This window comes from Bufo bufo, chromosome 4, assembly GCF_905171765.1.
Source record: "Bufo bufo chromosome 4, aBufBuf1.1, whole genome shotgun sequence".
Taxonomy (NCBI): domain Eukaryota; kingdom Metazoa; phylum Chordata; class Amphibia; order Anura; family Bufonidae; genus Bufo; species Bufo bufo.
Genome location: NC_053392.1, coordinates 35,440,949 through 35,513,037, shown reverse-complemented (window position 1 = coordinate 35,513,037; position 72,089 = coordinate 35,440,949).

Here is a 72,089-nt window from a genome sequence, read left to right as displayed (position 1 = left end):
TATTGGTTCTCCTGGTGTAGCACCGACATTGAGGATTTCGCTGCCCTCCTCCATATAAGGCGCCAAAGTGTGTCCAGTAAGGTCTTCCCCAAGTATTCCTCCCACCGTACCATGTAGGAGTGTCTCTGGACCTGCTCAGGAAAGGCGGTCAGCAATATGGAGTAGATCTCAGAAATTAGACCCTTCGCATGTACCCCTTCCCTACAAAGGCGTTCAAACGCAGTCGGGAGGGAGACTGTAACCCCCCAAAAAAATGGACTGGGCAAAGTGATTAATTTGGATATAAAAGTAATTGGAGGAGGAGGGGAGATTATATTTGGTCTGGAGGGTTGTAAATTGAAAAAGGTCCCTAGTGAAGGGGTCCACAATGTCTGCAAACCTGAACACCCCTCGCTGAAACCATGGTCTCGTCGTGGACGTGGTAAGACTAGTGGGGAGCTTAGGGTGATACAGAAAGGAGGTCATGACGGAGTGGGTAGAAACCAGAGGGAACCGACCGCTACATAACTACCATATGGATCTAGTGCAGGCCATAGGCCCTAAAAGATCCCTAACTGGCAGGGCGCCATGGGATCCTGACCATAGCATAGAGTTGGGATGTATCGGAGCCAGCCAGAGTCTTTCTATCTGCATCCCGACAAAGTACGGATGCAGAGAAGCCCAGGCCGTGACGTAGCGTAGTTGGGCTGCCCAATAATATTTGGACCGGTCCGGTACTCCTAGCCCACCTTGCTGCTTACTCGATAGGAGGACTGACCTTGGGATTCTATGACGTCTCCCCGATCATATGAATCTAAGGAGCTGGGATTGGGTGGATCTCAGATCCTTGAGGGGAACTGCAATTGGAAGAGTCTCAAAGAGGTACAGAAGTTTGGGAAAGATCGTCATTTTAGTCGCGGCAATGCGTCCCAGGAGACACAGCGGGAGAGCGTGCCACTTATCCAGAAGACCCGTGATTAACGTATATATGCGTGGAAAGTTGGCTTTATAGAGGTCCCCATATCGGGGCGTAAGATCAACACCCAAGTATCTCAAGGAATCCCTCTTCCATTGGAAAGGGAAGTTCATCTTAAGAGAGCTCAGGGCCGCCTGAGGAACATTAAGAGGGAGGGCCTCAGTTTTATGGGTGTTGACCCTATACCCCGAGAGCCGACCAAAGTCCTGTAGAATGGAGTGGAGGTTGGGTAGGGAAACATGAAGTTTGGTAAGGGTAAGAAGGATGTCGTCCGCATATAGAGATAGCTTGAACTCCTTGTCCCTAACTTGAACACCTCTGATGTCCGGGCAGGCTCTGATTTTGGCCGCCAGGGGTTCGATACACATAGCAAATAATAGAGGAGACAAGGGGCACCCTTGTCTCGTCCCGTTGGCAATGCGTATGGGTCGAGACTGGGCATTGGAGAGTTTGATTGTCGCTGTGGGGGAGGAGTATAGGCTACGTATGGCGTGAACGAAGGGGCCAGAAAGATCGTATGCTTGCAGAGTAGCAAAGAGGAATGGCCAGCTTAAACGGTCAAACGCCTTTTCGGCGTCTAAACTAAGAAGAAGCACCTCCTCCCCCGAGCGAGACACAACATCTATCAAGTCAATGCTTCTACGTGTGTTATCAGCTCCCTGGTGGCCTAGCACTGGTCTTTATCCTACCTGGTCTATATGGATCAAGGAGGGGAGAAAAACGTTTAGTCGGGAGGCCAGTACCTTGGTATAGATCTTAAGGTCTGAGTTAAGCAGGGCAATGGGCCTGTAATTTTGGCAGTCGTGGGGATCTTTCCCGGGTTTCGGGATCATTGTGAGGTAAGAGTGAGACATCGGCGCAGGTACTGCGTTGCCAACTAGGAAATGATTAAAAAGGGTCACTAAGTGAGGGGTTAGTTTAGTCTTGAAAGTCTTATAATATTTATACGAAAAGCTGTCAGGTCCTGGTGATTTACCTTCAGGCAGGCGGTCAACCACTTCCCCTATCTCTTCAGGAGTAACCGGACTATTAAGGGTGGAGAGATCGGAGGCTGGCAGGGTAGGAAGGTGACAGGAGGTTAAGTAAGACTGGAGTGCAGTGGAGGGTAGGTTGTATAGGGCAGTGTAGTAGGCTGAGAACCTCTCTGCTATCACTCTGGGGTCATAGTGAATCATTCCATCCGCCCCCTTAATAGCACTCGGACCCGCTTGGGGAGTGTGGTTCCTAAGTTGTGTGGCCAGTAAAGTGTGTGGTTTGTTCCCCTAGGCATAGTAACGCTGTCGTGTGTAAAGCAGTAGCTTGTTGACACGACCTAAAGCTAGACTCTTCAGTTGGGCTCTAGTGTCGACGATTCGTCTCAGTGTGCAGCGTGAGGGATAAGCAGCCATCTTGTCCTCTAGGGTTCGCAAACGGGAGGTAAGGGTCCTGACCAGAGCAACCGAGTCCTTCTTTAGTTTAGAGCTTATTGCAATACAATGCCCCCTCATGACCGCCTTATGGGCCTCCCACAGGGGACAGACATCCCCTAGTGACCCCTCATTCAGATCGAAGTAGGACTTCAGATGTTCGCGAAGTTCCTTCTTTAGTGATGGGCTGCTTCAGAAGGGAGTCATTAAGTCTCCAGTGGCATTGGCGAACATGACCCGACCCACTACTAAGGTCGACCAGCACTGGGGCATGATCAGACCAGGTGATTTGGCCCATGTCTGCCTCCTCCAGTAACCTGAGGGTCGAGATTGTACCAAAGAAATAATTGATACGGGTGTGGGAGCTGTGTGGGGCAGAGTAAAAGGAAAAGGACCTGTCAGTGGGGTAGGGGAGACGCCAAAGGTCATACAGAAGGGAGTCATTAAGTCTCCAGTGGCATTGGCGAACATGACCCGACCCACTACTAAGGTCGACCAGCACTGGGGCATGATCAGACCAGGTGATTTGGCCCATGTCTGCCTCCTCCAGTAACCTGAGGGTCGAGATTGTACCAAAGAAATAATCGATACGGGTGTGGGAGCTGTGTGGGGCAGAGTAAAAGGAGGGGTAGGTGAGACGCCAAAGATCATACAGGGAATATTTCCGCACCAATTTACAAAAGTCCCTAGCTAAGCGCTGCTGTGTCGCGTGCAACGGTCTGCCCGGTAAAGCTAAGCGATCCATGGATTCAGAAAAAACGGCATTAAAGTCCCCGCCCAGACGCACCAAAGGTTCCGGAGAGTCCGCTCCCTGAACAAAAACCTTGCAGAAGATTCCGCCGAGAAAGCGGATCTGCGAAGTATTTGGGGCATAAATGATACATAAAGTAATGGGTTTATCTGCCAAGTGACCACGGAGAACAATATAACGCCCCTGGGGGTCCAGAATTGAGGATTCGATTCTGAGGGGACACTTCGCAGATATCAAGATGGCGACCCCCGCCCTCCGACGGCAATGAGTAGCCGAGTAAGCAATAGGGTACAAGTGAGAGGCAAAACGGAAGGAGGAGTCGCCATCAAAGTGTGTTTCCTGTAGGAACACAACGTCCGCTTTAAGGGATTTCAGTTCCAGGAGCAAGAGTTTTCTCTTGGCATTGGAGTTGAGCCCCTTGACATTGAAAGTTACGCACCGCACCATGAGGGTATGTGATGGTATATATTATATGCAAGATACAGCTCACCAAGGGACTCCGTTTGCGTCAGTGGTATCACACTAATGGAGCTACGGACCACAGGCAAGACTGAGGTATACGATCCCCACAGACGAGGAGGTTCAGGCACCTACAATAGGAGAAAACACAAGAAGGAGGGGGAATGAGACAGGACGAGACAACACAAAGTCAGACAAATAAGTAACAGTAAATAACTATTCCCAGGGATGAAATCCCTGCCAGGGGAGAACAAAAATCCCCTCAAGGGGTAAGAGTGTCGGAGACCAGCGAGTCGAGGCCGGCCAAAGAGCAATTTGCAGAAAACTTATAAAATAAACGAGCAACTATAAGGGCCCTACGGAGAGCCCACACCGTAAGGGAGCAAAAAAGTAGTCAGCAACTGGCTAAGCAATACTAATAGACGACCCATATGATGGTCCATCAGAGTCCAACGTCCCTGTGAACCTGAAGGGGTTAAGAACAAGGCTCAGGACGGCCAATTCCTCCAGGCCAGGAGCAGTCAGGCAGGCGGACGTTGCCCCGGTGACAGAGGAGACCACGGAGAAGAGGATGCACTTGAGCCGGGCCTTCTTTTCCTGGTTACAGATGACCAAGTGCATGGTGGCGGGGGACTCAAATTCCCAATCAGGGATGTCAGGTACAGGAATTCCCAGCGATTTGCAAAAAGGGTGGAGATCCGTGAAAGAACGGAGAGTCTCTGTTCTTCCCTGATAACGGGCTACCAGGGCAAATGGGAATCCCCAGCGATAGGCAATCTGGCGGTTCCTAAGTGACGCAAGAAGAGGTTGAAGTTGTCTTCTTTTCTGGAGCGTAAACCAGGATAGGTCAGGAATCAACTGTACAGGAGCGCTGTTAAAATCAAAGTTGCGCAGGGATCGCGCTTTAGCCATGATGGTTTATTTAAGGCTGATTTAATGGACACAACAGATTACGTCCCTGGGATGAGCCGCAGAGCCCTTGGGCTTGAGTGCCCTGTGTGCCCTGTCCAGCTTGATCTTATGCGAGGGTGGGTGCCACAAGATCATATTAAATATGGCTTCCAGTGTGGCAAAGAGGTCTTCTTCTCCAGATGCTTCTGGAAGGCCGCGTACCCGGATATTATTTCGACGACCCCGGTTATCCAAGATCTCCAGATGCCGTCCCATGCCCCTAAGCACAGCTGTTTGGGCAGTGATGGATTCGTGAAGAGCAGAAACTGCCTGGTGTCATCATGGGCATTTTCTAGAGAGTCCATCCTGTCCACCACGTGTTTGATATCAGTGCGAACCGCTGCAATCTCAGCTCTGCAGGCTTCTGTAACTTCAGAGATAAGAGCCCGAAAGTCCTCCTTTGTATGCAAACGGCTAAAGTAACTCAGGTAAGTAAGCCCAAGGTTGTGGGGGTTCAGATGGGGCTGGTGGGCCCATAACAGTGAGTGGCGGAGGGCTTGGTGACCTGGCCCATATGTCAGAGGGCAGAGGAGAGCTGCTATCCCCCTGATCCAGTACAGGGGGGGATGGAGGAGACTTGCCAGGCCAGGGTTCTTTCAGAGGGGCCCCAGTAAGGCTAGGTGTGGGGGCCACAGGGGTAGTATCCCGAACCCTAATAGGAGTCCCGGTACCTGTGTGCACTGCCTCTCCACGAGGGATGAATCCATGAGCCGCCATGACAGGGTCCATGCTTTTAGCAGCGGCTGGCAAATACTCCAAGGCAGCAGGGGAAAGCTCCAGAGCCGATACTCCACACGGAGGAGCCACAGGTGAGGCTCCGATCCCCTGGGGAGAGCCAGGAGATGTTCTCTGCGCCGATCTGCACTCACTGTCCGTGTTTAAGATTCGTTTTACTAAGATAATTATATTCTGTCTCAATAAAGTGTAGCCCTCCAACAGCTGACAGTGGTCTACCATCCCAAATGTGTGTTTCAAGAAGATAAGGATAAAGGATTGTCTACATATTTGTCCTATCAGAGCTCCAGGTTTCCTTTACTCATAGAAAGAAGCAGAAGAACATTTTTATAATCTTAGGGTTCTACGCTTTACACATCAACCAATCACCCCAAGAATGAGTCTTGGACAAAATTTGGGGTAATGTTTAAATGGCTCTCCATTTTGTCTTATCTTACTTTCTTCAAATACCTTGAAATGTTGTGTCTCATTTGACCTATTATCATTTTTGTACCAAAAAAGGATGGTGACACCTGAGCACCTGGCTGATGCACCTGGCTGAAAACAATGGTCGGTACCCCCCCCCCCCTGGAATTCCTCTCTGAGCTATGGCAGAATTATTAAAAAACTAAAATATGGGCAACTCTTGGCCAAGACTCTTTTATTAACAGTGACCAGTCTTCGAGAACTATAAGTGTGGTGTCTATTTTTTTGTAGCATTTTTTTGCAAGATTAAAGGGGTGTCCCACGAAAAGTATATCACATTTTTTTAAACCAGCACCCGGATCTGAATACTGTAATTCCATGTAATAAAAAATTTTGTATAGCCACTGAGTTATTCACTAAAATCTATCTGTATAGCTCCACCTGCTGTTTGCTCTTTTTCTAATTTTTCTGCCCTGTTCACTGAGATGGAAGCACGTGCTCAGGTCCATCCTTCAAGTGCACGTCCTCTTACCTGCCAGCTTTAAATAAATTTGGCCACAACCCGGCACAGCGGTTTTTGTCCGGCCGAGAATCAACATATTTGCCAGTTTGCAGCTGGATCTCCACTGGTCCCCACTATAGTATAATGGGGCCGGACCGGAACGTTGTGGCTTTGGGCAATGTCAGATCCAGAGAGACCCGGCAGATCTCACAACGCTAGTGTGAAACTAGCCTTACTCTTACTGACCTGTCTGAGTAAAAAAAGTTAAGTCGTATACAATAAAAAAATAAGCTAGATAGTGATCTGACTTCTGAATACTTCCAGCCAAAAAGGCAGTCATATAGATTAGAGAAAGGTTAGGCATACTAGCTGAATTCATCATGACTGGTCCACCATCTAATGTGCATTAGCTGTTCAGTGGACACTTGTTCATTCCTGTCCTTTCTTCTCATGAGATATATGCCCACCACCAGAAGTGTCTGGCAGTAGCTTAGTCTCCTCTCCCTATTGAGAACACATGCATGCTGAGCAAAACCAAGCATCATTGTGCATCAGTGGAGGGTGTGGTGGTAAGTGGGTCAGCTGTCAAATGGGTATTTGGCCAACAGCAACTGAAACATTTAGTTTGGTTTAGTAGGTCCAGGTAGTAAAGGCACAATACGGACTCTAAATTATATCTGCCTCCCTGTAATCTTCAAAAGACCTAAAAATAGTTTGAAACAAATTGCTATATCTTCATCCAGAAAATATTATATTATCATTTTAGCTGAACTTTACAACAGAATGAAGTCCAAGAACCAAACCTTCATCACAGAATTTATATTACTTGGATTTACCATGAACATGAAGATAAATATTGGGCTTTTTGTCTTATTTTTAGTCATCTACATAGTGACCACTGTCGGAAACAGCTTTATAATCCTTATGGTCATCATCAACCCCAAGTTGCCCAAACCCATGTACTTTTTCCTTTGCATGCTATCCATTCTTGACTTGTGTTATTCTTCCACTGTTTTGCCCAAATTGTTAACAGATCTCTTCTCCAATGAAAGGACAATTTTAATAATTGCTTGTGTCATTCAAATGTACCTCATACTCCTTGTAGAAGGGTCTGAGTGTCAGCTCCTTGCAGTGATGGCTTATGACCGGTACATTGCCATATGCCGACCTCTCCACTACTCTGTTATCATGCGATGGAGTGTTTGTTATAAAATGGTCTCACTTGTATTCTTATCAAGCTTTATGCTTTGCATTTTTCCATCACTTTTTTCTCAAATTCCGATATGCTACAACCAGATCAACCATTTCATGTGTGAGATGCTGGCTATCATGAAACTATCATGTGAGAGCATCCATGAAAATCTAGTATTTTCCATCAGTTTTATCACTCTCCTCATTCCTCTTGTGCTTATCTTACTATCTTATGGCTTTATCATCTCCGCTGTACTAACGATTCGCTCTGCAGGAAGGTCTAAAGCTTTTTCCACCCGCTACGTCCCATCTAGCGGTGGTGGCTTTGTACTTTGGGACGGTTATGCTGATGTATTTTAGTCCTTCATCTATGTACTCCACAAATCAGGAGAAATATAGCTCCATATTTTATGTCATTGTGTCCCCGATGTTGAACCCTCTAATCTACAGTCTCAATAACAGAGAGGTTAAAGAATCTTTCAAAAAGTTCCTGACAGACTTGAAAAAAGGTGCTTAACCTTGGATTAAGACCTTATGAAAAATCTAGGAAAATGGGGGGAAACCTAGCCTCTGGATCACATAGAAAAGTTGAGGTCCTGCCTGTCTTATACCCCCACTAAACTACTGTTTTTTCAATTCAATGTAATAAAATTGTGGAACAAAAAACCCATGGAGCACCCAAAACTGAAGAAATGACAGTGATCAATTAAAGCCTACAACAGAATTTCCCATAGCAGTCTAGCTGCTCGTTGGCTATTTAGATAAAGATATCATGTGCATTTGCAGAAGGAGGAGGGAAGAGACCTTGGGTCTTGTGCGACTGTGACCTCTTTACCCCAATAGCTGCACCCTTGCTACATATATCACATAAAGCAAAGCAGAAATCATAAAAAAAATAGAGAATTGCAAACTGCACTCCTAAATTTTTGGGAATTTGCCTAGATGACATATATTCTACAGATATAATTTTACAGATTGGGGAATACCTGAAATACCTGCAGTACTTGCATAGAACTTTGTGCCCAAAACCCATGAAAGACAACTTTAGGAAATTATATTTGGCCAACTGAATTCTTCAGTGGAATACATTACTACTGATCAGTTGACTGCATATATGATGGGAGGCGGTGAACCCTATATTCTACCTTTGTAGCACCCGGACTGTAGATGTATCCTTTACTATCAGTAACTAGAGATGAGCGAATTTTTCAAAAATTCCATTCGGCCGGTTCGCTGCCTATTCCAAAACGATTTGATCCAAATTTATTTGCGGCGAATCACGTTAAAAAACAGCTATTTCCTGGCTGCAGAGAGTCTGTGCCTTGCAGTAACATGCATAGGGAGTCTGCTGTGGTAGTGAAACAATACTGTGAGTCAGTTTGACACGCACATGACAGGCGACGCTCTTAGAATCACTGCACACTTCACTTATTTGGGCAGTTAAGGGGCCAAAACTGACCAAATAACTTAAAGGGGTTCTGCACTTTCATTTAACTGATGATCTATCCTCTGGATAGATCATCAGCTTCTGATCGGCGGGGGTCCGACACCCGGGACCCCCGTCGATCAGCTGTTTGAGAAGGCAGCGGCGCTCCAGTAGCGCCACGGCCTTCTCACTGTTTACCGCCGGGCCGCCGGCCCACTGACGTCACGACTAGTATCAACTAGCGTGGGCAGGGCTAAGCTCCATTTAAGTGAACAGAGCTTAGCCCTGCCCACGCTAGTTGATACTAGTCGTGACGTCAGTGGGCCGGTGGCTCGGCGGTAAACAGTGAGAAAGCCGCGGCGCTACTGGAGCGCCGCTGCCTTCTCAAACAGCTGATCGGCGGGGGTCCCGGGTGTCGGACCACCGCCGATCAGAAGCTGATGATCTATCCAGAGGATAGAACATCAGTTAAATGAAAGTGCAAAACCCCTTTAAGTATGAACTCAGCCTTACAGGTCGATGTTAGTGTCAAGCATGATGAGGCGGGTGAAGAAAGCTGCTCATCAGCAACTCTAGACTCAGGCTGCAGCAGCCGTGGCAGTGGAACAGGAGCGCAGTGGGCCCCCCCGGTCAGACCTGTGAGAGGATGGATGATGGCGCAGATAGGCAGCGGCCAACTGACTACATAGGATGTCTCTATAGTTGTTCAGTTTGTCCTCCTTCTCAGAGGGTGTAAAAAAGGCCCTCATTTTGAACCGGTAGCGAGGGTCTAACATGGTGGAGAGCCAGAAGTCATCCTTCTGGCGACTGGTGACAATTCGGCTGTCACTACGCAAGCAAGTAAGCATGCATCGAGCCATTTGCGCAAGTGACTCGGAGGGACTCCCTGCCTCCATCTCCACTGCATACTGCCACAGTGTGCCTGGGTCATCTGCCTCATCTCTTGCTTGCTCCTCCGGCTTCTCCTGCTCCTCTTCTCCTGTCACCTGTGTAGAAAAACCACCCATTTCACTACACATTGCTTGTGCTCCAATGTCCTCCTCCTCCTTCAGCCCCCACAGGGCTCATGTGGCCGTGAGATGTAGGCACCACGTCTCCAGTCCCCTGACCAGACAGATTTTCCAGCATCTTTTCCAGGATATGAATCAGTGGAATGACTTTGTTCATTCCGTAGTCCTGGTGACTGAAAAATAAAGTGGCCTCCTCAAAGGGCACGAGCAAATGGCAGGTGTCACGCATGAGCTGCCACTGGCTAACATCGAAGTTACGCAGGGGAGTGCTCCTGTCTGCTTGGATCATCAAGAAATCATTTATGGCCTTTCTCTGTTCTTATAGTCGGTCCAACATATGGAGGGTGGAATTCCAACGGGTGGAAACGTCGCATATCAGCCTATGTTGGGGGACACCGTTCTGCCGCTGCAGCTCAAGGAGAGGGTGTGCTTGGTGGTGTACGAGTCGCTGAAGTACATGCAAAGTCTCCTGACCATTTTAAGGATGTCTTGTAGATGGACTTTAGGAACCGCTTTACAACCAGATTGAACACGTGCGCCATGCAGGGCACATGGCTCAGCCCTCCTTGATGCAGCGCCGACACCATGTTCTTCCCGTTGTCGGTCACCATGGTTCTGATTTTGAGTTGTCACGGAGAAATCCAGGATTAGATTTTTTGATGGAGTACACGGAGCAGTTTCTCCCCTGTGTGACTCCGTTCGCCCAGGCAAACGATGTGTAGATGTCACGGCTGAGGATGGGGAAACCCTCAGCCGTGCGATGCCAGAAGATGTTTGGAAGCTACTCGGCCAGGACAACAGAATAAGGGAGCAGGTCACCTCCTAACGCATTCCTAATCTGACCCTGACTCCTAGCTGCATGAGCCGACCTTGAAGGTAGGAGGGCTCATGCTCAGGAACCTCGGATCCCTACTCACCCTCCGCCGATCCCTGAACTAGGAGCTGGGTAGACCACCTGTTCCTCCTGGATGCGGAGAAACAGGAGTCTAAACTGGCCGAGCTGCAAGGGGATATAAACATAAACAGACTATGGATATGGCAGGAGAGTGAAAGACTTCCACCCCTACCTGCCACAGACACACTGACTGGATCCCTGGACACAAGTGCTGAAGTCCACACACAGACATAAAAGGACACAGCACACATAAACACACAGGAAGCCAGAACCATAGCTGCACTAATAACAGACACCACATAAACATAAACTTAACATCACATAACAACATTTATGACCACAAGGGTGGCCCTCACTGGCAGATGGTATAAGGGACCAGGAGGGTGCCTCCAGCTTACAAACAAGGCTGAAGTAACCCTCAGACATCAGGTCTCAACTGAGGCTATATAGCCCAAAGTGGCCACAGCCACACAGACACACCCAGTGTTCACACACACAGAAGGGAATTAACCCTTCTCACACCAGGGAAGGGAGAACAGCCACATACAGGGGAAAGTGCACACATAACTACAACCCTGTGCACACCAGACATACAAAAGACACACCTAACAAAGATAGGTTGCCAGGTGCAACCGCATGCACATTGCAGCAAGCTGCCCAGCACCAGCTCAGGCTGCTAAACTGCGAATTAACTACTTGTTGGCAGCGGCAACCACAAGTGAGGCAACATACTAGCGGCCCTCACCTGTGGTTGAACAACCAAACCAGACCACAGGCAACAGCATGCGGATACAGGAGTCACGACCATGACCATGGTCATGACACTCCCACCCCTCAAAGCCCCCCGACCAAAAAAAATGGAAAACCAGAGAGGGACCCATACAAGGGGATAGGAGAAGGGGAATCAGTGTCATAATATGCGCGTCTCCCCAGGACTGCTGCCGGCCCCTGGAGCAACACACAGGAGCCAGGAGCCGACTGCCAGGCTCCAGAGCAACACACAGGAACCGGAGACCAGCAAAGAAACAGCCCGGGGAGAGCGCACTAACACTGCGTCCACTCTCCACTCACGTCCCCACTCCAGTCGCTGCCAGCAGACACTCCCAACCAGCACGCAGCCGGAACACAAACGGAATGCTGCCAGCAGACGACCATAGATAGGAACATAGATAGGAGAGGGACGAGGGATCACCAACACAGACACGGAAGGTAAGGTGGCGGGGAATAAGCCACCAACCGCACCGTTAACGGTGATCCCCAAAACGCTCTTCCTCCGGAGAACGCGCATGCACCGCCAAAGAAGATGGCGATGCATGCTGCACCCTCTTTCGAAGGTGTGCAACCACACACCAAACAAACAACAGTGCAGTAAAAAAAAAGGTAAGGGGACGCCAAGACGGTGAAGGAATGAAGGAATAGCGGTGAAGGAATAGCGGGGAAAAGCCACTCACCGCGCTGTCAACGGCGAAACCCCCAAAACGCTCTCCTTCCGGAGAACGCGCATGCACCTCACAAACGTATGGCGAAGCATGCTGCACCCTCTTCCGAAGGTGGTACCAGGTGAGGAGCCTTTGTGGTCATACTGTCACGGCTGAGGATGGGGAAAACCCTCAGCCGTGCGCTGCCACGAGATGTTAGTCGCTGCTCGGCCAGGACAACAGAATAAGGGAGCAGGTCACCTCCTAATGCATCCCTAATCTGACCCTGGTTCCTGAGCATGAGCCCTCCTACCTTCAAGGTCGGCTCATGCAGCTAGGAGTCAGGGTCAGATTAGGGATGCATTAGGAGGTGACCTGCTCCCTTATTCTGTTGTCCTGGCCGAGCAGCGACTAACATCTCGTGGCATCGCACGGCTGAGGGTTTTCCCCATCCTCAGCCGTGTCAGTAGAACAGCGTGACACCGCCGTGCCCTGCACATGTGGTATGCTGGAGAAGCACTGTGAATTGTCCCTGCAGTGGAGGCTGAGGACACGGTGGAGGATGAGGAGGCAGAGGCGGACATTGTCGCAGGACCAACGGCGTAAGAACGTGGAGGCAGAAGCAGCGTCACCTGGCCAAGTTGCTGATGTGGCTGGGCATGAACCACATTTACCCAGTGGGCCGTAAAGGACATTATTTGTCCTTGACCGTAGTTACAGCTACCGACCAATTTTGCCAAAAAAGGCTGTATCACAAACAAATTTCACCACCGAATGGATAATCAACGAATTGTTAGTCCCTACGGAAGATACTCTACAATCACCCATCGATTTTCCCAAAAAAGGCTGTTTCACAAAAAAATTTCACCACTGAATGACAATGTAAATTCACTGCAGAACGGCTAATAACACATACTTCTTTTTCCCATTAATACACTCCAACAAAGTTATGGCCAGACTGGGGTGCAGGGCCAACATGATGGGTGTTTGGTTCAGGGAGACCCCGGGGGTGGGATAGGTTAGTTTGATTAAAGGGGTGGTTCGAAAGAGACCCTGGGGGGTAGGGATTGGCTAATTTAATTTTAGGGGTGTGGATTAAGGGGTTAAATTGTTGAGGCAGGGAGGAGAAGGGGGTCATTTTAGGTTTGATCAGAAAGAGCTAAGATACGTCAGGTTGTAGTGCAGGTCTTACCTATAATAGATCGATTCGAAGAAACCATCAGGCAGCTGAGGGTGGCTGCGGAGATTAGGGTGCCCAAATGGATCCAGAAGCAGGTGCAGGAGATGTTACGGGGGGCGGCTGAGGCATCAGTTTCGCCTCATCCCATTGCTATCCGGCCGCGGCGGGTTTCATCCCACAGTCATCCCCCCTTCCCCCGGCCTCAGCGCCAAATGCGGAGCCCTTCCGAGGACCCTTCATGCTGGGGAGTGACAGGGAAAGCTTCCTCCTGCACACCCTGACGAGGAAGGAATCCGAAAAGTAGGCGGAGCCCAAGGGGTGACCGGGCCCGGTCACCTCCGTCTTCTTCTGGAATGCGGCGTGGGAGCGGGACCAGGATCGGTAGACACGTTCACAGGTCCTGGAGGTAAGGGTGCCACCCTACATGATCATCTTGCCGGGAGGCACGGGGTTGCTGCGAGTCCAGAGGCAGCGTGCAGCAGGCCCCCATCGCCAGATATGCAGCAGAGAAGAAGCTCTGCCCCCTCTGATTCATCATTTGAAGGGAGCAGCACTAACGTCCCTGGCATGTGCTCTGGCAGGGGACAGAATGGAGAGACATCTTCACCTGAAGAAAGTAGATCAGCGCAGAGGACTGGACAGCTGGATGCAGGATCTCCGGCTGATGGGGTTACAGCACCCGGGCAGCCAGGTGAGATTTAATGGATACCCTTAGCGCAGTTAGCGGCGGGTAATGGGGGCAGCGGGGGCTCCCCATGGACAGGCAGGGGTTTAGGTCAGTTGTTAGGGGGGTTAGCGGGCTTATTGGCAGGTTGGGGCATGGGGGGGCCTCCCTGTTACTGGCTTGGGGGGTGGCGGGGGCCCTCATGGGTTCGGTATAGCGGGGGGTGGCAGGTGGCATAGGGAGTAATGTGGCGTCTGTGCAAACTCAGGCGGGTGGTGCGGCGGAGGAAGAAACTGTTCGGTTAGATGACAAAGAGAGAGGGTAGGTTTATGTATATTTTTAGAGACCATTGGGGGCTCATTTAAAGCAAGAGGTAAGGGAGCGTATTTGGAAAGGCGAATGTGTTGATATTTTTTCTCTGCTCCCGTGGGAGAAGTTTCATCTGGATAGGGTAAGGAGGGATGAGAATAAAAAAAGAGGATGATTTATTTATTATTGCCAGTGCATCCGGATTGTTTGCATTTGTTGGGGTGTTTTTAGAAGGGACGGTGGCAGATGTGTTAGGTTGTCAATCCATCATTCACTACTTGGACGACTTCCTGTGTATTGTGCTCCTGGACTCGCGTGTTTGTGCACTGTTGTTGCACACGTTAGGTACGGATGGAGCAGAGTTAACACTCCTTTTTTCTGAGATTTCTTAGTTGTGTTATCTAATCTAAGCAAACAACTTCAATTGCTTTTCAATAGCTTTTGTCTCAAGATAACGCGATGAGTTAAGAAATTTGAGTTAAGAGCTGGAGTGCTAACCATGTTCCATCTGTACGTTGTTTGGGGCATTTGGAGTTCCATTGGCGGAGGAAAAGACAATGGGGCCAGTCACTGATATGAGTTTTTTGGGAATATAGATTGACACGATTAGGATGGAGTGCAGATTTCCTATGGATAAGTTGGTAGATTTAAAATAGGAGGTAGCGAGGGCTAGTCAATTGAAAAAGATAAAATTGCGTGAGCTTCAGTCACTTCTTGGAAAACTAAATTTTGCGTGTCAGATTATGCCTATGGGAAGGGTTTTTAGCAGACGGTTAGTGAGGGCGACGGCGGGCGTGGTTGCACCACATAATTACATTTGCTTGGGTAATGAATTGAGAGCGGACTTGAAAGTTTGGAGTTCATTTTTGGAGAACTATAACGGTCGCTCGCTAGTCATAAGTGAGGTGGTGAATTATTTTGATTTCGTTTTTTTTGGATGCGGCGGGGGGTTGCGGTTTTGGTGTGTACTGCAGTGGTCAATGGTGTACTGGGGGTTGGCCACATTGTTGGGTGGAAAAGGGATGGGTTAAAAATTTTGCATTGTTGGAGCTCTTCCCCATAGTGGTGGCGGTTATGTTGTGGGGAAAAGTTTTCAGGGATAAAAAAGTTTGATTCCACTGTGATAACTTGGGAGTGGTTCAGGCGATAAACAGGTTGTCGGCCTTGTCGCCATTAGTGGTACTGCTGCTAAAGTGGCTTGTATTAGAGTGTCTGTCGCTCAATACCTGGGTGGTGGCGGTGGATGTGCCAAGGGTCGACAACTGTATTGCTGATGCTCTCTCTCATTTGCAGTGGGATTGGTTCCGGCAGCTGGCTCCAGAAACAGAAGAGTTTGGGAGGGAGTGCCCGAGTTGTCTGTGGGATCTTCTGGAGGGACCGTAGCAGGGCTCATTCAGGCATCATTGGCGCCCGGGTGACTTATTTAAAAGCGTGGCAGTATTGGGAGGACTGGTGTGTTAGATTGGGTGTTGGGAATGAAGAGTAGGAGGTTACGTTGGTATTGTTTGTAGGTCATTGTAGAGAAGAGGGTTGGTCAGTGGGTAAAATGAATAGTTGTATAGCAGGGATGGCCTTTGGGTTCAAGTTAAGGAAAATGACGGACTTTACAAAGTCTTTTTTGGTCATGAGGGCGTTAAAAGGTTGGTGTCATTTAAGGGTAGGTGAAGATAATAGGAGGCCGTTGTCATTTCCTTTGCTTTTGGAGTTGGGTGAACAGTTAAAGGAGGTTTTAGTTTGGCCTGGGAGGAACGGTTATTTAGATTAGCGTTCTATTTGGGAGTTTTTGGGGCATTACGTTTAGGGGAATTGGTCTGTCCAACAGTTAGTTGGGTGGGGGGGTTGCTCAGGGAGAACATGGATTTGTTCCACCATAGGGTGGAATTCATCATTCATCGCTCAAAGACGGATGTGGAGGGTAGAGAGCGTAGACTAGTGCTGTTCAGTGTTCCGGGTTGTGCTATGTGCCCTGTGCAATTTATGAGGTAATATGGGATGAAAATGAAGATGGGGTTTTACCACTGTTAGTGCATAATGATGGGTCGTTTTTATCTAGTTTTCAGTTTGCTGCATTTTTTTCTAAATGTTTAAAAAGGTAAGGACTGGGTCAAGTAGGGTATTTAAGTCATTTGTTTTGGATTGGAGCGGCGACGGAGGCGGCCCATTGGGGGTTAAGTGATGAGGTTATCAAGTGCAATGGGCGTTTGGATCGATTTGGTTCAGGTCTTATATCCATTTAAATTGAATGCAAAATAAAGGGGGCTTTATAGGGGTTGTGGGTTTGTCAGCAGGATTCTTTGCTTTGGTTTCTCATTACAGGTGCAGTTCCAGCCCTAGTGTGGATTCTTGGACATTCTTATGTCTTCTGGGGGGCCGTCCGGGAAGCAGTTCGGCCGGACGGTCAGCAATTGGGTTTCCCACGATCGGTAGTGGTGGTAAGGTGGTTGGGGCGCAGGGGTATGGTTTGGGCTGGGGTGTTGCCTGTGGTACATCGTTTTGTCAGGCAGGATAGGGCACCTGACGTGTTAGTGCTGCATGTGGGCGGTAACGATTTGGCATCACAGCCATTTCCAGACCTAATTCGGGATGTTAAGTTTGACCTGTTGCGGCTATGGGCGTTGTTTCCGAGGTTAGTGACCATTTGGACCGATATAGTCCTGAGGATGGTTTGGAGGGGTGCCAGATCATTGTAGGGTGTGAATAGGGCGAGGATTAAGGTAAATAGGGCCATGGGTCGATTTATGGCCAGGAATGGGGCAGTAGCGGTATGACATATGGAGCTTGAGAAAGGTGTGGGGGGTTTTGGAGGGCTGATGGAGTGCATTTGAATGCAGTTGGTTTGAATTTGTGGAGTTTGGCGTTACAGAAAGGGATTGAGACAGCTTTGAATTTATGGAGGGACGCACATACTTAAGGGGTCAAGTCTGTGCGTTTGTGGAGGGGGGAGTTCCTTGAAGTTGGTTATATTCAAAGGTGAGGATGATTGGAGGACTCCTTGGTCGGGGCTGGACTCCCAGTTGTGGTGAAATTAAAATGGACCATTCAGTTGTGCTTCCGAGCTGGTGGGCAACGGCTGGAGGTAAAATGGCTTACCCTGGTGGGGTAATTTCAGTTATTTGGGGCTTTAAGGACCTCCCCCTGGGTAGATTTATCATTAAATTGTTATGGTTTTATATATGTTTGTTGTATGTTAATAAAACGGCTGCTGTGGCCGATTCATTACAGCTTAGTGTCCGAGTTTTTATTAAAGGTTATGGGTAGTTCGGAAAAGTGGGCTGGGAATATATCGGTAGGGTTGATGGTCAGATGAGAGGCAGGTAAGTATTAGGGGTCGGACGAAAGGTAACTAATACCTCCGTCATGGGTGTATAACAATGTTGGTTCACTGCAGACCAGCTAATAAAACGTATTCTTTTTCCTATTAATACACCCCAAAAAAATAAATATAACAATCACAATTCACCGCAGAACGGCTAATAGGACGTACTTATCTATCCTATTCATACACCCTGTAAATGGCTGTAGTACAATGGAACTTCACTGCTGAGCGGCAAATAATCTTTTTTTTTGCCACTAATACACGCCAAAAAGGGCTGTAATTTTCTCACTTTACTACACAACGGCTAATAAGCCCCTTCCCCCCCCCACTAATACACGACAAAAAGAGGCTTTAGAACATATATACACTGCGTGCAGAATTATTAGGCAAATGAGTATTTTGACCACATCATCCTCTTTATGCATGTTGTCTTACTCCAAGCTGTATAGGCTCGAAAGCCTACTACCAATTAAGCATATTAGGTGATGTGCATCTCTGTAATGAGAAGGGGTGTGGTCTAATGACATCAACACCCTATATTAGGTGTGCATAATTATTAGGCAACTTCCTTTCCTTTGGCAAAATGGGTCAAAAGAAGGACTTGACAGGCTGAGAAAAGTCAAAAATAGTGAGATATCTTGCAGAGGGATGCAGCACTCTTAAAATTGCAAAGCTTCTGAAGCGTGATCATCGAACAATCAAGCGTTTCATTCAAAATAGTCAACAGGGTCGCAAGAAGCGTGTGGAAAAACCAAGGCGCAAAATAACTGCCCATGAACTGAGAAAAGTCAAGCGTGCAGCTGCCAAGATGCCACTTGCCACCAGTTTGGCCATATTTCAGAGCTGCAACATCACTGGAGTGGACTGATGAAATGAGAGTGAGTCTTGATGGGCCAGATGGATGGGCCCATGGCTGGATTGGTAAAGGGCAGAGAGCTCCAGTCCGACTCAGACGCCAGCAAGGTGGAGGTGGAGTACTGGTTTGGGCTGGTATCATCAAAGATGAGCTTGTGGGTAGGGATGAGCGAACCCGAACTGTATAGTTCGGGTTCGTACCGAATTTTGGGGTGTCCGTGACACGGACCCGAACCCGAACATTTTCGTAAAAGTCTGTGCTCGGGTTCGGTGTTCGGCGCTTTCTTGGCGCTTTATGAAAGGCTGCAAAGCAGCCAATCAACAAGCGTCATACTACTTGCCCCAAGAGGCCATCACAGCCTTGCCTACTATTGGCATGGCTGTGATTGGCCAGTGCAGCATGTGACCCAGCCTCTATATAAGCTTGGGTCACGTAGCGCTGCACGTCACTCTGCTGATTCAAGCATAGGGAGAGGTTGCAGCTGCGATGTTAGGGCGAGATTAGGCAGATTAACTCCTCCAAAAGACTTCATTCTGTGATCGATCTGCAGCTGTGGATCATTGAAGTGCTAATATTGACTTGCTCACTTTTTTGAGGCTGCCCAGAGCGTTTTTAGATCACTTTTTTTCTGGGGTGATCGGCGGCCATTTTGTGACTTGTGGTGCGCCAGCACAAGCTATCACCAAGTGTATTTAACCATCAATAGTGTGGTTATTTTGTGCTATATCCTACATCAGCTGCAGGCTGAGCCTGTGTCACCGAAGTGCATTTAACCATCAACAGTCTGGTTATTTTTTGGCCATATACTACATCAGCTGCAGGCTGAGCCTGTGTCACCGAAGTGCATTTAACCATCAACAGTCTGATTATTTTTTGGCCATATACTACATCTGGTGCAGGCTGAGCCTGTGTCACCCAAGTGCATTTAACCATCAACAGTGTGGTTATTTTTTGGCCATATACTACATCAGGGGCAAGTTGAGCCTGTCACCCAGCGCCTAAAAAATAGACCTGACATTTCTATTCAACCAAATCTGTACTGTTTTAGCTGGTGAAGTTATTTGTAGTGACCGTAAAAGCACACTTTTTGTTCTGGGTTGAAAAACTATTCCCAAATTTGCCATTCTCAAAATAACTAGTTTCTGGTATTTGAGGCCTACTTGAAATCTATCCCAAAAAGGATATCTTACATTGAAGGTACTGATAGTGTCATTCAGAAAAACCTAAGACACACGCTAGCGTGCAGATAGAAGTCTGATTCTGTGATTAAACCTATACCTGTCACACAGCGCAAAAAAAAAACAGGCCTCACATCTCTATTCAACCAAATCTGTACTGTTTTAGCTGGTCAAGTTATTTGTAGTGACCGTAAAAGCACTTTTTATTTTCTGGATTGAAAAACTATTCCCAAATTTGCCATTCTCAAAATAACTAGTTTGTGGTATTTGAGGCCTACTTGAAATCTATCCCAAAAAGGATATCTTACATTGAAGGTACTGATAGTGTCATTCAGAAAAACCTAAGACACACGCTAGCGTGCAGATAGAAGTCTGATTCTGTGATTAAACCTATACCTGTCACACAGCGCAAAAAAAAACAGGCCTCACATCTCTATTCAACCAAATCTGTACTGTTTTAGCTGGTCAAGTTATTTGTAGTGACCGTAAAAGCACTTTTTATTTTCTGGATTGAAAAACTATTCCCAAATTTGCCATTCTCAAAATAACTAGTTTCTGGTATTTGAGGCCTACTTGAAATCTATAGCAAAAAGGATATCTTACATTGAAGGTACTGATAGTGTCATTCAGAAAAACCTAAGACACACGCTAGCGTGCAGATGGAAGTCTGATTCTGTGATTAAACCTATACCTGTCACACAGCGCAAAAAAAAACAGGCCTCACATCTCTATTCAACCAAATCTGTACTGTTTTAGCTGGTCAAGTTATTTGTAGTGACCGTAAAAGCACTTTTTATTTTCTGGATTGAAAAACTATTCCCAAATTTGCCATTCTCAAAATAACTAGTTTCTGGTATTTGAGGCCTACTTGAAATCTATCCCAAAAAGGATATCTTACATTGAAGGTACTGATAGTGTCATTCAGAAAAACCTAAGACACACGCTAGCGTGCAGATAGAAGTCTGATTCTGTGATTAAACCTATACCTGTCACACAGCGCAAAAAAAAACAGGCCTCACATCTCTATTCAACCAAATCTGTACTGTTTTAGCTGGTCAAGTTATTTGTAGTGACCGTAAAAGCACACTTTTTGTTCTGGGTTGAAAAACTATTCCCAAATTTGCCATTTTCAAAATTGTGGTGAACGGGAACAATGAGGAAAACATCTAATAAGGGACGTGGACGCGGACGTGGACATGGTCGTGGTGGTGTTAGTGGACCCTCTGGTGCTGGGAGAGGACGTGGCCGTTCTGCCACAGCCACACGTCCTAGTGTACCAACTACCTCAGGTCCCAGTAGCCGCCAGAATTTACAGGGATATTTGGTGGGGCCCAATGCCGTTCTAAGGATGGTAAGGCCTGAGCAGGTACAGGCATTAGTCAATTGGGTGGCCGACAGTGCATCCAGCACGTTCACATTATCTCCCACCCAGTCTTCTGCAGAAAGCGCACAGATGGAGCATGAAAACCAAGCCCATCAGTCTGTCACATCACCTCCATGCATATCAGGGAAACTGTCTGAGCCTCAAGTTATGCAGCAGTCTCTTATGCTGTTTGAAGACTCTGCTGCCAGGGTTTCCCAAGGGCATCCACCTAGCCCTTCACCAGGGGTGGAAGAGATAGAATGCACTAACGCACAACCACTTATTTTTCCTGATGATGAGGACATGGGAATACCACCTCAGCACGTCTCTGATGATGACGAAACACAGGTGCCAACTGCTGCGTCTTTCTGCAGTGTGCAGACTGAGCAGGAGGTCAGGGGTCAAGACTGGGTGGAAGACGATGCAGGGGACGATGAGGTCCTAGACCCCACATGGAATTAAGGTCGTGCCACTGACTTTTAGAGTGCGGAGGAAGAGGCAGTGCTGAGACCGAGCCAACAGCGTAGCAAAAGAGGGAGCAGTGGGCAAAATCAGAACACCCGCCGCCAAGAGACTCCGCCTGCTACTGACCGCCGCCATCTGGGACCGAGCACCCCAAAGGCAGCTTCAAGGAGTTCCCTGGCATGGCACTTCTTCAACCAATGTTCTGACGACAAGACCCGAGTGGTTTGCACGCTGTGCCATCAGAGCCTGAAGCGAGGCATTAACGTTCTGAACCTTAGCACAACCTGCATGACCAGGCACCTGCATGCAAAGCATGAACTGCAGTGGAGTAAACACCTTAAAAACAAGGAAGTCACTCAGGCTCCCCCTGCTGCCTCTTCTGCTGCTGCCGCCTCGGCCTCTTTTGCTGCTGCCGCCGCCTCGGCCTCTTCTGCTGCTGCTGCCGCCGCCTCGGCCTCTTCCTCTGCCTCTGGAGGAACGTTGGCACCTGCCGCCCAGCAAACATGGGATGTACCACCAACACCACCACCTGCGTCACCAAGCATCTCAACCATGTCACACGGCAGCGTTCAGCTCTCCATCTCACAAACATTTGAGAGAAAGCGTAAATTCCCACCTAGCCACCCTCGATCCCTGGCCCTGAATGCCAGCATTTCTAAACTACTGGCCTATGAACTGCTGTCATTTAGGCTGGTGGACACAGACAGCTTTAAACAGCTCATGTCACTTGCTGTCCCACAGTATGTTGTTCCCAGCCGCCACTACTTCTCCAAGAGAGCCGTGCCTTCCCTGCACAAACAAGTGTCCGATAAAATCAAGTGTGCACTGCGCAACGCCATCTGTGGCAAGGTCCACCTAACCACAGATACGTGGACCAGTAAGCACGGCCAGGGACACTATATCTCCCTAACTGCACACTGGGCAAATGTAGTGGCGGCTGGGCCCCAGGCGGAGAGCTGTTTGGCGCACGTCCTTCCGCCGCCAAGGATCGCAGGGCAACATTCTTTGCCTCCTGTCTCCTCCTCCTCCTACTCAGCTTCCTCCTCCTCTTCTTCCACCTGCTCATCCAGTCAGCCACACACCTTCACCACCAACTTCAGCACAGCCCGGGGTAAACGTCAGCAGGCCATTCTGAAACTCATATGTTTGGGGGACAGGCCCCACACCGCACAGGAGTTGTGGCGGGGTATAGAACAACAGACCGACGAGTGGTTGCTGCTGGTGAGCCTCAAGCCCGGCCTGGTAGTGTGCGATAATGGGCGAAATCTCGTTGCAGCTCTGGGACTAGCCGGTTTGACGCACATCCCTTGCCTGGCGCATGTGCTGAATTTGGTGGTGCAGAAGTTCATTCGCAACTACCCCGACATGTCAGAGCTGCTGCATAAAGTGCGGGCCGTCTGTTCGCGCTTCCGGCGTTCACACCCTGCCGCTGCTCGCCTGTCTGCACTACAGCGTAACTTCGGCCTTCCCGCTCACCGCCTCATATGCGACGTACCCACCAGGTGGAACTCCACCTTGCATATGCTGGACAGACTGTGCGAGCAGCAGCAGGCCATAGTGGAGTTTCAGCTGCAGCACGCACGGGTCAGTCGCACTGTGGATCAGACACACTTCACCACCAATGACTGGGCCTCCATGCGAGACCTGTGTGCCCTGTTGCGCTGTTTCGAGTGCTCCACCAACATGGCCAGTGGCGATGACGCCGTTATCAGCGTTACAATACCACTTCTATGTCTCCTTGAGAAAACACTTAGGGCGATGATGGAAGAGGAGGTGGCCCAGGAGGAAGAGGACGAAGAGGGGTCATTTTTAGCACTTTCAGGCCAGTCTCTTCGAAGTGACTCAGAGGGAGGTTTTTTGCAACACCAGAGGCCAGGTACAAATGTGGCCAGACAGGGCCCACTACTGGAGGACGAGGAGGACGAGGATGAGGAGGAGGTGGAGGAGGATGAGGATGAAGCATGTTCACAGCGGGGTGGCACCCAAAGCAGCTCGGGCCCATCACTGGTGCGTGGCTGGGGGGAAACACAGGACGATGACGATACGCCTCCCACAGAGGACAGCTTGTCCTTACCTCTGGGCAGCCTGGCACACATGAGCGACTACATGCTGCAGTGCCTGCGCAACGACAGCAGAGTTGCCCACATTTTAACATGTGCGGACTACTGAGCTGCCACCCTGCTGGATCCCTGGTACAAAGACAATGTGCCCACCTTACTTCCTACACTGGAGCGTGATAGGAAGATGCGCGAGTACAAGCGCACGTTGGTAGACGCGCTACTGAGAGCATTCCCAAATGTCACAGGGGAACCAGTGGAAGCCCAATGCGAAGGCAGAGGAGGAGCAAGAGGTCGCCAACGCAGCTGTGTCACGCCCAGCTCCTCTGAGGGCAGGGTTAGCATGGCAGAGATGTGGAAAAGTTTTGTCAACACGCCACAGCTAAGTGCACCACCACCTGATACGGAACGTGTTAGCAGGAGGCAACATTTCACAAACATGGTGGAACAGTACCTGTGCACACCCCTCCACGTACTGACTGATGGTTCGGCCCCATTCAACTTTTGGGTCTCCAAATTGTCCACGTGGCCAGAGCTAGCCTTTTATGCCTTGGAGGTGCTGGCCTGCCCGGCAGCCAGCGTTTTGTCTGAACGTGTATTCAGCACGGCAGGGGGCGTCATTACAGACAAACGCAGCCGCCTGTCTACAGCCAATGTGGACAAGCTGACGTTCATAAAAATGAACCAGGCATGGATCCCACAGGACCTGTTCATCCCTTGTGCAGATTAGATATTAACTACCTCCCCTTAACAATATATTATTCTACTCCAGGGCACTTCCTCATTCAATACTATTTTTAATTTCATTTTACCATTATATTGCGGGGCAACCCAAAGTTGAATGAACCTCTCCTCTGTCTGGGTGCCGGGGCCTAAATGTGTGACAGTGGCCTGTTCCAGTGGTGGGTGACGTGAAGCCTGATTCTCTGCTATGACATGAAGACTTATTCTGTGCTGACATGAAGCCAGATTCTCTGTTACGCGACCTCTCTCGTCTACCTGGGTGCCTGGGCCTAAATATGTGACAGTGGCCTGTTCCAGTGGTGGGTGACGTGAAGCCTGATTCTCTGCTATGACATGAAGACTTATTCTGTGCTGACATGAAGCCAGATTCTCTGTTACGCGACCTCTCTCCTCTGCCTGGGTGCCTGGGCCTAAATATGTGACAGTGGACTGTTCCAGTGGTGGGTGACGTGAAGCCTGATTCTCTGCTATGACATGAAGACTGATTCTGCGCTGACATAAGGCCAGATTCTCTGTTACGGGACCTCTCTCCTTTGCCTGGGTGCCTGGGCCTAAATGTGTGACAGTGGCCTGTTCCAGTGGTGGGTGACGTGATGCCTGATTCTCTGCTATGACATGAAGACTTATTCTGTGCTGACATGAAGCCATATTCTCTGTTACGCGACCTCTCTCCTCTGCCTGGGTGCCTGGGCCTAAATATGTGACAGTGGCCTGTTCCAGTGGTGGGTGACGTGAAGCCTGATTCTCTGCTATAACATGAAGACTGATTCTGCGCTGACATAAGGCCAGATTCTCTGTTACGGGACCTCTCTCCTCTGCCTGGGTGCCTGGGCCTAAATGTGTGACAGTGGCCTGTTCCAGTGGTGGGTGACGTGATTCCTGATTCTCTGCTATGACATGAAGACAGATTCTGTGCTGACATAAGGCCAGATTCTCTGTTACAGGACCTCTCTCCTCTGTCTGGGTGCCGGGGCCTAAATGTGTGACAGTGGCCTATTCCAGTGGTGGGTGACGTGATGCCTGATTCTCTGCTATGACATGAAGACAGATTCTGTGCTGACATAAGGCCAGATTCTCTGTTACAGGTCCTCTCTCCTCTGTCTGGGTGCCGGGGCCTAAATGTGTGACAGTGGACTGTTCCAGTGGTGGGTGACGTGAAGCCTGATTCTCTGCTATGACATGAAGACAGATTCTGCGGTGACATAAGGCCAGATTCTCTGTTACGGGACCGCTCTCCTCTGTCTGGGTGCCGGGGCCTAAATGTGTGAGAGTGGCCTGTTCCAGTGGTGGGTGACGTGAAGCCTGATTCTCTGCTATGACATGAAGACTGATTCTGCGCTGACATAAGGCCAGATTCTCTGTTACAGGACCTCTCTCCTCTGTCAGGGTGCCGGGGCCTAAATGTGTGACAGTGGCCTGTTCCAGTGGTGGGTGACGTGAAGCCTGATTCTCTGCTATGACATGAAGACTTATTCTGTGCTGACATGAAGCCAAATTCTCTGTTACGCGACCTCTCTCGTCTACCTGGGTGCCTGGGCCTAAATATGTGACAGTGGCCTGTTCCAGTGGTGGGTGACGTGAAGCCTGATTCTCTGCTATGACATGAAGACTTATTCTGTGCTGACATGAAGCCAGATTCTCTGTTACGCGACCTCTCTCCTCTGCCTGGGTGCCTGGGCCTAAATATGTGACAGTGGACTGTTCCAGTGGTGGGTGACGTGAAGCCTGATTCTCTGCTATGACATGAAGACTGATTCTGCGCTGACATAAGGCCAGATTCTCTGTTACGGGACCTCTCTCCTTTGCCTGGGTGCCTGGGCCTAAATGTGTGACAGTGGCCTGTTCCAGTGGTGGGTGACGTGATGCCTGATTCTCTGCTATGACATGAAGACTTATTCTGTGCTGACATGAAGCCATATTCTCTGTTACGCGACCTCTCTCCTCTGCCTGGGTGCCTGGGCCTAAATATGTGACAGTGGCCTGTTCCAGTGGTGGGTGACGTGAAGCCTGATTCTCTGCTATAACATGAAGACTGATTCTGCGCTGACATAAGGCCAGATTCTCTGTTACGGGACCTCTCTCCTCTGCCTGGGTGCCTGGGCCTAAATGTGTGACAGTGGCCTGTTCCAGTGGTGGGTGACGTGATTCCTGATTCTCTGCTATGACATGAAGACAGATTCTGTGCTGACATAAGGCCAGATTCTCTGTTACAGGTCCTCTCTCCTCTGTCTGGGTGCCGGGGCCTAAATGTGTGACAGTGGACTGTTCCAGTGGTGGGTGACGTGAAGCCTGATTCTCTGCTATGACATGAAGACAGATTCTGCGCTGACATAAGGCCAGATTCTCTGTTACGGGACCGCTCTCCTCTGTCTGGGTGCCGGGGCCTAAATGTGTGAGAGTGGCCTGTTCCAGTGGTGGGTGACGTGAAGCCTGATTCTCTGCTATGACATGAAGACTGATTCTGCGCTGACATAAGGCCAGATTCTCTGTTACAGGACCTCTCTCCTCTGTCAGGGTGCCGGGGCCTAAATGTGTGACAGTGGCCTGTTCCAGTGGTGGGTGACGTGAAGCCTGATTCTCTGCTATGACATGAAGACTTATTCTGTGCTGACATGAAGCCAGATTCTCTGTTACGCGACCTCTCTCGTCTACCTGGGTGCCTGGGCCTAAATATGTGACAGTGGCCTGTTCCAGTGGTGGGTGACGTGAAGCCTGATTCTCTGCTATGACATGAAGACTTATTCTGTGCTGACATGAAGCCAGATTCTCTGTTACGCGACCTCTCTCCTCTGCCTGGGTGCCTGGGCCTAAATATGTGACAGTGGACTGTTCCAGTGGTGGGTGACGTGAAGCCTGATTCTCTGCTATGACATGAAGACTGATTCTGCGCTGACATAAGGCCAGATTCTCTGTTACGGGACCTCTCTCCTTTGCCTGGGTGCCTGGGCCTAAATGTGTGACAGTGGCCTGTTCCAGTGGTGGGTGACGTGATGCCTGATTCTCTGCTATGACATGAAGACTTATTCTGTGCTGACATGAAGCCATATTCTCTGTTACGCGACCTCTCTCCTCTGCCTGGGTGCCTGGGCCTAAATATGTGACAGTGGCCTGTTCCAGTGGTGGGTGACGTGAAGCCTGATTCTCTGCTATAACATGAAGACTGATTCTGCGCTGACATAAGGCCAGATTCTCTGTTACGGGACCTCTCTCCTCTGCCTGGGTGCCTGGGCCTAAATGTGTGACAGTGGCCTGTTCCAGTGGTGGGTGACGTGATTCCTGATTCTCTGCTATGACATGAAGACAGATTCTGTGCTGACATAAGGCCAGATTCTCTGTTACAGGACCTCTCTCCTCTGTCTGGGTGCCGGGGCCTAAATGTGTGACAGTGGCCTGTTCCAGTGGTGGGTGACGTGATGCCTGATTCTCTGCTATGACATGAAGACAGATTCTGTGCTGACATAAGGCCAGATTCTCTGTTACAGGTCCTCTCTCCTCTGTCTGGGTGCCGGGGCCTAAATGTGTGACAGTGGACTGTTCCAGTGGTGGGTGACGTGAAGCCTGATTCTCTGCTATGACATGAAGACAGATTCTGCGCTGACATAAGGCCAGATTCTCTGTTACGGGACCGCTCTCCTCTGTCTGGGTGCCGGGGCCTAAATGTGTGAGAGTGGCCTGTTCCAGTGGGGGGTGACGTGAAGCCTGATTCTCTGCTATGACATGAAGACTGATTCTGCGCTGACATAAGGCCAGATTCTCTGTTACAGGACCTCTCTCCTCTGTCAGGGTGCCGGGGCCTAAATGTGTGACAGTGGCCTGTTCCAGTGGTGGGTGACGTGAAGCCTGATTCTCTGCTATGACATGAAGACAGATTCTGCGCTGACATAAGGCCAGATTCTCTGTTACGGGACCTCTCTCCTCTGCCTGGGTGCCTGGGCCTAAATGTGTGACAGTGGCCTGTTCCAGTGGTGGGTGACGTGATGCCTGATTCTCTGCTATGACATGAATACAGATTCTGTGCTGACATAAGGCCAGATTCTCTGTTACAGGACCTCTCTCCTCTGTCTGGGTGCCGGGGCCTAAATGTGTGACAGTGGCCTGTTCCAGTGGTGGGTGACGTGAAGCCTGATTCTCAGCTATGACATGAAGACAGATTCTGCGCTGACATAAGGCCAGATTCTCTGTTACGGGACCTCTCTCCTCTGTCTGGGTGCCGGGGCCTAAATGTGTGATAGTGGCCTGTTCCAGTGGTGGGTGACGTGAAGCCTGATTCTCTGCTATGACATGAAGACTGATTCTGCGCTGACATAAGGCCAGATTCTCTGTTACGGGACCTCTCTTCTCTGCCTGGGTGCCTGGGCCTAAATGTGTGACAGTGGCCTGTTCCAGTGGTGAGTGACGTGAAGCCTGATTCTCTGCTATGACATGAAGACTGATTCTGCGCTGACATAAGGTCAGATTCTCTGTTACGGGACCTCTCTCCTCTGCCTGGGTGCCTGGGCCTAAATGTGTGACAGTGGCCTGTTCCAGTGGTGGGTGACGTGATGCCTGATTCTCTGCTATGACATGAAGACAGATTCTGTGCTGACATAAGGCCAGATTCTCTGTTACAGGACCTCTCCTCTGTCTGGGTGCCTGGGCCTAAATGTGTGACAGTGGCCTGTTCCAGTGGTGGGTGACGTGAAGCCTGATTCTCTGCTATGACATGAAGACAGATTCTGCGCTGACATAAGGCCAGATTCTCTGTTACGGGACCGCTCTCCTCTGTCTGGGTGCCGGGGCCTAAATGTGTGACAGTGGCCTGTTCCAGTGGTGGATGACGTGAAGCCTGATTCTCTGCTATGACATGAAGCCAGATTCTCTGCTATGGCATGAAGAGACTGATTCTGTGCTGACATGAAGCCAGATTCTTTGCTATGGCATGAAGAGACTGATTCTCTGCTGACGTGAAGCCAGATTCTCTGCTATGGGACCTCTGTCCAATTGATATTGGGTCATTTTTATTTTTTTTATTTTTATTTTAATTCATTTCCCTATCCACATTTGTTTGCAGGGGATTTACCTACATGTTGCTGCCTTTTGCAGCCCTCTAGCTCTTTCCTGGGCTGTTTTACAGCCTTTTTAGTGCCCAAAAGTACGGGTCCCCATTGACTTCAATGGGGTTCGGGTTCGGGACGAAGTTCGGTTCGGGTTCGGATCCCGAACCCGAACATTTCCGTGAAGTTCGGCCGAACTTCTCGAACCCGAACATCCAGGTGTTCGCTCAACTCTACTTGTGGGGCCTTTTCGGGTTGAGGATGGAGTCAAGCTCAACTCCCAGTCCTACTGCCAGTTTCTGGAAGACACCTTCTTCAAGTAGTGGTACAGGAAGAAGTCTGCATCCTTCAAGAAAAACATGATTTTCATGCAGGACAATGGTCCATCACACGCGTCCAAGTACTCCACAGCGTGGCTGGCAAGAAAGGGTATAAAAGAAGAAAATCTAATGACATGGCCTCCTTGTTCACCTGATCTGAACCCCATTGAGAACCTGTGGTCCATCATCAAATGTGAGATTTACAAGGAGGGAAAACAGTACACCTCTCTGAACAGTGTCTGGGAGGCTGTGGTTGCTGCTGCACGCAATGTTTATGGTGAACAGATCAAAACACTGACAGAATCCATGGATGGCAGGCTTTTGAGTGTCCTTGCAAAGAAAGGTGGCTATATTGGTCACTGATTTGTTTTTGTTTTGTTTTTGAATGTCAGAAATGTATATTTGTGAATGTTGAGATGTTATATTGGTTTCACTGGTAAAAATAAATAATTGAAATGGGTATATATTTGTTAAGTTGCCTAATAATTATGCACAGTAATAGTCACCTGCACACACAGATATCCCCCTAAAATAGCTAAAACTAAAAACAAACTAAAAACTACTTCCAAAAATATTCAGCTTTGATATTAATGAGTTTTTTGGGTTCATTGAGAACATGGTTGTTGTTCAATAATAAAATTAATCCTCAAAAATACAACTTGCCTAATAATTCTGCACTCCCTGTATATATATATATATATATATATATATATATATATATATAAAACTGTACCGTACAAAGGGCTAATAAGACAGCAATAACAAGAACGGTTTGCTGGAATTACAGAGGTATCATCTATTGCAAACCTGAAATGAGCAGCAGTATAATGGCAATTTGGATCCGCAGACAGTGCAGCAAGGTGTAATAGGATTGTTCCTATTACCCAGGCTGTAACCTCCCCTACTGAACCCTGTTCTGCTTTAATACTGTGGAATAAGTCCTCCTTATCCTTTCCTTACACTTCCAATGCTCTTTCCCCGAACTTCTATTGAGCAAAATAAAAGTTTTCAAGTCTTTCCTACCACTGTCCCTAGCGCCTGCTGTCATCTCTCCCTGCACTAAGTACACTGGAAAATGGCTGAATCCAAAATGGCTGAGGCTATTTATAGGGCTGTGACATCACAGGTCTGGCTGGCTGCTGATTGGCTGCATGCTTGGCATTGTGGGTGATCCCTCATTCCCAGAGTTCCTTGCTCCATGTCCTAACATGTGCAGCAGCCATTTTAGGAAAAAATGTGATTTGTTACTACGAAGCGTGAGAAAATTCGAATTCGGTGCAAATTGAATAATTCCTGAAATTCGGATCGAATTCCACTTTGTCAGCTTCGATTCGCTCATTTCTATCAGTAACCTATTTTTTCAGATGGACTTATTGGTTTTCTGAGAATTTGCTTGGCGGTATAATTGTTTTTTGCCCTCATCGGTGTATATGTGCCTGCACATACTGTATATATGTTCTACTTAATTTGCAGGTTTTCTGGACAGTGGGTTGCAAACTCACTGCATCCCCACCATGGCATGCTGCTGTGTCTGGGAGGGGGAATAACATTCTACTTGGCTGTCAGTTACCGAGGGAAATATGGATAGTGAAGTAAGCCTAATAAGAACCTGGGAGATGTACATTGTGACATTGAGGTGCTCTGCTTCCATGTTGTAACAAGTAGCTGCAGTGAGGAGCAATTAGAAGCAGATAAAAAGGGATGTTTAGGGCCAGTTAAAGAGAGTTTGCATGGGGCATATTGTGCTTATTGGAGTTGAGGTTGGTCTGTGAAGTAATTAGCCCTCGGAGAATAGCAGTTTACTGGAAGTTATAGCAGGCTTCAATGTTGTGAGTGGTGGCAGACTGGAAGCCAGAAGAGGTTGTTGGTGGGCTGGAAACCAGGAAGTGCTTCTTGGGGCCTAAAAAGCTCTGCTCTGTGTTGTGTAGGTCCATACAGTATTAGAATGAAGTTGTATGTGAATCGACTTCGATTGTTTCATCCGAAGTCGATTCGCTCATCCCTACCCATCACCCCCGCCAAATAGTTTCCTACTTTTCCATCATTCTCCCACCTTCTGAACACCCCATCCTGCCTACCCCAATACTGTGTCCGCTCTGCCCCCCAATACTATCCTGCAGAAACAGTTCACCTGAAAATATTGGTACCACACAGTACAAAAATACCCCTTTATATTGTGCAATGAATCAGATTTTTTCTAAAATGGCTGCTGCACATGTTAGAAAGAGGATGTAAGAAGCCCAGGAACGAGGGGTCACCCAAAATTCCATGCAGCCAGCCAATCAGCATATAGCCAGCCCCTGTGATGTCACAGCCCTATAGAAAGTCTCCACCATTTTCCAGTGAATTTACTGGAGAGACGTTACAGACACTAGGGACAGTGATTAGGAAAGACTTTATTCATAAAATATTACTATTGAGCAGTTTAGGGACAGCTTAGAAATAGTCTCAGGGACATAATAGGGAGGCAGTATCCACACTATGGGGAAAGAGCAGGGGCCAATTGAACAGTGTAAAGCTTTGCTAATAGGAGCTATTCTATTTCACCTTGATGCACTAATTGGGGTTAAAAAGTGTTCTAATACTACAGATTTTAGGTTCTTCGCATTCTTTTATACATAAGTAATTCCATTAATCCTTGGTTCTGTTATTGGGGTGAAATTGTGGTCTGATATTACAGATTTTGGGAGGTTCATGTTCTTTTTTACATAAGTAAATCCGATAATCCTTGGATGCTTAATTGAGGTAAAATTGCGGTCTGATACTACAGATTTTGTGGTGTTCACGTTCTTTTATATATGATTTAATCCGTTAATCCTTGATTGTGTAATTAGGTTGAAATTGCGGTCTGATACTACATATTTTGGGATGCTCACGTTCTCTTATGCATACATAAATCTGTTATTTCTTAATTGGGGTGACATTGTGGCCTAATACTGCAGATTATAGGGTGTTCACATTCTTTGTTACATAAGTAAATCTGTTAATCCTTAATTGTGTAATTAGGGTGAAATTGCGGCCTGATATTACAGATTTTGGGGTGTTCACGTTATTTTATACATAATTCAATCCTTTAATCCTTAATTTTGTAATTTGGGTGATATTGTGGCCCGATACTACAGATTTTAGGGTGTTCACATTCTTTCATACATAAGTAAATCCATTCAGTCTTGTTTCTGGGGTGAAATTGTGCATTAACACTACTGCTATTTTACACTTACAGTTACAGTATGTGCGACAGACAGGTGACAGGCCCTTCTAAGGGAACGGGCAGTGGCAAAAATGTTTCTGCAGCTGGAAGTAGCAGCAGCAGAAGAGGTGGGGTGGTAGCAGCAGTGGCAGTGACAGGCCAGTGTCATTCAGCGGTCGTGTTTTGACCAGCAACCCAGTTGTCCTAAAATAGTCTTCAACATCATCTCAACTGACATTAGACACCCACAGCCAGGAGTCGATAGATTCCTCTGACACCACGTTTAGATAACATGGCCTGGGAACAACCTCTGTGCCCCCACCTGTCCTGAAACTGCCTCTTTCATTTTCTGTTCCTTCTGCACGCAAAGTATTGTATGCCACCCGCTCCGTTCCGCTTTTCAGGAGGACAAGTTTATTGAGGACAGGCAGCAGCTACTGCCCAGCCAAGATGTGGAGGAGACATCCGCTGTTTCCTCTGGTAGGCGGGCAAGTAGCGAGGATGAGAGTCGTGTGGGAACATGTGTTGCGAGCAGTCAAGCACACAGCCCTGAGACTGGTGAGGGTGACATCAGTGACGTGCAGACAATAGTGGATGATGATATAGCCGATTGCACATTGGAGTCGGTGAAGAAGGGGCATCATCATAATCATCAGGGGATGAGGGTGAAAGCTTGCATGTGAGGCAGAGGCTGAGCCAGCAGGGTGCTAGCTTGGCCATGAGTCAGCAGGCTGGCAGCAGTGTGAGGTCTAGAGCCAAACATGCCCAGGGTAATCCATCTGCTACTCAGGAATCTACCTGTCCGGAAAAAAAACTAGTGCTGCGCGAGTTCATGGAAGCAGCGACAGCAGGCAGTCAAGCACGGAGTGGTGGAGGGAAAATGCCATATTCGCCGGTGTGGGAATTTCTAATCAAGTTGCCAGAGGACGTCAGCGTGGCTGTTTGCTCCTGCTCCTCGTCCTCATCACTCATTTCGTCAGCAATCGATCACAGAGGAGATTGCAAAAAAAAACAGTATGCGTGCACTCATCAAATTGTGCAGAAGCTGAACATGCTCCTGGTCAAGTTGCTGGTACTATAGTCCCCCCCTTTCCATGTAGTGGACTTTTCACTCTTCAGAGAACTGATGGCTTGTGCTGAGCCAAGGTGAAGAGTCCCAAGCCGTCATTCATTCTCAAAAAAAGGGCAGTACCAGCCCTGCACACGTATGTTGATCAGAAAGTAGGACAGTCCTTGAGCCTGTCGGTGTCTGCTAAAGTTCACAGCAGCACCGACATGTGGAGCTATAACTACGATCAAGGACAATATATGTCCTTTATGGCCCAATGTGTAAATGTGGTTCCTGCCCAGCCACACCAGCAACTTTGCCAGATGACTGCACTGCTGCATCCGCATTATCAAGCTGTTAGTCCTGTGCCAATGTCCTCCTCTGCCTCCTCATCCTTGTCCTCAGCCTCCACTGCAGGCACAATTCGGAGTGCTTCTCCAGCATACCACCTAAGGAGGCGGTGTCATGCTGTTTTGCACATGGTTTGCCTGGGTGCACTGAGTCACACCGGGAGAAACTGCTCTGTGTCCTTGAAAAGGAAATCAAATTCTAGATGTGTGTCATGGTCATATTGGTGTTTGACCGTGACACGGTCGCCATGCAGACTGGTTGTCGGTGGCAACGTGTTGTTGGCAGTTTGCATGTGCACTTCCCCTGTAAGGTTTGCCTTCCTGCTGTTTGGTGGGCTAGGGGTTTATCTTCATGCTAGTGGGGATTAAGGTATTTCCTGGGTGTGGTCCAGGGCTTGATATATACCTGTGGCTTGCTGGCTGGGTGCAGTTGTACTACAGCCTTGCTTGGTGTTGTAGCTTTGCTCCTTGCCTGGGTGTTTCTGCCCTGCCCAGATTAGCACCGGTGTCACTTACAGTTCTGCAGATTCTCCTTGGTCCGGTGAGTGACAGAAGGTGCAGTCTGGCTCCAGGTCTGGTCGCTTGCTTGTCCCAGCGTGGTCTGTCTTTCTCTCTCTGGTTGGATTACAGCAGATGCAGATCTTCACCTAGTTTCAGCTCTGGCAGGAAGAATCCGGCTTCTCACTGGTCTCTGAAATGGACTCACTCCTCTAGAACACACTGTGCAGTCTCTGTATTCTCTTCCACAGCTGCCAGGAAGATATCACCTCTTATAGTCTCTTGCTGTTATATCTCCCAACAGCCAGTCTCTTTCTGTTATCTCTCAGCAGTCCGTCTATCTCTGTTATCTCCCAGCAAGCCCCGGCAACTTCTACCACAGCCTGGGAAAACTTCTTAACTCTTTCTTAGCCTCTGGAAAAGCACAACTCATGTTCCTACTCAGTCACAGTGGCCTCTGGTGGCCAGAGGGAAACATGACAGTCTGCATAGATATAAGTGCTGGAAATGCTGATGGATGATTCAGGGATGCCTCTTACATGCCTCCCCACTTAAATGTGGCCGTCCTCGGCCTTGCTATATAGTCCATAGAAAAATAATAGTTAGTGCAACTTTTATACAGCAATACAACATTGTCCACAATACATACAGGTGGACAAAAATAACTCATCACCAGCGTACCTGTTTGGTGGAACCCCTGCAGTAGACCTACTGGATCTCCGGAGGTCTTGACTATCTGTTAAGACCTGACTTTCTCCACTGGGAGCTGTTAACCTGGGTTCTTCCATTACAGCAGGAGATCTGGATGTGGTCGCGGGTTCCTCCTCACTGTGAGACGGTAGTGGTTCTATAGCAGGAGCCTCATCACCTGCGGCCTGGGGACCTTCTGCAGTGTCAGGAACGGTCCACCAGTCTTCACATTTGTTTCCATCGGAGATAACAAGTTCTGGGTATGGGGCAGGAGGAGAAGGTGTCCTCTTAATAGATGCGGGATCTGCGGACTGGCATGGCCGTAGCATATTCCTATGTAAAGTCTGTGAAGCAAACTCCTCATTTTCAACCTGCACTTCGTAGACGGGACCATTAGGGCACACTCTCTTGATCACTTTGTATGCTGTACTTCCTAACGCTCTCTCAATTTGCCTCTGGGGCATTTCTCTCGTACCAGGACCCGGTCTCCAGGTTTCAGTGAAACCTCCTGGACTGGAGGACGGTCCATATGAGCTTTCTCCTGTAACCACTGGCTTGCCGACCGGCGGATGGTCTGGAGTCGCTGACGGTGTTCTTTCACCTATGAGGTGGTTGATCGCTCCATTAGGTCTTCTGGCTGTTCCAGGTTCAATTCAATGATTTCTTCACCAGCTCTCCTAAACAGTAACATATACGGGGTGTAACTGGTGGTGGTATGGCCCGATTATTGTAGGCCCAGACTAGTTCCGGCAGGTAATCAGGCCAGTGTGCCCTCTTGTCCTCCTTTAGCGTTCTCAGCATTTGTAGCAGCGTCCGGTTGAAGCGCTCACCGGCCCCATTTCCTTGGGGATGATAGGGGGTTGTCCTGGATTTCTCAATACCGTACAGTCGGTGTAGCTCCTCCATTACTTTTCCTTGAAAGCACGCCACTTGATCTGAGCAGATCCACTTTGGACACCCGTAGACCTAGATGAAATCCTGACAGATCACGCATGCTGCGGACTCAGCCGTCTGGTCCCGAGTTGGGAAGACTACTGCAAACTTGGAGAAGTGGTAAATCATGATCAGGCAGTACTGTGGACCTCTTGATGATTGTCCCACCAGGAGGTAGTCTATCATCAATAATTCCAGCGGTTCTTTGGTCTGTATGGACTGTAGGGGTGCCCTCTGTTCCGTGGTTTTAGTGAGTTCACACAGTCGACACTGTCGGCAAACTTCCTCCACCACGGCCTCTAGTCGCGAACAATATACATAACACTGCAGCCAATGGTAAGTCTTGGCTGGCCAGAAGTGAGCTCCAAATTCATGTGCTTCTTTGGCTATCTCGCATGTCACGCTTCTGGGTATTATTACTTGCCACCTCGCCTCTAGGTCATTGGGCTGTTGCCACTTGCCGTAAAGGACAGCTCCGTGCATTTCCAGTTTGTCCCATTTATGTAGAATGGACTTCATCTCAGCATCCAGGTCAGTCCTTACTTCTCTGCTGGGTTTCCTTCGCTGGGTTACCCAGCTTTTCATTTGCCGCAGTCCAACATCTTCATCCTGTAATCGGCCCCAGTCCTCATTAGTCCTCCTCAATGCCTTGGGTAGCTTACGAGCCTCCCCACTTGTCTGGGCTGCGACTGTTGGAGGAGTGAACTTGTGGAAATCCGGAGTTTCATCCTCTTCCCTTTGTTCATCGACATCCCCTACTGGAGTCTCAAAAGTAACCCTCGACAGGCCATCGGCATTAGTGTTCTCTGTAGCGGAACGGTAGCGAATTGAGAAGTCATATTTTGCAAGGCGAGCTGCCCAGCGTTGCTCCAGGGCTCCCAACTTGGCAGTATCCAGATGGGCCAGGGGATTGTTATCAGTCCATACAAAGATCTTAGCTCCTGTAAAATATCCTGCAAATTTCTCAGTCATAGCCCACACCAGGGCAAGGAGTTCTGCCCCAAGTCCATAGAGACTGCCATCAGTAGATAAGAGGAATGGTTTATCAAAGTCGGCATAAGCCAGGATGGGGGCCGATGTCAGGGCTTCTTTCAGGGCCTGGAAGGCCTCTTCCTGCTTCTTTCCCCAAGGGAATACTTTGGCCTTTGGGTTGCCCAGCCGTTCCTCTCAACAACTCATTCAGAGGCTATCTTTGCATAGTCTTTGATGAACCGCCGGTAGTACCCGGTCAGTCCAAGGAAAGCCTTCAACTCCCGCAGCTTTCTGGGCACTAGCCATTGTCGTATTGCAGCCACTTTGTCTTGGGACGGCAGCACTCCATCTTGGGACACCCTATGGCCCAAGTACTCGATCTCCCTCTTGAAGAGATGACACTTCTTTGTCTTTACTTTCAGGCGATGGGGTTGCAGTCGCTCGAGTACCTACCCTAGCCGATTCAGGTGTTCTTAAAAAGTAGTAGAGTATACGATGATATCGTCAAGGTGTATCAGAGTGGCTTCAAAATTCAAGTCTCCCAGACATCTCTCCATCAGCCTCTGGAAGGTTCCTGGGGCATTAGTCAGCCCGAATGGCATCCTGTTCAATTCAAATAGTCTCATGGGGAGTATGAATGCGGTCTTTGCCTTGTCTTGCTCAGCTGCTGGTTCTTGCCAGTACCCACTTGCCAGGTCCAGGGTGGAAAAGTATTTGGCTCGTCCTAGAGCTGTCAGAGACTCCTCGATGCGTGGCAAAGGATATGAGTCTTGCGCGGTGCATGCATTCAACCACCGGTAATCCACACAAAATCGGATAGTGCCATCCTTCTTCTTAACAAGCACTACTGGGGCCGCCCAAGGGCTCTGGCTACCCCGCACAATCCCGGAATCTATCATCTGTTTCAACAGCGTTTTCACTTCCTGGTATAACTTGGGTGGGATCTGCTGATATCTCTCTCAAATTGGTGGAGTGTCCCTAGACGGTATCTCATGTGTGATAGCATCCGTGCAGCCAAAGTCATCGGCGTGACGGGCGAATGCAGCCTGATTCTCCCACAGCATGTTTTCAACTGCTCGCGTTGGTCTGAACTAAGAGCCTTCACATCTATTTCCATTTGGTCCAAGATGGTTCTCCCATTCCATTATGGGGTCGGCACCTCTTCTACGCTGGCAGTAACTGCCAGGGTCCAAACAGCATCACCTACCGGAGCTAGAGTCACTTCTCTCCAACTCAGTACTTCTCCCCGATGTAGGTACACACGAGCCAGTTCCACTCCTGGTGTCAAGGAAACTTCTAGATGTCCCATATTCACAGCTCTTATGGGTACTCGTCCATTCTGTGTCCGGGCCTCCAGGACATCCTGACCCAACTCTCCTAGGGCCGTCGGTTCGATGAACACCTCCATACCTTCAAGATTGCGGAAGGTTCCCACGGGTAACGTCAACACGGTCTCCCGTCCAGGGGGGAGGGTGAGGGTAGCCTTTCCTGGCGCTCTGATCGTTCCCCCAGACTGGTGTGCTGGGTCACTTTTCTGTGTCCCACAGAATCTGATCAGCCATTGAAACGCTTTCTGAGTAGGTTTGTGCGGAGTGGCTTGCTTCCAATAGCCCGACCCCGGTTGGTGAACATGATCTGATCCAATTCTTGAAAAATATTCATGCCCATTATCACAGGCAAATCTTCTTTGAAAGTCTCGGGGACCAAGAGGATTCCTTTTCGTTCCACTTCTTGCCCACAAAGCCGTACATTCATCCACACGACTCCTCTGTTGTTGATTGGCCGCTGTAACCCGGACCAGCGTCTCTCGCTCTGGCTTGGCCAGAGCTTGGAAGTAACGGTAGAAGAGTGACTCAGACATAGTCGTCACCTGTGACCCGGTATCCACTAAGCAGTCGACAGGAATGCCTTCAAATTCAGCTTGAATGGTGGGACACCCTGCGACCAGGTGTTTGGAGCCATACTGGGTATCTTGGCTCTCCACTTCCCCCGCAGTACGCCCCACTACTCCAACACTCTCTAGCATAATGTCCGTAATTTCCACACCGCCAACACTGTGCCTCTTGACGGCCTTCTCTTCTCCTTGTCTGCGTATGGGGGGTGCCCTTAGGACTTGATTGACGGGTCTCCTTGGAGGATATTGAGGAGCTTGGTGAGAAGGTAAATTAGGGTGAGTATATTCTGGTATAGGAACCCATGGGGGTGCCTGATAAGTTTGTTTTCGGGCCAGGTAGGCAGCCTCAAGGGTATAGTGCGACTCCATCCGTTTTTCCATGTGTGTCAACTTTTCGTGCATATAACTCACGGAGCTCTGTAAGTCTTGTACCACTCTGACTTGGACCTCTTCGCTCTTTGTAACCCCGAGGAGTGTGACGGTCTGGGTCCGTATCACTCCGGACGCATAACTTTCTTCTTTGCTCCATGCCACTGCCTCTGCTAATATTTGTTGAAAGGTTAGTGTAGAGGCCACCCTAACTCGTTCTTGCAGGGCCCATTTCAGGGGAGTGCTGTAGAGTCCCAGAATGATTTGTTACCGCAGTATCCGATCTACAGTTCCCATGGCAATTACTCCATCCGCCTCTTTTTTCTGCACCTCGGCCAACACTTCCTGTAGCACCATTGCATACTGCGAGACACCTTCGTCTTCCTGCTGAATCCGGTAAAATAACTTTGCCCTGAGGTGCCCTGCACTGGAGGTTTCTTCCAGGAATCGCACTCTTTCAACGTATTGTGCTTGGCTTCCGGTTGTAGTAGAACATTTTGTCGGGCCTCACACTCTAAAGCGGCCAAAGTGATTTCTACTTGTAGTTCTGGGCTGACATTGTAAATCCTAATATAACAAAACATAGAATGTGTCGGCAGATAAGAACCATTTGGCCCATCTAGTCAAAAACAAAGAAAGGTGCACTCTGCAGTCTTACTAACCCTCATACTGGTGTAAAATTGAGAATTAGCCAACATATCCTGCTTGGAGGACATGTCTGAGCCCGAGCACCGCGCCAAGGTTTCTCAAGTAGCTCGGGACCTAACGCTAAACCTACCTGGGCCGTATGGGCAATACCAGGAGCCAGTGGGCGAATTACAGGAGCGCAAGGTCTGACTCAAAACAATCTCCCAGTGACCTCCAGCATGTGACCATGCATACAATGGGAGGAGGCAGAGAGCTCTGAGCCCCACCCAAGACTGGCTTATATAGCCCGGGCCTCACATGTGCACCAGAATGCTGCCTGTGGATGGAAATAAAGGCACATTTAGACTAGGAGTTTCTACACCTCCAAAAAAATTCAAAATACAAACTACAAATTGGCGTGGTATTAAAAAGCAGGAAGTGCTCAACCCCATTTGCAGTGGTGCATCTATACAGGGGGGGCAGATCCTGTACTTGTGGCTTGCTGCTTATGGTAATCCCCAGCAAAAATGCATACAATGAAGGATGCCTGCAGCAGACCACAAGTACCACAATGGACATCCTACACAGGATAGCAAATGTGTGGATGTGATAAACAGTAAAAATAATATAACAAAAACAAAAACAGGTGCACTCTGCAGTCTTACTAACCCTCGTACTGGTATAAAATTGAGAATTAGCCAACATATCCTTCTTGGGGGACATGTCTGAGCTAGAGCACCGCGCCAAGGTTTCTCAAGTAGCTCAGACATGTCCTCCAAGCAGGATATGTTGGCTAACTCTCAATTTTACACCAGTACCAGGGTTAGTAAGACCGCATAGTGCACCTGTCTTTGTTTTTGTTATATTATTTTTACTGTTTATCACATCCACACATTTGCTATCCTGTGTAGGATGTCCATTGTGGTACTTTTGGTCCGCTGCAGGCATCCTCCATTATATGCATTTTTGCTGGGGATTGCATTAGCAGCAGGCCACAAGTGCAGGATCTGCCCCCCCCCCCGGTATAGATGCACCACTGAATATGGGGTAGAGCACTTCCTGCTTTTTAATACCACGCCTATCTGTAGTTTGTACATTGTAAATCCTAGCAGCGTGTCTTGGATGAACCTGGTTGTCTCTTGTCCCTGTCTCCTAACCTCAGGGACATTCAGGGATTTCAGGGTTCTGAGGTTTCCAGTGTATGGGCCCTCTTACCTTAAGGGTCGGCTCATACAGTTAGGAGAACAGGGCCAGATTCAGGGATGCTATAGGAGGTGACCAACTCCCTTTTCTTGGTAGCCTGGTCTAGCTGCTACCCCTATCCCTTTTACATTGCACGGTGGGGGGTTTCCCCCACTCCCCACTGTGACAGTATGTTCCATAAGGGCCTCTCTGTTTTGCCTTCGGAAGGGCGTCTGACGTTTTCTGGCGCACATGTTTATCCTCCGGAAGGAGGGTGAAGGGGGAATCCTGTTAACAGTGCAGTTCTCTGTGACAGGTGTTGCAGTTGGTGTGAACCGGCACTTGTGTTTGGGTCTCCCCTCGTCCATGTCTCAGTGGTTCTGTCGCTTGTGTTGTGGTGGCTGGGTGCATTCCTTGTTGAACTGGCTTTGGTGTATATTGGTGGGGGATGCATGCTGGCAGCGACTTGGTGTGAGCCGTTTCTGAGTGTGGATGCAGTGATCAGTGCGGTCTCTCCAGGCTGTTTGTTTACTGGCTGCCTGGTTTCTAGGTGGCTCCGGGGGGCTGGCAGCAGTCCTGGGGAGACTCGCATGTACTGACACTGATTCTGCTACTTTTTTTTTTTAATCTCTTCCCCCATCCCTGTTTGTGGGTTCCTCACTAGCTTCCCCTTTTCTGTTGGGGGGGCTTTGAGGGGTGGGAGTGTTACGGTCATATTGGTGTTTGACTGTGACGCGGTCGCCAGGCAGACTGGTTGCCGGTGGCAACGTGTCGTTGGCAGTTTGCATGTGCACTTCCCCTTTATGGTTTGCCTTCCTGCTGTTTGGTGAGCTAGGGGTTTATCTTCATGCTAGTGGGGATTAAGGTGTTTCCTGGGTGTGGCCGCGGGCTTGATATATACCTGTGGCTTGCTGGCTGGGTGCAGTTGTACTACAGCCTTGCTTGGTGTTGGAGCTTTGCTCCTTGCCTGGCTGTTTCTGCCCAGTCCTCGAGGGCCACCTTATGGAACATAAATTGTCCTCCCTTATGTACCCTCTATGTACCTTTACCCTCACTTGTTGTATGTGTGGTGTAGGTTTATGTTCTGGGTGTGTGAAGCGTTTTGTTGGTTGTTACATGTCTGGGCTGTTGTTGGTCCCTGCATGTATGTTATACGTCACCCGGTATGTTTATACCTCTGGAAGAGGGCTGGTGTCCCGGACGGGTGAACCATAAGTCTGGATGCAGTGCTGCCTGGGGCTGCCGTGCACCTTGCTGTATGGGGCCCAGGCAGTATCAGGTTTGCTGGATACCTGTGTGTGGTGTTGTTTGTACAGTGTCCTATTTGGTGTGTGAGCACCTGTACTTTTGCACGGGGTCAGGCGTGGTGGCTGTGGCAGGGAAGTGTGTTTCTGGTGTTCTTACCTGCCGACTCTGTTGCTGTATTCAGTCGTCCACTTTTCCCTGCAGCTAGGCCTGTGGAGACTCTGGTTCATCCGTGTCTTGGATGAACCTGGTTGTCTCTTGTCTCTGTCTCATAACCTCAGGGATATTCATGGATTTCAGGGTTCTGAGGTTTCCAGTGTATGGGCCCTCCTACCTTAAGGGTCGGCTCATACAGTTAGGAGAACAGGGCCAGATTTAGTGATGCTATAGGAGGTGACCAGCTCACTTTTCTTGGTAGCCTTGTCTAGCTGCTACCCCTATCCCTTTTACATTGTATGGTGGGGGTTTACCACACTCCCCACCGTGACAATGTGTCCTTGCCAACTGAAGATTGGAACCATGGTCACCGATAACGGGAGGGCTGACCTATGAGCCCTGCATGGTGCATGTCTTTAATCTAGTTGTAAAGCAGTTCCTGAAGTCTTCCACCCAAGTTCAAGACATCCTGAAAATGGCCAGGAAACTGTGCATACACTTCAGCCACTCTTACACTGCAAAACACACCCTACTTGAGCTGCAAAGGCAGAATAGCGTTCCCTAACATCGCCTGATATGCAATGTTTCCACCTGTTGGAACTCCACTCTCCACATGTTGGACCAACTATATGAGCAGAGGAAGGCTGTAAATTATTTCTTGATGATGCAGGCGGACAGGAGCACTCCCCTGTGTAACTTTGACGTTAGCCAGTGGCAGCTCACGTTTGAGACCTGCCTTTTTCCCAACCTCTTTGAGGAGGCCTCCTTATTTGTCAATCACAAGGACTACAGGATGAACAACGTCATTCCACTCCCATACAGAAATGGGAGGTTTATTTGCACAAGTGACAGGAGAGGAGCATGAGGAGCTAGAGGACGATAAGGAAGGCCATGCAGATGACCCCGACACACAGTGGAAGTATGCACTGAAGATGGAGGCAGGGAGTCCATCCAAGTCCCTTGCGCAAATAGCCAGATGCATGCGTAGTGACAGCCGTAGTGACAGTGACCATTCGGCAGAGGAATGACTACTGGCTCTCCACCTTGTTAGACTCTCGCTACCGTGCCAAAATGGGGGCCTTTTTTCCACCTGCTGAGAGGGAGGATAAACTCAACTACTATTGAGACATTCTATGTAGTCAGTTGTCCGCTGCCTATGTGAACCATCGCCCATCCTCACAAAGGACTGACCCGAGGGGACGCTCACATTCCACTGCCATAGCTGCTAGAGGTGGGGGGGGGGCACGAGCAGCAACAGCTCCATCCTCAGCAACTTAAGTCTGGAGTCTCTCATGAGCACTTTTCTTCACCCGCCTACTGAAGAAACCACACCAGAAACAGCAGGACATGGAGCAGAACCTGAACCAGCAGGTAGTGGCATACTTGGACTGAACCCTGCCACCCCACATCCAAGATCTCCTGGACTACTGGGCAGCCAAACTTGATTTGTGGCTTGCCAAGTTTGTCCAGGACAAGCTTTTCTGCTTGGCCAGTAATGTGACATCAGAGCAGGTGTTTAGTGCAGCAGGGAGAACTCGCCTTTCCACCCAAAATATTGAGAGACTAACCTTTTTAAAGATGAATCAGGTGTGTATCAGCTAGTTTTTTCACACACCAGTGCCTGATGCATCAGACTAGATCAGGGATGCTCAACCTGCGGCCCTCCAGCTGTTGTAAAACTACAACTCCCACCATGCCCTGCTGTAGGCTGATAGCTGTAAGCTGTTAGGGCATGCTGGGAGTTGTAGTTTTGCAAAAGCTGGAGGGCCACAGGTTGAGCATGCCTGGACTAGATGATTCTGGGTGCCACACCCAAACTTTGTGGGGGGGGGGAATCCCCTGGCCACCTGATTCAGCAACTACTCTGATGCTGTCACCCGCCTGATTCCACACACCTTTTGCCTCTGCTGCCACTTTCTTCTACTGCCACCCACCATCTTGTGCTGTTTCTGCCACTGTTATTTCCCCCCACCTCCCCACTCTCTGACTGGGCCACTGTGTTGACTCCTCATGCGATTGATACCTCACCACTCTGTGACTGGGCCACTATGTTGACTCCTCATGCAGTTGCCACACTCCCCACTCTGTGACGGGGCCACTAGTGTCCTTGTTTGGCCATGTTAACTTCTGATCTGTCAGAAGGACGGAAAAATGTGAGCCCATGTACCGCTACTTCCCGGGCAGGTAGGCTCCCGCGAAGCGGGTCGTTTACCCCGGGCACGTTTTGCTCCCGACCTTCCACTGCTCCCATCTGGCCACTCTAGCGACTTGCTGGCTCTGCTGCTGCCTCACGCGCAAGTGCCAGCCTCTTCTCCCGATGATGATAAAGCCCATTTGTCACCCAGCTCACAAGTGCCATCAGCTACATCATCATCATCGAGTAGTGTCTGCATGTCACTGATGTCGTCCTCAACCGTCTCTGGGTCAGGAGCCTGACCGCTTGCAACACCTGCTTCCACACCACTCTCCCCATCACTACCGGAAGAAGCGGCGGATGTCTCCTCCACATCTTGGCTGGGCAGTAGCTGCTGACTCCCCTCTAGTAGCTCGTCCTCACTGTATAGTGGAGCTGAGCCCACAGCATACAATACTTCTCTGGCTGAGGGAACAGAAAAGGAAAGAGGCAGGTTGAAGACAGATGTGGGCACAGGGCCTGCTCCCGGGCCATGCCAACTAAGCGTCGTGTCAGAGGAACACACCGACTGTTTGCTGGGGGTGTCTGATGTCACTTGGGAGGAAGTGGATGACTGAGTCAACCATTCAAGAACCGCTGGGTTGCTGGGGAAGACACGACCACTAGATGACACTGGTTGCTCAGGCCTCTCGCGGCGACCCCTGCTGCCACTCCCTCTTACTCTGCTGCGACCTCTGCCTGCTCCAGAAACATTTAGTCCTCTGCCACTCCTCTGTGCAGGGCCTGGCACTCCTCTGTCTGACATACTGTTAGATCAAAAAATAAAATAAAAAGGAAATTAAAACAACCCCAAAAAAAACTCTGTAATTTGCTCACTTCACCACACAACGACTAATAGGCCCCTTTTTTTTACCACTAATACACGGCAAAAAGGGCTTTAATTTTGTCACTTCACCACACAACGGAAAGTACTTTTTTGTGTCAGTAACACACGCCAAAAAGGGCTTTAGGACATATAACTGCAGAGCTGAGCGTAAATATATTTTTGGTTTGCCACTAATACACGGTAAAAATGGGTTGTAAAGTCTTTCCTAGCACTGTCCCTAGCGCCTGCTGACGTCTCTCCCTGCACTAAGCACAGTGGAAAATGGCTGAATCCAAGATGGCTGAGGCTATTTATGGGGCTGTGACATCACAGGGCTTGCTGGCTGCTGATTGGCTTGGATTTGCATGGCTTTGTGGGTGATCCCTCGTTCCCAGAGTTCCTTGCTCCATGTCCTAACATGTGCAGCAGCCATTTTAGGAAAAAATACTATTCGTTACCACAAAGCGCGAGTAAATTCGACTTCGGGACAAATCAAATTTTTCCTGAAATTCGGATAGAATTCCACTTCGTCAACTTCAATTCGCTCATCTCTACATAGGACCTTTAGTGCAAGCAGCTATATTTTTATTCATAACATTTTGGGATACATGGGACCTTTTGATCACTTTTTATTCAATCTTTTGGGACAGACGGGGTGAGACTGCGCTGATGGAAAAATTAAAAAAAAGCTCTCGGAAGAGGGGGATGAAAAAATGAAAAAGGACGAAAATGACCATGGTGCTAGTTGGCTGATCGATGTACTCCTTAGTCATGTCTGATGGTGAGTATTACTATTATTTTATGGCCCGGTCTGGAAGTAGTTAAGCTCCTTCTCTGATTACTTGTTTTTCAATATCAGTGGAGTAATAATTAATCTCCAGCGTTTATAAAGGATAATTGCAGCTTGAAAAAATCCTATATAACCCACACAGCACAGCCTCTGTGGAAATGACTGGATCTGAAGCTGATGTGACATGATTAATGTTACATTTTTATTGTATCTTTTTATATATTTTTACATCTTTACTTTGATTTGCTTGGTAAAAAGTAAGTACATTTACATAGCGGACTAATTAACAACCCCTTCATATCACATCAATAAGGCCTCTTGCACACAAACGTATTTTATTTCCGTTTCCGCTCTCTGGGTTTTGCCTCTGGTCTGCCCTTGGTTCTGTGGTAGTGTTACCACTATTGCCTACCTGCCTACTGTCATGTGCTTTTATTACACTTGTAATAAAGTTCTCTGTGGGTCCTTGGTCTGTTTTGCCTGTGTCCTGTTGGCATGACGTCTCGGAGGTCTGCCTTGGGCCTCCGGCACGTGACATTTAAGAGACCGCGGCACCTCTTCCTAGGCCAGTGACGCCATGTTCATCCGTCACATAGCCTAAGCAGGGCTCAGTCCCATTCAAGTGAATGGGGCTGAGCTGCAATATTAAGCACAGCCACCAATGACAGCACCGTGCTTGGTAAGCTATAAGGAGGCCTCTTTGAACAGCTGATCAGCGGGGGTTGCTGGGCGTTGGACCCCCACCAATCAAAGATCCTGAGGATAGATCATCAGTATTAAACACTTGGACAATACCTGTAAACTATGGAACTGTTCAAATATGGAATGAGGAATCCATTCCAATGTTGCAAGACTGCATTGAAACTACAGATTCGGATGTGTTTAGGCAAGGGGAGGATTTGGAGGGATATTATACATCAGTGTTAGATTATGTGACCTTTTGTACTGATATAGTGTTAGAAACAAAGACTATTAGGATGTTGGAGGTTGGACCCCCATCGATCACATATCCTGAGGAAAGGTCATCAGTATTAAACACTTGGACAACGCCTTTAAATGTCAAGTAAAGCTCTACATGAGCGCATAAAGACCAAAGAGTAAGCAGGGGATCTTCTTTTGTTATTTAAAACCTTATTCAGCTGATTTAACAAAAGTTACAGGTCTGCTTAGAAGATAAGTTTATTTTGAACAGTAATTGAGAACTTTGTTCTGAAAATGAAAATACAAAAACTGTAGTGTTTAGTAATGTTTTTTTCAAAATAAAATATATATTTTTTAAATAAATAAATAAAAATCACTTTTGGTGATATTGTGTCTGAGATATTGTCACGGTCGTATTGTTTGACCATGACGCGGTTGCCGTGCATACTTGCTTCGGTGTTCCCCATGGGGGTCCAGGGTGTTGTTGTGTGGTCATTCCATCTTTGCTGCGGCAGGTAAGTGTTTGATGTTCCGTTGTTACATTGTGTTCTTACCTGCCGTGCAATTGCTGCATTGTCTTTCTCCCTGTCTGCTACTGGGCCGCTGGAGACGCCTTTCATCCGTGGTGATGGATGAACAGGAGGTCTCTGCCCTGTCACTATGTTGAAGGCGATGCAGGGATTCCTAGACCTTTAGGTTTGTGGGTATGAGCCCCCTTACCTTTGAAGGCGGCTCATACAGCCAGGAGTCTAGGGCAATTTTAGGGAAGCTTTAGGAGGTGACCAGCTCACTTTTCCCTGCCTACGGCCTAGTACCTAGTGACATTGTACGGCGGGGAGTTTCCCCCACTCCCCACCGTGACAGATATCCTCCAAAGGTGATACAATTACTCCAGGATTTATTTTCATTTTCGTGAAATGTAGCCTTTCATGAAATCAAGAATTTAACCCAAATTATCCCCAAAAATTTGGCTTCAAAACTATTTACATTTTTGTGATTAGGTTCCAGGAGAAATGTGAGAGACAGAGATTACATTTTCCAGGCAATGAGGGCACTTGCACTCTAGGTAAATTTTGTGGACCTGAATCAAAATGGATGACTGATTCAGCCAATTCGTACCCAAAACAAATTTTAAGAAATTCAATCCTCCTCAGCTGTAGTGGAGAGACTCTTTTCATCATGGAGTAGTCACCACCTGCTCTCACCAGTAAGTGCAGTTATTCAATCAAGATCCAAGGTCAATATTCACTGTGGTGATCAAATGATTACATTGCCTGCTCTGAGCCATCACAGCTACACATGTTTTATGGTGGCATCGGACACTCATAGAAGACACATAAGATAGTTATAGGCTTGTTCAGCCAACAGCTCTCACTCCCAATTCCCTCATATACGTACATGCTTGCTTGACTCTCAGTGGAGCGTCAGGAGTCTCCCACAGTTCTGCCAAAATTGGTTTAGCAATAATACTGTGTATGACCAGTTGGTTGAAGCTGGGTGTATGGAGACAGTAACACTACGAAACGTCTTTTTCCATATGCCATCTCACGTAATTGAAGACGCATAGCACAGCATAAACCCATAGATTTATGCATTATGGATCCATAGAATACACATCCTTTATCTGGCCATGTGCAGAAGACCTTAAATGAGCTATAGAAAGAAATACATGATGACCAAGTTGAAAACTGGAACAAGGTGAAATCCTGGTTTCAACTTACCTGTCCACAGAATAGGGAATCCATGTCTGATCGGCAGGAGTCCTTCCAGTGGGACACCCAACGATCATGAGAATGTTCCCCAGTTCTCCCTGCAGCGGTCACACTTGTGGAAGTGCTCAATGGTATGCAGGAGACATGAGGAGTGTTGAGTGTTGCGCTACTAGCACTGGCAGTACTCACTGCTCCATTGTCTTCTTCTGGGCCACTCACTGCATGTGTATTGACTGTAACGGGGTTCCGAAGGTGCACTCGGTCCCCCATTGCCCGCAGAACTGTTGCTTAGCTTTGGGAATGAGGATCTGTGTTTGACCTCATTCCCAGGGCGGCTTTACTGCTGGGTGGCTTCCTGCTCCTAAATCTGCCTTGAGCGCCGAGCTGATCACTCGGTGCTCAACTGGTTGGTCTGTCGGTCATGTGACGCTGGCCACGTCACATGACCCTCGCTCCCCACTATAAATACAGGCAGCCTGCTAGCCACAGGTTGCCTGTTAATTTCTAGGTTCCTGGCTATTTGTTGGACTACTGAATACTCACCTGATTCCGTTCCCTGACGATCCTTTGCCTGCTCCTCCTGTACTGCGCATCCATCCTGGTATTGTGACCTCGGCTCCCATCTGACTACTCTCTTAGGACTCCTCTTGTACTTCTCTACTCTCCTGGTATTTGACCCCGGCTTCTCTTGACCATTCTTTGCTCAACCCTTTGTACTGCGTAGCTCTCTTGGTTCTGACCCGGTCCGTTCATGTTCCGTATTTTGTCTTGTCTGTCTTCCCTGCGCGTATCCTAAGTTAGGGACTGTCGTCCAGTTGTCCCCTGTCATCAGGACTCGTGAGGCAAGTAGGCAGGGCCAGGGGTGAGGGTGGAGCGCAGTGGTCACTATCCTTCCCCCTGTGTGTGTGTGGACGTGACCGTTACAGATTAACAGGCCCAATAACCACTGTATCATGAATCCTCTTACTACCCTGACTGACTATGTCTCTAACTTGACACAGATGGTGCAGGAGCTAGGAGAGAGACTCCGTTCTTGTGAGTTAGGGCAAGGTTCTTCCACTCCTCTGTCCTCCAGTCCACATTTCGAACCCCAGATCAAGCTCCCAGAACCCTTTTCTGGAGACCGGAAGAGGTTTCTCTCCTTTAAGGAGAATTGCAAACTCTACTTCCGTTTACGCCCCGTGTCCTCCGGTTCCGAGAGCCAACGCGTGGGGATTATCATTTCTCTACTACAGGGTGATCCCCAGGACTGGGCATTTTCATTACCTCCTGGGGCCAGTTGTCTAACTTCTGTGGAGGTTTTTTTTCAGGCCCTGGGTACCCTCTATGACGAATCAGACAGGGCCCTGGTAGCCGAGACAGCTCTTAGGGCACTGGTTCAGGGCCATCTCCCTGCGGAGGAGTATTGCACCCAATTCAGACGCTGGTGTGTCCCCTCAGGATGGAATGAACCAGCCCTGAAGAGTCAGTTTAGGTCTGGTCTTTCTGATCATTTAAAAGATCTATTAGTCAATTTCCAAATTCCTGAGACCTTAGAGGAGATGATGACCCTAGTTGTCCGACTTCATAGACGAGTTAGAGAGAGACGACAAGAACGACAGTTCTGTTCTCAGGTGGTGGTCCAGCCAGAGGCCTTTTCCAGGGACAACACTGAGGTCTCCACCGAGGGACCCATGCAGGTTGGCATGACCCGGGGTAATCTTCGTCGCAGACGCGGAGAGTGCTTCTACTGTGGAGATCCTGGCCATTGGATCAACAAGTGTCCTAAGAGAGTCCTCTCTGACAAGTCTCCTAAGGCAAGACAACCTAAAAACCAGGTACACCCTGATTTTTCTAAAGGTAAGCTTTTGGTACCCATAACAACTTCTCTGGGGGTTAATAAGTGGCCGGGTAAGGCCTTTATTGATTCCGGTTCAGCGGCCAGCTTTATTGACTTTAGAGTTTGCTAGTAAATTGGGTATTCCTATGTTTGCTTTACCTACACCTATCCATGTCATGGCTATTGATGCTACTCCCCTGATTGGTGGTACGGTGAGGTCATGTACCTCTGAAATTTCTCTGTCCGTGGGTGTGTGCCACTCTGAGAGATGTTCACTTCTAGTCCTGGAGAACCTACCAGTTGAGGTGGTACTAGGGTTGCCTTGGCTCCGTTTACATAACCCCACAATTGAATGGTCCAAAGGAGAGTTGGTAAAATGGGGACCTAAGTGTGACTCATGCTTGTCCGTGGTCCAGGCTGGGGTTTCAGTAAGGTCTAATACATTACCCTCTGTTATTAAGGAATATTCTGATGTGTTATCGTCCCTTACTCCAGAGGTTCTACCCCCCCATAGACCTTATGATTGCGCCATAGAGCTAATTGAGGGTGCCGAATTTCCTAAAGGTCGAATTTATAATCTTTCAGGGCCCGAACGCAAGGCTATGGAAGATTATATTAAGGAGAGCCTTGCTAAAGGGCATATTAGACCTTCAGTCTCTCCTATGGGAGCAGGGTTTTTCTTTGTTAAAAAGAAGGATGGTGGTCTTAGGCCTTGTATTGATTACCGGAGATTGAATAAAATCACTGTCCAAAATAGATACTCTCTCTCATTGATTCCGGATTTATTTAACCAGGTTTTGGGGGCAACCTGGTTTTCCAAGATTGACCTAAAAGGGGCATACAATCTAATCCGAATCAAGGAGGGAGACGAATGGAAGACAGCGTTCAATACTCCGATAGGACACTTTGAATATCAGGTGATGCCTTTTGGACTCAGCAATGCCCCAGCTGTGTTCCAAAACTTAATGAACGATATTCTTAGGGAGTTCTTAGGTAAATTTATTATTGTCTATCTTGACGACATTTTGATATTCTCTTCTGATTTCGAATCTCATGTGTCTCATGTCAAACAAGTATTAGAGGTGTTGAGGGAGAACCAGCTATCCGCTAAGCAAGAGAAATGTGTCTTTGGTGTACAGGAGATACTGTTTCTAGGGCATGTTTTGACTCCTCACGCCTTTAAGATGGATCCTGGTAAGGTTTTAGCAATTAAGGAATGGGTAAGGCCTTCATTCTTAAAGGCTTTACAACGGTTTTTGGGTTTCGCTAATTACTACCGTAAATTTATCATGAATTTTTCTGTAATTGCTAAGCCATTGACCGACCTTACTAAGAAAGGGGCGGATTTGGAGAATTGGTCTACCAAGGCCATTTCTTCATTTGAAACATTAAAAAAGGCATTCAGTAGCGCTCCCATTCTGATCCAGCCTGATCAGGAAAAACCTTTTATTGTGGAGGTGGATGCATCCGAGGACGGCGCAGGAGCAGTCCTTTCACAAGGTCCTGCTAGCCTCACTAACCTGAGACCGTGTGCCTTCTTCTCTAGGAAATTCTCTCCCACGGAGAGAAACTACGACATAGGGAATAGGGAGCTGCTGGCTATTAAATGGGCATTTGAGGAATGGAGACATTTTTTGGAGGGGCAAGGCATCGAGTAACGGTTGTCACTGATCATAAAAACCTAATGTTTCTCGAGTCTGCTAAGAGGTTGAATCCCCGACAAGCCCGATGGGCTCTGTTTTTTACCCGTTTTGATTTCTCCATTACATTCAGGCCGGGAAGTAAAAATGTGAAGGCAGACGCATTATCTTGGAGCTTCCATGCTTTTCAACCCACTGAGACGCCGCCTGAATCCATCCTACCAGCAAACATCTTCTTAGCGACTCTAACCCAGGATATCTCGGCTCGCATTAGGTCTGAACAACATCTGGCACCGGCATCCACCCCAACAGATAAGTTGTTTGATCCCGTACAATTTCGTCTCCAGCTGTTGGGTGAGTGTCACGATTCTGCCTTTTGTGGACATCCGGGTGTTGAGGGCACTAAGGATCTGGTTTCTAGATCTTATTGGTGGCCCACTCTGACCAGGGATGTCAAGTCCTACGTGTCAGCCTGTGAGGTTTGTGCCAGGTCTAAGACACCTAGCACTCGCCCTGCTGGTAACCTACGACCCCTACCCATTCCCAGTAGACCCTGGTCCCATATCTCGATGGACTTTATAACTGACCTACCGCTGGCGGAGGGTAAGACTGTGGTTTGGGTAGTGGTCGATAGGTTTAGCAAGATGGTTCATTTCATTCCCTTGTCTAAACTTCCGAATGCTAAAACCCTGGCGTCTATTTTTGTTAAAGAGATTGTTCGTTTACATGGCATCCCGGAAAATATTGTTTCGGACAGGGGTGTGCAGTTTGTGTCCAAATTCTGGAGGGCCTTCTGTCAAAGATGTAAAATTTTGTTGTCTTTTTCTTCCGCCTACCATCCTGAGAGTAATGGGCAGACTGAACGCCTTAATCAGTCTGTGGAACAATTCCTGAGGTTGAATGTTGCTGATGACCAGCAATTATGGGTCAAATTCCTTCCGTTGGCTGAATTTGCTTTGAATAACCGTGTTAATTCTTCTGCTGGGGTCTCCCCTTTCTTTTGTAACCATGGTTTTCATCCCCGTTTTCATTCTGGGTCGTCCGTCTCCTCCTCTAACCCTGAAGCTGATAAATTCTCCTCCCGCTGGCTTTCACCCAGACTACTCCAACTGGGCAAGGTGGTCAGCGACAATGGGCGCAACATCCTGACCGCACTGAACCTGGGCGAAATAACACAAGCTTCCTGCATGGCACACGTGATCAACCTAGTGGTAAAACACTTTCTAAATAAGTACACTGGATTGTGCAAGGTGCTGGTAAAGACCTGGAGACTGTCCAAGCAATTCAGTCACTAACATGGCAAGGAACGCTCTCCTGGACCTGCAGTGACAGAATGGCTTGCTGCTACACCACTTAATCCCCAATGTGCCAACTCGGTGGAATTTGATATTGCACATGCTCGAGCATCTGTATGAGCAGCAGAAAGTTGTGAATGATTTTGTCATTCACCAGACAGCCTCTGCAGAAGGGAGCATGTGTTGTTTTGAGTTCAGACAGTGCTTGACCCTCGCTACCAAGGCAAAATGGAGGAATGAATTCCTCTGGCAGAAATGGAGGACAAATTATGTTACTACCAGGAAACACTGTGTACGCAGCTTTCTGCAGCCTGCCGCCAGTGTGTCTGAAAGGGAGGCTCCCCTCTGCCCCCTGCATAGTCATCCACCACCATGAGCAGCAGAAGACACAGCAGCAGTAGCAGCAGAAGCAATTTCACTCTCTTCAACATAATGGAACAGTTTTTCCATGTACCAGTCAGCAAGCCGACAGCTCCCGCCTCAATGCCCAGGTTCAGGATTACCTAAACAATAGCCAGTCTTTCACATATCCAGTTCCCTGATCACATTGATTTCTTGGCAGGCAGACTGGAACAGTGACCTGAACTGGCATAGCATGCTCTCTATGTTCTTTCTTGTCTCCAGTGTCATCTCGAAGAGGATTTTCAGTGCCGTGGGGGGTTTGGTGACACCCAAACGGACCAAGTTGTCCTCCTCATTTTTGTCAAAATCAACCAAGCCTGGATTCAGAAGGATTATCACACTCCTCCAGCTGATTCTGATGTATAGCTCTCGCCCAGCCCACCTTTCTGGCGGTGCCCCATGAAATGTAAAACATTTTTGAGGGGGTAGTTAACATGGTTGAAATGTTAACATTTTTTTTTTGTTGGAGGAGGGCTTTAGATTTCATGAGGCAGTATATGTGTAACACCCCAGAGTGGTATTGCTATTTCTTCACTCTATCTCCTGTCTCTAATGGCTAACATAAATGTCCTCTTTATATTTATTTCCAGGTAACATAGTACATAAGGCCGAAACAAGACATTTGTCCATCCAGTTTGGCCTGTTATCCTGCAAGTTTATCCTGAGGAAGGAAAAAAAAAAAAACCTGTGAGGTAGAAGCCAATTTTCCCCACTTTAGGGGAATAAAAAATACCCTCCCGACTCCAATCAGGCAATCAGAATAACTCCCTGGATCAGCGACCCCTCTCTAGTAGCTATAGCCTGTAATATTATTACACTCCAGAAATACATCCAGGCCCTTCTTGAATTCCTTTATTGTACTCGCCATCACCACCTCCTCAGACAGAGAGTTCCATAGTCTCACTGCTCTTACCGTAAAGAGTCCTCTTCTATGTTTGTGTAGAAACCTTCTTTCCTCCAGACGCAGAGGATGTCCCCTCGTCACAGTCACAGTCCTGGGGATAAATAGATGATGGGAGTGATCTCTGTACTGACCCCTGATATATTTATACATAGTTATTAGATCTCCCCTCAGTCGTCTTTTTTCTAAAGTGAATAACCCTAATTTTGATCATCTTTCAGGGTACTGTAGTTGCCCCATTCCAGTTATTACTTTAGTTGCCCTCCTCTGGACCCTCTCCAGCTCTGCTATGTCTGCCTTGTTTACAGGAGCCCAGAACTGTACACAGTACTCCATGTGTGGTCTGACTAGCGATTTGTAAAGTGGTAGGACTATGTTCTCATCACAGGCTTCTATGCCTCTTCTGATGCAACCCATTATCTTATTGGCCTTGGCAGCAGGTGCCTGACACTGGTTTTTGCAGCTTGAAAATTACTAGATCCTTTTCCATGTCAGTGTTACCGAGTGTTTTATCATTTAGTATGTACAGGTGACTTGCATTATTCCTTCCCATGTGCATAACTTTACATTTGTCAGTGTTAAACCTCATATGCCACTTATCTGCCCAAGCCTCCAATCTATCCAGATCCCTCTGTAGTAGTATACTGTCCTCTTCAGTGTAAATTACTTTACACAGTTTAGTGTCATCTGCGAAAATTGATACTTTACTATGCAAGCCTTCACTATTGTGCATTGATATTATTGTTATAAAACTGTTTTGTTCATGTAATGTACCTGGTACACCAGAAGGTGGCAGTGTATATGGCAGAGAGAGAGAGAAATATTTCTAGATAGCAGATGAGGGGAATGTCAGTTCAGGTATAGCACTGCTGCAGCCAGACACTTCCTCTGCCAGTCAGGGGAATGTCAGCTCCAGTATGCAGGAAACCAGGAGAGCAGGGCAGGCCAGACAGGTGCTGGTAGTGGGAGACTCAATTATTAGGGGTACAGATAGGGCGATCTGTCACAAAGACCGGGATCGTCGAATAGTGTGTTGTCTTCCTAGCGCTCGAGTTCGACACATCGCGGATCGGGTTGACAGATTACTTGGGAGGGGTTGACAGCAGTCATGGTCCATATCAGAACCAATTACAAAGTTAGAGGTAGGTGAAGCGTGCTTAAAAATGATTTTAGGGATTTAGGTCCAAAACTTAGGGCAAGGACCTCAAAGGTAGTATTTTCCGAAATACTACTGGAACCACAAGCCACACAAGAAAGGCAGCGGGAGATTAAGGAGGTTAACATGTGGCTCAAGAACTGGTGTAGGAAGGAGGGGTTTAGGTTCCTGGAGAACTGGGCCGACTTCTCTCTCAGCTACAGGCTCTATCGTAGATATGGGCTGCACCTCAATGGGGAAGGGGCAGCTGTGTTGGGGGAGAAGATGGCTAGAAGGTTGGAGGAGTGTTTAAACTAGGGACTGGGGTGAGGGCAACTACGTTATAGGATGGGAAGATAGTGCAGATAGAGACCGGGGGCGAGGTAACGGGACTGGGGGAGGAATGGAAGCAGGGACTAGAACAGTTTAGAAGGAAAAGTGTAGGGTAAAAAATATACATAAACCTGTTAAATGTATGTAAACTAATGCCAGAAGCCTGACTAATAAAACTGGTGAACTAGAATTAGTGATGTGTGAGGAGAACTATGACATAGTGGGAATTACTGAGACATGGCTGGATGATAGCAATGACTGGGCAATCAATGTACAGGGTTACAGTCTGTTTAGAAAGGATCACCAAAACCGGAGAGGGGGAGGGGTCTGCCATTATGTAAAGTCCTGTCTAAAGCCCACACTCCAGGAAGATATAAGTGAGGGACATGAACATGTGGAGTCACTGTGGGTAGAAATACATAGAGGCAAAAACAACAATACATTATTAATAGGAGTTTATTATAAACCACCTAAATATACCAGAGTCCACAGAAAATCTACTACTAAATGAGATAGACAAGGCGGCAAATCATAATGAGGTAGTTATTATGGGGAACTTCAACTACCCAGATATAGAATGGGAAACTGAAACTTGTATATCTCATAAAGGAAACAGGTTCTTGGCAATAACCAAAGACAATTACCTCTCCCAACTGGTTCAGGACCCGACTAGAGGGACGGCGATATTGGACTTAGTATTAACCAATAGACCTGACAGAACAACAGATGTGCAGGTTGGGGGACACCTGGGAAATAGTGACCATAAAGTAATAACCTTCCAATTATCATTCAAAAGAGTGTTTCTTCAGCGAGTAACAAAAATACCAAACTTTAATCAGGTCATAGGCCTAACTAACTGGGACAAAGTCCTCAAAAATAAAAAATACAGCCACAAAATGGGATACTTTTAAAAGCATCCTAAAATCTAATTGTGAGAGGTACATACATTATGGGAATAAAAGGATAAGGAACAAGAAAAAAAAACTATGTGGATAAATAGAACTGTAAAGAAAGCAATAAATGACAAAAAGAAAGCATTTACATCACTAAAACAGGAGGGTAGCGAGGAAGCACTGAAAAACTATAAGGAAAAAAATTGAATATGTAAAAAACAAATAAAAGCAGCCAAACTAAAGACCGAGAGATTAATTGCCAAAAAGAGAAAAACTAACCCTTAAATGTTTTTCAATTATATAAATGGTAAAAAGTATAAATCTGTAGGTGTCGGCCCTCTACAGAGTAATGAGGAGGGAGTTGCAGAGTGCGATGAGGAGAAAGCACAGCTATTAAATATTTTTTTCTCCACTGTATTCACTGAAGAAAATAAACTGTCAGATGAAATGCAGAATGTAAAAGTTAATTCCCCATTAAAAGTGCCCTGTCTGATCCAGGAAGAAGTATAGCGCGTCTTAAAAAGATTAAAATAGACAAATCGCCAGGACCAGATGGCATACACCCCCGTATTCTAAGAGAATTAAGTAATGTCATAGCTTGACCCTTATTTTTGATATTTAAGGACTATACTGACAAGGAGTGTTGAACAGGATTGGCGCATAGCAAATGTGGTGCCGATATTCAAAAAGGGGACAAAAACAGAGCCCAGAAACTATTGGCCGGTAAGTTTAACATCTGTTGTGGGTAAACAGTTTGAAGGTTTTCTAAGAGATGCTATCTTGGAGTACGTCAATGAAAATCATAACGGCTTCATGAGGGATCGGTCATGTCAAACTAATTTAATCATTTTCTATGAGGAGGTAAGTTCTAGACTTGACAGCGGCAAATCAATGGATGTTGTATATCTGGACTTCTCCAAAGCATATGACACTACTGCATAAAAGGTTAATATAATGACCTATAAACGAACACTGAGGATTGATAAGCTATAAAAATAATGTTTATTGAAATATATAATTAAAAAACATACAATGGGTCATCAATTGAATAGACATCTATTTAATAAAGTGCAACAGATACCATGATAAAGTGCATGTGCAAGCCACAAACAAGGGGCGAAAAAGCATGGTAAAATCTTATTCGGAGGCTCAACAAAAATAGTATATGCAATGTAGGCATAGAAGGTCTCATACCGTAATTTAAAGTGATAACTCCACAGGAGGACCGCACACCCCAAAGCGCGTTTCGGTGGAAACCTTCCTCTGGGGGAGATCTAATTACTATGTATAAATATATCAGGGGTCAGTACAGAGATCTCTCCCATCATCTATTTATCCCCAGCACTGGGACTGTGACGAGGGGACATCCTCTGCATCTAGAGGAAAGAAGGTTTGTACACAAACATAGAAGAGGATTCTTTATGGTAAGAGCAGTGAGACTATGGAACTCTGCCTGAGGAGGTGGTGATGGTGAGGACAATAAAGGAATTCAAGAGGGGCCTGGATGTATTTCTGGAGTGTAATAATATTACAGGCTATAGCTACTAGAGAGGGGTCGTTGATCCAGGGAGTTATTCTGATTGCCTGATTGGAGTCATTTTTTTGCAGTTTTTTTTTTGCCTTCCTCTGGATCAACTTGCAGGATATCAGGCCGAACTGGACAAATGTCTTTTTTTGGCCTTATATACTATGTTAGTATGTAATGGAACTCATCATTCCATCCCCCCCCCCCTTCCTTTGGGCAGAAGTGGACCAGTCCTGCTTCCTACCAGAAGGGAGGGGTTGCAGTTCTAGTTGATTCCAGTTTAGACACCATATTGGAGCTGAGAAGACATGAAAGATATAGCAGCCAGAGGAAAGTGTTCTAACTGGAGCAGGAGCCACAAAAGGGAAGTAGCTTGTAGAGCAACTGGACTCCATGCTAATTTATTTTTCTGAATGTCAGGAGGGGAATAACAGTCGAAGGCACCCAAATCCAAGAATACCAGAACCGACCGACAGTCCAGTAACCAGACCCAATCATAGTTTAGCACAGCAGAGAGAAAGAAAGCAGAGTTATTAAACAAGCCTGTCAGCCCAGCACAGAAAGAGCAGAATTATCAAGTTTGCCTGCCAGTTTTTGCCAAAGCCTGCTGTAACCAAGAAAAAGCCTAAATATTGTCTGGATACAAGTTGATGCAAATAAAGCTGTTGAAATTTATCAAGGTCTGGACTTGATATTTATTCTCCATCCCCTACCTTTATTAAGGCCTCTTGCAGACGAACGTTGTGTATCAGTTCCGTGCAATTTGCGGTTCCCAATGCATGGGCAACGTCCGTGCGGCGGCCGGGACAGATCAAGACCCATTCAACTTGAATGGGTCCATGATCCATCCACACCGCAAAAAAAAAACAAGTTCTATTTTTTTGTGGTGCGGAGGCACGGACAGAAACACCAAGGAAGCACTCTGCAGTGCTTCCGTGGGGTTCCGATTCGTGTTTCCGTTCCGCATCTCCGTGATTGCGGACCCTCTCAAGTGAATGGGTCCGCATACGTGATGTGGAGTGCACATGGGCCGGTGCCCGTGTATTGCGGATCCGCAGTATGCGGGCCACAATACGGCCACGGGCACACAATGTTCGTGTACAAGAGGCCTAAGCCTGGGGTCCTGCTGTATCCAGGTAGGAGCAACGTGACACATAGAGACTATTAAGGGCACTGCACCACACTACTCGGCATTCCACTAAACCTGGGACGCGATAGGGCCCTGGAGGGCGGTACGTTGCTAAATTCACAAACAAGATTCAAATACTTCTGCGCCTCACCCCCATCTGTAAAACCCCCTAAAAGAGACTTTATGGCAGCTACTTACTGGTGGGGAGTGTAAATCTGTGTCAGTTGCAGCACTGTAGCAAAACAGGGGTTAATAGGCCATCTTGGATTTGGGCATTGTGAATTGAGAGGAAGACATCCACCCAGCAGAGGGGAGGGAAACAAACGGTCCCCCTCCACTGAGGAACCATGCTTGCAGCAGAAGGAACTAAAGTTCTGAGTACAAGTTCCCAGGAGGACAAAGAAACTAGCTGTACCCCTACCGGAAGTAGAAGCAGCAGCCATCTTGGAGAAGGGAACATTCTGTCCCAGCTTCCCTGGATCCTGAAAAGCAATGTCCAGATAGAGGCCTGAGTGAGTACTGCTGGGGAAACTAACCTTGCTAGAGACTGCCTGCCAGAGCATCATACTCCCCAAAATTGAGCAGTTGCAGTGCCTCTTAAAAGAGTCACGCACCAATTCTGTTGTTGCCTATAGCAAGGCACGCTTAAATTGCATTTTAGCTCACGATGACCCCTCTAGTCTGGTACAGGGTATCAAGAGCCATGTCTGACAGTGAGAATAACACTCACCGGGACCGCAGCGATCCACCAGCAGCACCAGCAGTTGCAGCCACATGCATCACGCTATCATGCCATACGTGATAAAATGTTTGCCACGTCTAAGCTAAATCCAGTATCTCAGGACCAGAAAGTGGAAATCCTAATTGGTCAGTTACAGGGAGCTGCGCTGCAGGAGGTCAAGTCCTGGCCTCGGCCAGAGCGAAGAACAGCTGAGCAGTTCCTAGAACGACTCAGTACCACCTTTGAGACTATGACTGCCTCCGAGCTTAAAGGGAACCTGTCACCAAAAAAACGGTTATTAAGCTGTTAACAGTACCTTATAGTGCTACATACTAGTGTCCTGTAGCACTTTTTCGTCGGTTTCCTGCATTTATCGTCATTGTGAAATCGATCTTTTATTCAGCCGCTGCCCCGTGTTTCAAGTCAGGCTTGAAGTCAAGGGGGCAGCGGCCTAGGCGTCTCCACCTTGATTGACACGCCGCATCTCAGTGCCGGGACCGTGCTCTCAGCCCACATGCGCAGTAAAGGGCTGCTGTAGCGCAATCCCGGCTCCGGCTCGTACACTCAGCCGGCTTCAGTCTCGCTACTGCGCATGCGCCCGCCAGCCTTACATACTCGCGCTCTGTATGCGCAGGAAGAGAAGATGCCGGGCGTGTGCATGAGTATGTAATGCTGGCGGGCGCATGCGCAGTAGCGAGGCTGAAGCCGGCTGAGTGTACGAGCCGGAGCCGGGATTGCGCCACAGCAGCCCTTTACTGCGCATGTGGGCTGAGAGCGCGGTCCCGGCACTGAGATGCGGCGTGTCAATCAAGGCCGGAAAAGCAGGATTGGAGACGCCTAGGCCGCTGCCCCCTTGACTTCTAGCCTGACTTGAAACACGGGGCAGCGGCTGAATAAAAGATCGATTTCTCAGTGACGATAAATGCAGGAAAAGGACGAAAAAGTGCTATAGGACACAACTATGTAGCACTATAAGGTACTGTTAACAGCTTAATAGGCGATATTTTGGTGGCAGGTTCCCTTTAAAATGAACTTCTTTGAAAAGTGGCAGCAGTCAAAGGAGACTTTGAGAGACTTTGCCCTGTCCCTGCAAAAAGCTCTGCGTGCGGTTATACACATAGATCCCCGTGAGGCTGAGGGACAAGATCAAACCCTCAGAACAGTTTATTGAAGGCGTCCTGGAAGAATCCCTCAAACGGCAGCTGAAGATGCTGTCAGCTCATCACCCGGATACCCCTTTCTTGGAATTTAAGGAACTTGCTATTGGCATCATAGGGGTAGGTCACCAATCTGAACATTCAAGACAAGAAGGTGTTACCCGTCCTACGGCCTGCTGCCCGCGACCAGATGGCCGAGCATGTGGCTCAGGCGCCCGTCTCAGAAGCCGTCGCAGTCCTTACTACTCAATTCTCCCTCCTAGCCGAGAATATGGAGAGGATGAGGAAGCAGCTGGAGCAACTTGAACAGCAACTCAGGCTGGGAGAGGAACTCCCATAACAAGAGACTGGCATACATCTGGTCCATGAGAAGATCAACGTCGGTCAACCGGTCAACCCATAGGGTATCGAGACACCCAGAAACTCGTATGTCGGTATTGTCATAATAATGGACACACCGAAACTTACTGCTGGCAGTTAAACGAGTATCCCCTGAGGCCAAGGACCACCCCTCAGGAGGAAGAATATTAGGTCCCAAAGATCCAGCCTTTATGCCTAGATATGTGGGCGCTCACCCTGTGGTTGAAGTTGGCATCAACGGATTGATGTTTCCTGCTTTGATTGATACAGGATCTCAATTGACTACCATCCGTCAATTTGTATTCGAAAAATTCCGGAACGCAGCCCAGGTGTTACATATGTACATGATTACTATATTAATACAGGCAGGCTAAATGTGATCAATATACCTCTCCTTGCTTTTCATTTTATCTTACTGTGTGTGTTGAAACACCATCTGCCCCCGATAAGGGACAATTTTGGACGCTTTGGAATATGAAAAAGCAGAACACATGTACTGGTACGGTGTGTTTTTAAATATGCTGTATGTTAAGCCCGTCAAATGTGCATTTATCCATAGCTATGTATGTTTGTGTCACTCACATCATTTACTATTGCTTTCATTGTGTTCCAGAGTTTGGAGAGAGGGGGAGGGAGGAATGTTGGAGGGGAAAGAATTATAAAAAATAAACAAAAACAAGTTTTCCTAAACATTATGAGAACTAAGAGGCTATAGGATAGTGATGGCTAACCTCCGGCTTGAGTAGCTATGGTGAAACTACGACTCCCAGCATTCTCCATTCATCTCTATGGAGTTCTGAGAAAAGCCAGCCAAGTGTACATCTCAAGAGTTGTAGTTTTACCAGCTGGAGTGCCGGAGGTTATCACAGCTATACGAGGTAATCTCCTTCATGCATTATGACATACCTGTACGTCATATTGTGTGAAGGGATGTATGGTGTGGGCCCCCTCATACAGCCGGCACCTGCCCGCACTGTCATTTAACCCCTCAGGTCCCACGATCAACACTGAAGTGAAAATGTGGGGCTTCGATAGGTTGCCATGGCAGCCTGGACACTGCTGAAGCATTGCTGCCATTGTTTTCTCCATACTGAGCTATGCAGGTGGCACAGCCCAGCAGGGACAGTGTAAAAATCCTATTCACCCTAATAGAGATCTATTAGGGTGAAAAGCAGAGGAGATCAAAAGATTCCATGTGCTAGGACCCTATGGGGGCTAATAGTTTAAAAAAGAAGTGCAACAAAAGTAAAAAAAAAAACACCAATATATTAAAAGTTTAAATCACCCCCCTTTCCCGATTTTACATATAAGAATATATAAATAATATAAAAAATAAACCTATTAGGTATTGCCGTGTACAAAAATGTCTAAACTGTTAAAATATATTTTTTTTCATTCGAACTCCGTAACAGAAAAAAGATAAAAAACATGCGATTCACCATTTTTTGGTCATTTTGTCCCCCCAAAAATTAAATAACAGTGATCAAAAAGATGTACATACCACAAAAATGCTAACAATAAAAAAATACAGTTCGTTACGCAAAAAAGAAGCTCTGATACAGCTCTGTAGACCAAAAAATTAAAAAAGTTATGGCTTTCAGAATATCGCAATGCAAAGAAAATTTAGATTTGTTTCTAAAATAATTATATATTTTTTTTTAAGTATTGAGCTGCAGAATAAGGATGTCAGGTCATTTTGAATGCTGTAATGTCAAAACCCCAAAAACTTTGGTGGAAATCATTTTATTTTTTTTCAATTTTGCCACACAAAGAATACGAGATATGGAAAATTAAATGGTGGCAACAAAGAAAGCATCTTGTCCCACAAAAAAAGCCCTCATATAGCTATGTGAATGGAAAAAAAAAAAGTTATGGTTATTGGAATGTGGGGAGGAAAAATCCGAAATGCAAAAATAAAAATAGGCCTCGACCTTAAGGGGTTATATACCAACTTCCAGGGCAATTAGAGCAACTTTGGTTTGGCCCAAAACAAATCTCGACTGGTTCGCTCATCTTCAGTTAATTTATTGAAGTTCAAGAAGGATTTAGATATCTCTTGAAAAATCAGGAAGGAAATTTTCCTCTAATATGGGGCAACTAGCGACCACCTCACAGAGGCTTTGCCGTCCTCTGGATCCATACTCTAGAATTATTAAATCATTTGTACTACAGTATATAACCAGGTAATGCATTTTATGAAGGTGAAAAGACTGCATTGTGTATGTCTTGGCTTAGATGAATGCTGAGTGTTAAATTTAAAGAATGCATTGTCTAATTGTCATTTGTAAACCTTATAACACGAAATGATTTTTATTATTTATTTAAGAAAAATTAGAGAATACTTTTAGCCACATGCAACCTGACAATATGATGCATTTTCTGACTTGTCAATCTTCCAATTGGCCTTTCACTGCTAATATTTGCTACATTTTCACTTTCACTTTATTCACGCACATTTTTGTTTGTGTAGGCCATTTTTCTGTCTGTGTATCTCAAAAATACCCCACAGTACAATATAATGTTCATTTTATCTTTTTTACTACTTTTATGACTTTCATTTCTACAATCAAGACATTATTACAACTAAAAGAATGAAGCCAAATAATGAGTCCCTCATCACAGAAGTGATTCTGCTTGGATTTTCCACGGATCCAAAAATAAATGGCCCACTATTTGTCTTATTTTTTGTCATCTATGTAGTAACATTTTGTGGAAACAGCCTTATAATAATTCTCATCATTACCAATGCCCAGTTACATAAACCCATGTACTTTTTTCTTTGCGTGTTATCCATTCTTGACTTGTGTTACTCAACAACGGCTTTGCCAAAATTATTAGCAGATCTTTTCTCCACTGAAAGGATCATCTCAATAATTTCATGTGCCATTCAGATCTATGTCATCCTACTAGTGGAAGGGATAGAGTGCCAGCTTCTTGCTGTGATGGCCTATGATCGGTATGTTGCCATATGCCACCCTCTCCACTATCCCATCCTCATGCGTTGGGAAAACTGTTATAAGTTGATGGCTCTAGTATTCATCTTAAGCTTTATGCTTTGTACAGTGCCTTCAATTATGTCTCCAATTACTTTATGCTCCAACCAAATCAACCATTTCATGTGTGAGATGCTGGCTGTCCTAAAGTTATCATGCGAGGACATCTCTACCAGTGAACTTCAGATCTTTTCCTTCAGTTTTATCACTCTCCTCCTACCTCTTGTGCTGATCTTACTGTCCTATGGTTTTATCATATCTTCTGTAATAAAGATTCAGTCTGCAGGAAGGTCTAAGGCTTTTTCCACCTGTACATCCCATCTAGGGGTGGTGGCCCTGTATTTTGGGACAGCAATGCTTATGTATTTTGGTCCAGCATCCATGTACTCCTCAGATCAGGAGAAATACAGCTCCATATTTTATGTTATTATATCTCCAATGTTGAATCCTCTCATCTACAGTCTTAATAACAGGGAGGTTAAAGACACAATGAAGAAGTTTCTAGTAAAAATCACTCATTAAATGAGTCCTTACTAGAGATGAATGAATCAATTCTACACAAAACTAATTTGTTACTAAAGCTTTGGTTTTTAGTGTATCTGAAACTTTTGTGATCTTACCCACAGGAAAAGGTCAAAATGGAGTCTGACATTTTACAGATCATAAGATAGAAAAGATGAAGGAAGAGGAACATATGACCTCAGTCAGAGCCAATGGCCTCCCCTGGTAGGCTTGGCCAAAATAGACAGCGTCATCCAATCATGAGGACTATAAGTGTGATGCAGTGATGACTCAGTAGATATGTCATACTTACTATATAACATCCCAACCATGAAATACATGTATGTTCTGGGGAGATATATAAAGCCAGTGTACTAACAGTGATGTGTTTCACAGTGAGGATGACAGATATTAGAGTGTACCCCTGCCAGGCCGTGTTACACTACTAAAGGGGTGCCAAGAGTTATTTTTTGTAATTATGTATTTTCCTGTGTAACAGGAAGTTAATAGTTAACAGGTCTTTATTTTCACCACTAGATGCTGCTGTTGCAACCCTTAAACAATAGGTGGAGTAAGTCAACAAAAATTTAAGAAGTGTGAGTTTAGACAGTGGAGAAGAGCAGAAGCCCAGGATTACAGTACCAGCCAAAGACAATCAAAGATGTAGGGAGAACAAAAAAAAACTTCTGAGAGAGAAAAGATGTATTTTGGAGTATACCAGTGTTAAGAAGAGGTGCATGCAGAAACTCTGCAGAGGTAACCTGTCTAAAAGGCTTATTGGCTCCACAGCAGACTTGTTCAGGCTATTTAAATCTATTGGCACCTGGATATATTTTATAATAACACTGTTTAAGTTGTTAAGGATTCACATCCCACGAGGACATTGTGGCAGCATTTACTATGAGTACAGCAACCTGTGCAAAAGGTGCAGAACGTTGTCTGCCATTGGAGGCTACCCCATGGTCACAGTACATAGAGGAAGTAGGACGTGTGGCACTCCTATTTCTGGATGCTTATGCCAGTTAGCCAGAGAAGGCAGTATGAGCAATATCAGCATCAGTTGTCCAGTCTCTGTCCAGTTCTGGCCTGGTCAGATGTTCAGTCTCTGTCCAGTTCTGGCCTGATTTCTAACTTTCTTAACATCACATTCTGTACTAGTCATTGCATCTCCTACATGTTCCCTGCCTAGCACCCCCATGGACAGTAACACCATGGACATCCCCAAGCTCCCATCAGACAGGGAACCTACAGCTATAGAGAATGCCCTACTTCACTGCACTGACCTCAGGAAGCGACAGCGACAGTGTCACGTTTCAGTGAGGGAGGGAACCCCACCACAAACGTATGAGGGAAAGGGGTGAGGGGAAAAGGCCTGGAAACTAGGAGAAGGAGCTGGTCACCTCCTAGAGAAACCCTAGTCAAAGTCCTGACTGATTGCCAATATGAACTGACCCCAGAGGTAGGTGAGTTCATACACTGGAAACTAAAGTCCTAATTCTCCCTGTAGGACCCTGGAACTAATGTCAGGACAATAGACAACCTGGTAGGACGAACAAGAGTCTCCCTCAGGCCTAAACACCAAAAGACATGGAAAAGAGCAAAAGAGCAACACAAGATAACCCAAACAATCAACAAAAGGGAAAGCAGACATTTAACTTCAAATAGCTATGGAAGCACTGGAACTCCACCGAGATCCAAACATCAGCATTTCAAAACCAGACTGAAGATTTAAACCGCACAGTGTGGTGGGAGAAGCTACAATAAATAGGGAAGGATAAATGACCACATAAGCAACACCTGAGGCAAGGGGTATGGCCATCGCCAGAAACAACACGGACACAAATTGATCCACAAGGAACCACGTGTTGCCAGTCTCACTGATCTCCTGGCACCTGTGACTGTATCGTCCGTGACAGTACCACCCCTTTTACGGGTGACCTCCGGGTACCCAAAACCGACCTTATACGGGTGACACCTGTGAAAAGCTTTCACCAAAGTCTGGCATTCACGTTGGATGCTGGTACCCACATCCTCTCCTCTGGTCCATAACCCTTCTAGTGCACAAGATACTAAAAAGATCTACGGAGGACTCGAGAGTCAATTATCTGCAATCTGAAATTCTAAACTACCCTCCACCATGACAGGAGCTGGTGGCAAGGAAGACAGTTCCAAAGGTCCAACATATCTCTTCAACAAAGACTTATGAAACACATTATTAATCTTCAGAGCCTGAGGAAGTTCAAGATGAAAGGCTACCGAAATAAATGGCAGTGATCTTATATGGACCAATGAACCTTGCACCCAACTTCCAAGAAGGTACCTTCAACTTAATGTTTCTTGTGGGTAGCCACACAGAATCACCCACTCTTAGGTCCAGACCAGTCATACGTCTCCTGTCAGCCATACGTTTACACTTTTATTGCACATATTTCTCAAGTTATTTAGAATTTCCTCCATATAGATGACAATGAAGACGAAAAACTTTCCTCCTCAGGAATACCAGAAATTTTAGAACCAGAAAATGTGCCAAACTGCGGGTGAAATCCATACGCTCCAAAAAATGGAGACTTATCAGTGGACTCCTGTCTACTATTGTTTATGGCAAACTCTGCTAGAGACAAAAATGAAGATCACTTCTCCTGATTCTCAGAGACAAAACATCTCAAGTAAGTCTCCAGACTCTGATTAGTGCGTTCCGTCTTTCCGTTCTACCAACTATGAAAAGCCAAAGAAAAGGACAGTTGTACCTGCAGTCTAGTACAGAACACCTTCCAAAATCTGGAAACAAACTGAGTCCCACGATCCAAGACCATGTCAGAGGGAATGCCATGTAGTTTCACAATGTTATCAACAAACACTTGTGCAAGAGTTTTAGCATTAGGTAGGCAAGGCAATGCTATAAAGTGCACCAACCCTACTAAAGCGATCAACTACCACCAAAATAACTGTCTTTCCTGAAGAATTAGGTAGATCAGTGATAAAATCCATGGATAAAGGAGTCCATGGTCTGGACGGTATGGGCAAGGGAAGTAGAGATCCGGAAGGCCGAGTATGTGTCACCTTAGTTCGTGCACAAGTGCTACAGGCTGACACATAGTCCTCAACACACTTAGGCAACCCCGGCCACCAAAATCTACGAGAAATGAGGTCAGCAGTGAATCTGCTCCCAGGGTGTCCCATAAGAACCGTACAGTGATATTCCTCAAACACCTTGTGACTCAATTCAGATGGAACAAACAATTTACCAGAGGGACAAGTATACGTTGCGTCTCCCTGAGCCTCTAACACCTTCACCTCTAGGTCAGGGTATAGAGTGGATATCACCACCCCCTCTGACAGTTTGGGACTTGGATTTTCAAAATCACCACCTCCAGGAAAACTATGTGACAAGGCATCTGCCTTGACATTCTTAACCCCAGGACGATAAGTAAAAATGTAATTGAATCTGGTGAAAAACAAAGACCATCTGGCTTGTCTCGGGTTCAGTCGCTTAGCCGATTCCAGGTAAGCCAGTTTTTTGTGATCTGTGAACACGGTGACTGGATGAATCACCTCTTCCAACCAATGATGCCACTCCTCAAAAGCCAACTTAATGGCCAGCAACTCTCTGTTACCCACATCATAACTTCTCTCCGCGGCAGAGAGTTTTTTAGAGAAAAATTTGCATGGGCACCATTTACCTGGTGACGACTCTGCGATGAGACTGCTCCTACCCCCACCTCGGACATGTCAACCTCCACAATGAAAGGCTGTGACACATCCGGCTGCATCAATCTAGGGGCAGAAGCGAAACACAGAACTGCAGAAAAGGCTCTCAATGCCGAATCGGACCACTCTGAGACATCCGTCCCTTTCTTAGTCATGTCAACTTAAAGGTCTCACTACTGTTGAATAGTTCTTAATAAATTTTCGGTAATAGTTGGTGAACCCTAAAAACCACATAAGGGCCTTCAGATTTTCAGGTCAGTCCCAGTCCAATACAGCAAGGACTTTCTATGGATCCATCAGATTTTCAGGTCGGTCCCAGTCCAATACAACACAGACTTTCTCTGGATCAATTTGAGAACCTGAGGATGACAACAGGTAGCCCAAGAACCGCACCTTGTGTACAGCAAAAACACACTTCTTTAATTTTGCATACAATTTATTATCTCTTAGGATCTGTAACACCTGTCTAACGTGATCCTGATGAGTCGCCACATCTGGAGAATAAATTAGTATGTCAAATACATGACAACAAACCTTCCCACCGGGTGATGAAAAATGTCATTCACAAAACTCTGGAAAACCACAGGAGCATTGGTCAACCCAAAAGGCATGACCAGATTCTCAAAGTGACCTTCAGGGGTATTAAAAGCCGTCTTCCATTCATCCCCTTCCTTGATGCTGACCAGATTATATGCCCCCTTAAGTCCAACTTGGAGAACACCTTAACACCAACAATCTGGTTAAAAAAATCAGGAATCAAAGGAAGGGGGTAAGGATTATGGACAGTAATCTGATTGAGCTCACGGAAATCCAGACATGGCCTAAGGGTTCCGTCCTTTTTAACAAAAAAAACCCTGCTTCCACGGGAGATTTGGAAGGTCTTATGTGTCCTTTAGCCAAACTCTCGGTAATATACTCCCTCATGGCCGTTCTTTCGGGTCCAGAAAGGTTATACAACCTAGATTTGGGCAATTTAGCTCCGGGAATAAGGTTGATAGGACAATCATATTCCCGATGCGGAGGAAATTCCTGGCATCCACTTTCAGAAAATACATTGGAAAAATCAGATATAAAAGAGGGTAATGTTTTAGTGGTTAAAGCAGAAAAAGATGTATTCAGCCAATTATCAATGCAATAATCTCCCCAATCCAGAATCTGTCTAGCTTGCCAATTGATGGTTGGATTATGCTTGCTTAACCACGATAGACCCATAACCAACGGAGCAGGGAGACCTTCCATCACAAAACATGAGATGAACTCCTGATGAAAGTCACCCACTCTTAAATCGGATGTCATGCACCATCTGAGACAAACACTTCTGAGTTAGAGGTGCAGAATCAATGGCAAAAACTGAATTGTTTTTCTCAAATGCACTCGGAGCATGTATGGGGCCATTTGCATAAGGGACTTGGAGGGACTCCCTGTCTCCATCTCCACTGCATACTGCCACAGTGTGTCGGGGTCATCTGCCTGGTCTACCTCATCGCCCTCTAGCTCCTCCACTCCTGTCACCTGTGCAGAAAAAACACCAATTTCAGTAACATTGCTTGTGTTTAAATGTCCTCCTCCTCCACCAGTTCAGCCCCCACAGGTGGCTATGAGATGTAGGCGCCACGTCTCCTGTAACCTGACGAGCTAGATTTAGCAGCATCTGTTCCAGGACATAAAGCAGTGGAATTAAGTTTTACATCCCATAGTCCTGGCGACTGACAAATAAAGTGGCCTCCTCAAAGGGCATTCTATAATTATCTACTGAGGAAGGAACTTGTTTCCGAAACGCATCTAGTGTGTACAAAGACCTGGCTACCGGTGCGGTTTTTATAAATACGCAATAAGAGGATTTTCTTCAATTTTTTTCAATCATTGGAAGACGACCTATACCGCTTTAAAAGATTCCATTTACCAACTATTGACAAAGTGGACTAAATCCGTGTTGATATATTCAACGTTGCCGAAAATACAAGGCAAACTCTGCTCTGCCTACTTCCGCTGGTCCGACAGGTTCAGGTAATCACCAACTCAGCTTCATCAGCTTCCGCCAGCCCGACGGCTCTAAGCGCCTACGTCACTAACCAGCGATTGATTATCCAGCTGGACACGTGGGACGCAGAGTGAACGGGTCTCAAGTTTTGCTCCGCTGTCACGAGGGTATCGAGAACCACGCCTGACTCCGTTATACCTGGGGTCAGGAAGTCGCAGCGGTTGGCTGCACGCTCTATTTAAGATAGGGCTGTTTTCCTTATGGTAGCTTTCTGTGTTTGCTTTGCAAACCCTTTTGGCTCACTCAGGGATCCGTAGCTCCTTCTCCTCAGCTGTTCCTTGTCCAGCACTCCCAAACCTCCTTATATTCCTCTCTCACACTTCTCTGGTTGCCAGAGATAGAACTTCCTGCCTGGACATCTATTCTAACCT